The sequence below is a fragment of the Balaenoptera borealis genome, assembly GCF_965194805.1.
Source record: "Balaenoptera borealis genome assembly, chromosome: 5".
Lineage (NCBI taxonomy): Eukaryota > Metazoa > Chordata > Mammalia > Artiodactyla > Balaenopteridae > Balaenoptera > Balaenoptera borealis.
The window spans coordinates 144341322-144413410 of NC_138862.1; the positions used below are offsets into that span (position 1 = coordinate 144341322).

Below are 72089 nucleotides of genomic sequence, written 5' to 3' on the forward strand. Positions count from 1 at the left end.
TAGTAAAATTTCTACCAGAAGTAGCCTAAACATATACCACCAAACTCTATAAAATCAATTTAATTTTATCTAAATTGACAATCAAGATACCAGTCAATGATACAGGTAGAAAAAACAATTTAGACAAGGGACCTGTTTGGGTTGGTAGCAGGGTCTTGAGAGTACAGATGGAAGTATTTCAAGAATAGGAGTAGAACTCTAATACGAAAAGTGACACATAGCATTAATATTGGTAGGTTTGGATTTTTCCCTGCATACAGAAATGATTTAATTCACAATATCTTCTATGAAATTGACACATAACTCTTTTCACTCTTTTTGAGGAATTTGTTCAGAAATTGAGAATATCTGTAATGAATGAAAATATCTATTATGAATGCACTTATGCCACGTAGTATAGCTATCTAAAGAAGGAACAATAAAATTTACTGATGACAACTTCAGCCTTCTCTAAATTATTCATTTTAAAAAATTCAAAGTCAAGCAGATTAAAAAAGAGAAAAACAGTGAAAGAAATTAAACAGAATTTTTGTTTGACAGTCATTGGACACCAGTGATTGAGAGCACTTGGTGCAGTGTGTTCTACAGAGGACTTTTACAATTTTATTTATTTTTTGGTTGTTTTTTAAAGCTCTTCACCCTTTCAATGCTGCTTAAGGAAGCACAAATGTCAAACTGCTGTTGAAGTACTTTCCTAACTGGAGGAAGAAGTTTTGAAAAGAAAGTTGCATTTTTTTATTTTGAGGTTAATTTGTGCTTTTATTAGCCAGTATAACTTAACTACAGTGGCCTGCAAACTTTTTTGATCTAAAAAATACATTTTACACCAGAGTCCAACAAACACACACATATATAATATGTATACATATATAAAAGTGAAAGTTTTGCCAAAAACTTCTACCCTGAGTGTTAATTCTTTTTGAGATTTTTTTTTAAAAGCAGTTTTAGGTTTACAACAACATTGACAGGAAGGTACAGAAATTCCCTATATACCCCCTCCCCTCGCATGCATAGCCATTATCAACAGAGTGGTACCTTTTTTTTTTTTTTTTGAACTGAGGATGAACTGCTTTGACACATAATCACCAAAGTTCGCAGTTCACCTCAGGGTTCACTTTAGTGAAGTGAATCCTGTTGCACATTCTATGGGTTTGGACGAAAGTAGAATGACATACATCCATCACTATAATGTCATTAAAAGTATTTTCACTGCTCATAAAAACTTCTGTCCTCTGTGTATTCATCTCCCCTCTCCCCCCAAACTCTTGGCAGCCACTGATCTTTTTGTTGTCTCCGTAATTTTGCCTTTTCCAGATTGGCACATACAATCTATTTTTCTTTTTCTTTTCCTTGAAAAGAGAGGTGGGAAACCTTTATGTCTATAAGACCACCCATGGCCCACCCTCGCATGGACCGGACAGGCTCTGGGTGGCAAACTCCCCCACTAAATACTGTAGTTTTCCTTCCAGTATCGAGCCCTGTCCCACTGGTCTGGCCCAGCAGCCACGTGGAGGTTCAGGGGACACGTGTTGGGTATTTGTTCATAGGAAGGCCACAAGTTTTGTGCCCCTTATCACAATGAACCCAGATTCCTGTCGGGGGTGTTGTAAACAGAACAGCCATATTTCTTCAGGCCCCCTGCTCTGAGCACACCCCAGAGAGTTGCATTTTTAATGGACTATATTAAATCTTATTTCAAATTTTAGGAAAAGAATCCTCTCATTTTTCACCTAGGGTCTGAATTTTTTTTTTTTTTTTTCCTGACAGCGGGAGGTGATTCTGGAGGAAAATACAGTTTAGGAGCAGAGTGTGAGGAATCTCTGATTTATTAGTGTACTATGTGTTAGTGAACATTTCCTACTTAGCATTTCTAATTCAGGACACAAATGGCCCCTCAGAGGACTGAAAAGTTTAGCGAAGAGACTATTTACAGTTTTGCGGGCTGGGTTAAGGAAAACAAAAAAGAGATGGGAAAGATCAAGATCCTAGCAAGAGCTGGAAGCCTGTACTTCCAGGTGTTGCAGGAAGCTGTCAGTGAACACAGAGGCAAGAGCTGTGAAGTGGTTCCGCCAGAAAGGAGCTGCAGTGCCAGGAGATGAGACCTGCTTTCCCCACTCTGCGACTGCTGGCTCCTACTCGGATGCATGAGGGGACCGGAAGCAGGGCTGGGAGACTGGGGGGCAAGAGGGAGAGAGAAGCCACCGTGATTCCTTCTGCATCTTTCAGGCCGCAGCTCCCCTTGACCCCGCTGGTCCCAGCTGCTGCCTGGTGATACGCCCCTTCCCCACTCAGCGGTGGGAGTGGGTTCTTTCTGACGCTGGTGTCTGAGTTGCCCGCTGTACCATCTTGCTCTTCAACTCTTCCGTCACTTTTGAAACCAATGCACCACTTTCATTTTCTCCATTTGAAAAGCTAAAAATCGTTTATCTTCCCGTTTGATCCTGATACATACTTTACATTTTTAATTGCTATTTTGAGCCATGTCTTATTTTTCCTTACATTGTCTGTAGTCTATATCTTCTTAACTATAGTCTATATCTTATCATCTATTTGGTTATTGCTGGTGTAGAGGAATGAGTTTTTAATTTAATTTTTAGATGTTTAATACAATTTTTAAACGTTACTTTCCCTTTACAGTTATTACAAAACGTTGGCTATGTTCCCCATGTTGTACAATACATCCTTATAGGCTATCTTACACCCAAAAATTTGTACCTCCCCCTCCTCCCCCCTTTGTTGCCTCTCCCCCCAGTAACACTAGTTTGTTCTCTATATCTGTGAATCTGCTTCTTTTCTGTTATATTCACTAGTTTGTGGAATTTTTTTAGATTCCACGTACAAGTGATATCATACAGTATTTGTCTTTCTCTGTCTCTTATTTCACTTAGCATAATGCCCTCTAAGTCCATCCATGTTGCTGCAAATGACATTATTTTGTTCTTTTTTATGGCTGAGTAGTATTCCACTGTATACATGTACCACATCTTCTTTATCCATTCCTCTGTTGATGGACAGTTAGGTTGTTTCCATGTCTTGGCTGCTGTAAATAGTGGTGCTGTGTATCTTTTTCAGTTAGTGTTTTTGTTTCTTTCAGATGTATACCCAGGAGTGGAATTGCTAGGTCCTATGGCAGTTCTATTTTTAGTTTTCTGAGTCCCCTTCATACTGTTGTCCACAGTGGCTGCACCAGTTTACATTCCCACCAACAGTGCACAAGGGGTAGAGGAATAACTGTATATCTACCAATCTGGCTGTACTCTGTTATTAATTTAAAGGTTTATTGATTCTTCTGTGTGTTCAATGGAAATAATCATGTCTGGGAAATAATGCTTACACCTCTTATTTCTTTTGCTTTGCATATACCATTGGACAAGACTTTAAGTCCTATGTTTGATGGTTGTGGTGACAGCATTCTTTTCCTGATTACAGTCTTTATTGGAATGTGTCTATGGTTTTTCCATTTTGGTATATTGTTTGTTACTGTTTTTTAGATATACAGATATTTACAAATTTAGGAAGCTTCACTCTATTTCTAGTTTTCTGGGTGTTTTAATAAAAAAATAATGATAAACATTTACCATTACTTTTTCAGCATCTATTGAAGTAATCATACCGTTTTCCTTCTTTAATTCCTTACTATGGTATGTTGCACTGATAGATTTCCTGATATCAAAACTTTCTTGCATTACTGGGATAAACCCTACTTATTCATGACTTTTTTAAAAAACAATATTGTTGATTACATTAGCTGGAAGGTTTTGTTCTATCATGTATTTAACTAACTTTGAATCCATGTTCATAAGTGAATGGGACATTTAATTATCTTGTCAGCATTCTACCTTATTAAGGTTTTCAAAATAACAGCTTTTGATTTTATTAATCTTCATGATTATTTCTGTGTGTTTTTTATTTCTTTAATTATTTTACTTTTTATTATTGCCTTCCTTCTATTTTCATTGGATTTTCTTTATTGCTCTTTTCCCAACTTCCTTCATTGTTAATTTAAAAAAATATTTTCTGTTTTCTGCTGTATTCATTTAACAGCTATAAATTTCCTTATTCGCTAAATTTTCATAATTCTTTGCATACCAGGGATCACTTAGGGCACTGAGCTGGAGTCTGTTCTTGCCATCACTGCCTAATTCTTTGTAGGGCTAAAGTGATAAACACAGGACGAGATGACTCCCTCTATATAGTGTGCCTTAGTCAGCTTGAGCTGCCAAAACAAAATGCCATAGACTGTGTGGCTTAAACAACAAAAACTTATTTTCTTACAGTTTTGGGCAGGCTACAAGTCCAAGATGGAGGGGCCAGCTGATTCGATTTCTGGTTAAAGCTCTCTTCCTGGTTTGCACACAGCTGCCTTCTCACTGTGTCCTCACATGGTGGGGAGGGAGAGAAGGGGAGGGAGTGAGGGATGGAGGGGGAAGGGAAGAGAGAGAAAGCTCTCCAGTGTCTCTTCTTATAAGGACACTAATCCTTTGGGATCACAGCTCCACTCTTATGACCTCATTTCAACTGAATTACCTCCATAAAAGCCCTGTCTTCAGAATTAATCACAGTGGAGGCTGGGGCTTCAACATATGAATTGGGGGGAACACAATTCAGTCCACAGCGTACCAGGCTCTCCCTCCTGTACTCTTTGTTTCTTAGGACTAGAGGTAAAAGGCACCGCTGTCAGCCCAGCAACAACTCTCCCCCAGCTGACCTTCCTAGTCCCCATCCTACCATGTTCTGGCAGCTAAAGTTTCAGTACGGTTGTAAAAAATCAAAAGTTATTCCTTTGGAAACCCTGAAAGGCAGAATCATGTGGGACGGTGTTGCTCATTTTTCTTATTGCACCAGGTCCAGCTGGGGAAAGTGGGAAAGGGATGAAGTATTTACTCCATTCCTTCCACTCTTTTAAGCAGGAAGGGATGCTCTACCCCATGGGGCAAAGCATCAGTTGATCACACTCTGGTTTTTCTCCATCCAGTTCCATAGCTTTATAGTTAGGAACTCCTTCCAGATGCTGGCCTTCAATCAGTTGTATCCATTTTCATCATTGTTGTAAGCTTTTCTAACTTCAAAGATATTTAGTTGGAAGGCAAAGAGGCTAGCTCAACACCCTTTTCAATGGAAATGCCCAACTTTACCAGTTTTCACATGAAGGAAATTTATGTTTTTTGGCCACCAAAAAATAAAAACAAAACACCCAGGATACTGGGTGTTGAAATAGGAATTTTTACGAGTGTTTAAATAAGATCCATATTTTCAGTCATAGCTATTTTTCCTTTTTTTGTGGGCATGTCATCAATACTACAGGCCAAATAAATGAAGAGAATCCTGCCAGAATCACGTATGATATTGAAATGGGTTTGGATGTTCTTCAAGATTTTACTGTTTTTTTCCATTTATCCCAAGAGTATAATATCAATAGTTTGGTTAAATGCTTTCCTGAGGATGAACTCTTTTGTGGTTTTGATCAATAGAAATTCTTTTTCGACTATATATGATATTATGTGATGGTAATCTAATACAAAATTAATATTTCCATGGTTTCCAGTGTTGATAATAAATAATTCATACAAATGTGTTTTATCTTTCATATTTTGAGGACTGAGATAGGGTTTTTCTAAACTGAAAAAAATCCGTCTTTTTAGGGACCAAAGTTTATCTTGATAAACTCTTGCAGCGAGGGAGGACTTGCCTTATTGTAATGATGCATAGTACAGCATTTTAAGAACAAAGACTTAGCAATCAGGCACATCTAATTAACTTTGAGTGAATAATTAAAGCTTTCTAAATGTTAGCGTTCTAAGACATAAACTGTAAATTATAATAATACCTACCTTATAGCGCTCATATGACACGTACAAGACTTATTTAGCATAGTGCTTGCCATAAATGGACATCCCTTAAAAGTTGGCTATTGTTAAGTATTACTGCCTTGTGAATTATACCAAAGATTCAATGAAGTTTTCTACTTAAAAACAGTGGTCTTCTAAACACTTCTAGAAACAGTGTCTTCTAAAACAGTATTTTCCAAACCAAATGATACTACACACTAAGAAGCTTTCTACACACTGGATCCATAAGTGAGAAAAAAAAATCTAAACTTAACTAGTTTTGATGAAGGATGTCTTGGAGGGGACTTAGAAAATCATAAGATCTCCTTGCTCCTTGAAATCTTAGAGGATGATGGCAAATCACATTGCGATCGTGTTATTTTTCCTGCCCTGAGAATGAAAGTACATACAGCTTTTGGAAACAAGGCAATCAATAGCCATTTCTTAGTATTTCCATCCTAAACCAATTAGGAATACACAATATAAGCTCTTGTTAGAGATCAGTCGGAATTTTGTCCTTCTGGGAATTTCAAAGATCTAGTTCTCATCTCAAACATCTGGTTTTGACCTCAAATGACAAAATGGAAGAATTATTCCATTAAAGATATCTGCTCTCTTGTGCTAATCCAAAGAGCAACACACATCAGCTTATTAGTATGTAGTATCATTTGGTTTGGAAAATACTGTTTTAGAAGACATCAGTCTGATTTTTTTCTTCTGCATGGGTCTCCTGACTGGAAAAGCAATGGTAGATGCATCAGGTTAGACCCACAAATGAGGGCACTTTGTGCTGTGAAAGAAAGATGGATAAAGGCTTCTGGCAGCAATGTCTCCTCTCTTCTACTGCCCTGCCTGTAGGTACTTGCACCCAACCCTTTTCATCAGAAGTTGGTTTAATGATCCTCAGTGACCATTTGATTATGCCTCATAGGGATATTCCCTCTACTCAAGGGGTTTATTAAATTATTCTTATCACTGACCACACACACTTTTTTTCTGGTTAGCTGTTGCTGTATAACAAACTACCTCAAAACTTAAACCAATGACCATTTTATTTTTTCATGATTTTTGTGAGTCAGGAATTTAGGCAGGATTGGGTGGGCTGATTCTTTTTTTGTTTTTTTAATATTTACTTATTTATTTGGCTATGTCGGGTCTTAGCTGCAGCACGCGGGATTTTCGTTGAGGCATGTGGGATTTTTCATTGCGACACACAACTAGGGCTTCTCTCTAGTTGTGGTGTGCGGGCTCAGTAGTTGTGGCACGAGGGCTTAGTTGCCCTGCAGCATGTGGGATCCTAGTTCCCCAACCAGGGATCGAACCCTTGTCCCCTGCATTGGGAGGTGGATTCTTTACCACTGGACCACCAGGGAAGTCCCTGGGTGGGCTGATTCTTGACTGGAATCCCTCGGTGGCACTCAGCTAGTAGCTCGTCTGTTCTAGAGGGTCCAAGACATGCCAGCTGCCTTAACAGAGTGGTGTAAAGCTCCTCCATGGGGTCTCTACAGTTGGGTAGATGGACTTTTTACATAGTTGATGACTTCCCCAGACTGAGTGTTCCGAGAGAAGAAGATAGAAAGAGGAAAACTTCTTCTGACCACGTCCCTGAAGTCACCCAGGATTATTTCCACCTCTTTCTATTAGTAAAAAGTGAGTGAGTCACAGTCCCAGCCCAGATCTAAAGAGAGGGCGGATGGATACACAAGATCATGAACCCTGAGGACATGGTTCATTGGGTGTCTATCGTTAAAGACTAGCCTCTCTGAAAGGAGTATGGATAAAAACAATTCTTTCAATACTGATATAATTCCAGTGATGCTTTTGTAAGCCTTTATCATTGGCACCTCGGAAACCACCTGGCTGTCCTTCTCCTTATTCAGGCTCTGTTCATGCCAGTAACCTGTACTAGCTGCTGCAGGGTATGCAGGTGGGAATTCCCAGGTGGGAATTTGGTTAACCTGAGTTCAAGAGCCTGATTGCCATGTGTGCCTGATCAAAGACTCTAAGTTTGCAATACTGAAGCTCAGATCACCTGCTGTACTCCCAGTCCCATGAAAATCTAGCTGGAATTCTCAGCTAGCCCAGTTCATTACCATAGAGCTCTGACGCCATGTTTAATATATAACATTGCTCCAGTCTTATACATCACTGTAATCCATATCTTAAATAATTGTTGCACAGCATCTGGTGATACTTCTGTCGTTGCTATTTATTATTGAAATACTCTTCTTCCTGTTCTCCCTGCTCCTGTCCTTCCTCCGACAGTTTAATCTGCTAGAAATCAATATAGTTGCTTGTAGTAATCTCTCATGATCCTTTGTATTTCTGCAGTGTCAGTGGTTACTTCTCCTTTTTCATTTCTAATTCTATTGATTTGAGTCTTCTCCCTTTTTTTCTTGATGAGTCTGGCTAATGGTTTATCAATTTTGTTTATCTTCTCAAAGAACCAGCTTTTAGTTTTATTGATCTTTGCTATTGTTTCCTTCATTTCTTTTTCATTTATTTCTGATCTGATCTTTATGATTTCTTTCCTTCTGCTAACTTTGGGGTTCTTTTTGTTCTTATTTCTCTAATTGCTTTAGGTGTAAGGTTAGATTGTTTATTTGAGATGTTTCTTTTTTCTTGAGGTAGGATTGTATTGCTATTAACTTCCCTCTTAGAACTGCTTTTGCTGCATCCCATAGGTTTTGGGTCATTGTGTTTTCATTGTCATTTGTTTCAAGGTATTTTTTGATTTCCTCTTTGAGAAATCAAGTGATCTTTTAAAAATCCTGCAGATCATGACAATTCTCTGCTTGGAGCCCTTCAGTGGCTGCTCTTCTTATTTAAGTAAAATTCAAAGTTCTTACAGTGATTTATGAGGCCATATGTCATCTACACCCCTTTTTTCTCCTTGTTCTTATACATTTGTTCATCCATCCATTCATTCAGCAAATATTCACTTAGTACCTCCTATATGTTAGACACTGTCTCATGTGCAGAGAGTATAGCAGTGACCAAAGTGGAGAAAAATACCTGTCCTTGTGGAGTTCCCCCCTTACTCACTCTTCTCCATACACATGGGTCTCCTTGCTGTTCTGGAACATTCCAAGCACTGTCCCATCTCTGAGTCTTTGTGTTTGTTATTCTCTCTGCTTGGGAATGCTCTTCTCCTAAACATCCACATAGCTTGCTCCTTCACTTCATTTATGTTCTAATATCACCTCCACAGAGTCTATTTCTTTTTTTTTTTAATTTTTATTTATTTATTTATATATATATTTATTTACTTATTTATTTATTTATTATTTATGGCTGTGTTGGGTCTTCTTTTCTGCGCAAGGGCTTTCTCTAGTTGTGGCAAGCGGGGGCCACTCTTCATCGCAGTGCGCGGGCCTCTCACTATCGCGGCCTCTCTTGTTGCGGAGCACAGGCTCCAGACGCGCAGGCTCAGCTATTGTGGCTCACGGGCCCAGCCGCTCCGCGGCATATGGGATCCCCCCAGACCGGGACTCGAACCCATGTCCCCCACACTGGCAGGCAGACTCTCAACCACTGCGCCACCAGGGAAGCCCCAGAGTCTATTTCTTGACTACTCTATAGAAAATAGTGGCTATCCCCATCCCATATTATTTTCCCCCTGTTATTAATATTTATCACCATATGACAAACTATCTGATTGCTTGCTTTTTATGTGGCTCTTTCCACTAAAATGCAAGGTCTATAAGGACAGAGCTCAACTGTGTTGTAACTCTGTCTGAATCATAGTAAGCAATCAATAAGTGCTTGTTGAATAAATTTTGGGATTCAGTAATGTGAATCCTGTTAACAAAAAACCAAATAGCTCCTCAATAATTACACGTCTCCTACTTGTCTGTATTTTTAATTTACCTAGACCGTTTAGCTGCAGATTAGATTGCATTTGGTGATTTGAATTCCTTCTCTCAAGGTTAAATATTTAACTACAGTAGCATAAAGAAAGAGGCAGCAGAAGCCCTACTCTGTGGTTTTACAGAACATTTTAAAGGCTCATTTGTATTTCATTAAGAGAAAATATATGGAAGAAGGATCTTGATTCATCATCCTTAGATTATCCATATTTTCATATTCATGCATCATGCTGACTTCCAATTTATTCTGTTAGGCAATGAAGCAGCAAATGTTGGTTTACTTTAATTAAAAAGCTACTCAAGTTAAACCAACACCAGTTAAAGTTCCATTACATGAAATGGACCATTATACATCATGTAGTAACTACAATGATACAGGTACAATGGAGAACTGAACAGAATTAAAAAAAAAAAATTTGTCCCTGGAGATTCTTAAATTGATTGACTCAGCCACAAAATACCACTTATTTTTCATTCAGAGAATTTAGATAATGCCTTGGTAGGCCATGCTGCCTACGTAGACAGATTTATTTCAATCTTTTCTACCCTTAACTTTTAAGTTACATAAGATTTTGAGCTATTTTAACAATATTAACTCAAAAAAGGAAAAAAGTTATAATGGATGCTGAGTTCTGGTAGATCTGAAGCAATATTAAGTAAATTATAATTATTACTCATGAAGGAAATATTAATATCATTGATAATTTCACACAGGGTTCAGCAAATCAAGGCTGCAGGACAAATCTGCCTACCACTTATTTTTGTTCAGCCTGAGAGCTAAGAATGGTTTTTATATTTTTAAATGGCTGGAAAAAAATCAAATAGAGAACATTTCATGACATGTGAACATTATATGAAATTCAAATTTCAGTGTCCATATATAAAGTTTCACTGGGACACAGTCCCAGCTGTTTGTTTCCATATTGTCTGCTTTCACGTAAAGTTGAGTAGTTTCAAGAGGGATCATTTGGCCCCCAAAGCCTAAACTGTGAACTATCCAGACTTTTTCAGAAAAACTTTGCAGACTCTGATTTAGTACACTGATTGCCCCAGATTTTCTCAGTAGACCACGTGCATCAGAATTCAGTAAAGAAAAACAAAGTGCAGATTTGCCCTCTCTCCCTTGGACGGTCTTGCTCAGTGGCCGTAGAGCAGTTTCAGGTTCTTTCGGGGAGTCCATAGCATCGGGGTGGGGACTCCCTGACTCACTTCACGTGTCCTTCTAGTAAGGGCAGTGTGGGATTATTTCCTTGTTCATTCTGTGCATTATTGCACATAACATTTTCAGAAGGCAGACTCTCTCGTTAGTCTTGACAGCACACATTTTTCTCAGGGTTTATTTGGTTTACATCTTTAGAGCATTTTTAGTTACATGCTTGTGTTAATATGGTAATTTAAACAGGGTAATATAATTTAAAGAGACAAAAATCCATAAAGTGATATCGTAGATTAAACTACTCACCATGGAAAACAGATTAAGTACCAATATTCATAAGCAAAACTAGTTTCCCATTAATTTAGATTTGAAGTGAAGATGGTTCTTTATTATGAATTATGCCTGGAGAAAAATGGGGATTCAGTTCATATATTGAATAAAACATGGATATCTGTATTTCAGTGCATTACACAGAAGCAAAGATATTAATCTATCACTCTATATCAAGTCTAGGTAAGGGGTTTTGATATGAATCCTTTAAAACAAAATTAGTGATGCGTTAGGAACCTGAGAAACCCTCACAGACTGGGTTTTCTTTCAGCCTCCCATTTTGGCTCTATTTAATATCGCTGTAACGCATCTATCCCACAAAGATTGTTATACTTTATAATGTTATTGTTATTTTATTCAGAGATTCTTTATCAAAAGGCTTACTTTTAAGGTAAAAATGTTTTCTTGATGATGGTGCATATAAACAATAAATAAATGTTAACTCAATATGATTTGTATGACTTTTTAAATAAAGGGGGAGAAAGTGAACACTAACTCTTCTCTTGCCATCTTGTTCTAAAACAGAGCTAGAAGAATATTCACTTCAGTTCTGTAGATTTGTTTTGTTTTGTTTTGTTTTTAAGGTTCAATTACCTTTGGCCATTCTTTATTTATTTAATTATTTATTTATTCTTATTTTTGGCTGTGTCCGGTCTTAGTTATGGCACGTGGGATCTTCATTGTGGCATGCAGGATCTTTTTGTTGCGGCACACGGGCTCTTCGTTGCAACGTGTGGTCTTCTCTCTAGTTGTGGCACATGGGCTTCTCTCTAGCTGTGGTGTGCGGGTTTTCTCTCTCTTGTTGTGATGCAGGGACTCCAGAGCATGTGGGCTCTGTAGTTTGCGGCATGCGAGCTCTCTAGTTGAGGCATGTGGGCTCAGTAGTTGTGGCGCATGGGATTAGTTGCCCCGCAGCATGTGGGATCTTAGTTCCCCAACCAGGGATGGAACCCACGTCTTCTGCACTGGTAGGTGGATTCTTTACCATTGGACCCCAAGGGAAGTCCCTATTTTGTTTTTAGATAAACTATTTTTCTGATTAAAAATTTCATTGAGATAATTGTAGGTTCACATGCAGCAGTAGGAAATTATACAACAAGCCCATGCAACATTTAATAGTTTCCTTTACTGGAGATATTTTGCAAAACTCAGTTAAATATCACAATATGGATATTGATATGGCTATGGCCCACCTGCCTGATTCATATTCCCCTAGTTGTACTTGGAGCCTACATGTGTGTGTTTATAGTTCTATACAATTTTATCATATACATAAAGTCACTCCTGCTCTTTTATTATTGTTTATTTTTTTTTTTAACATTAACTGTTTTTTTTTTTTTTTTGGCTGTGCCATGCAGCTTGTGAGATCTTAGTGCCCCAACCAGGGATCGAACCTATGCCCCCTGTACTGGAAGTGTGGAATCTTAACCACTGGACCGCCAAGGAATTCCCTCTTTTATTATTGTTTAAATTGATGTTTGCCTGATATCTTTTTCCATTTTTAAAATTTCAACCTACTGATGTTGAACTTGAAGTGAGTTTCTTGTAAATAGCATGTAACTGCGTCATTTAAAAAATCCACTCTTTAATCTGTTTTTTGATTGATGTATTTAAATTGTTTACATCCCAGTAATTATTGATCTGATAGAATTGCCTGCCATTTTATTTATATACTTTTTTTGGTTTGTTTCCTCTGGTTCCCATTCCTATGTTTCTCTTTTCTTGCCTTCCTATGAGTTACTTGAACATTTTTAGAGTTCCATTTTGATTTATTTACAGTGTGTTTGAGTGTCTCTCTTTGTGTAGCTTTCAGAGGGATTGCTCTGGGTACAATATGATACATACATGAGACTGATCACAGACTACTGGTATCAATATTTTACCACTGTGAGTGAAGTATGGAAAGCTCACTTGCATTTAGGTTCCTTTACCTAACTTACTTTTAAATATCATTATATTGATTACCAGATAGTTTATGTATTTTGTTTTAATCATCAAATATAGTTCATAAAACTCATGAGAAAAATGATAGTTTTTTGTATGAACCTATATTTCTGGTCTCTTTGTGGTTCTTGCTTCCTGATGAAGAAGAAAACTTTGTTTCTTTATTTCCTCATTTTATTTTTGTTTGAAGAATATCCTTTAATCTTTAAGGATAAGTCTGCTAGTAACAAAATCTTTTAATTTTTCTTCATCTGAGAATGTCTTTATTTCCCCTTTATTCCTGAAAGATAGTTTTGCCAATGTAGTGGGTTGAATAGTGGTCCTTAAAAGGTGTATCTATGTCTTAATCCCCAGGACCTGTGAGTGTGACCTAATTTGGAAAAAAGGTTTTATAGTTGTAATTAAGGTAAGCATCATGAGATGAAATTATTCAAGTGGAACCTAACTTCATTGAAAATTATCCGTATAAGAGACAGAATAGGGAGAAAGAGAGACAGTTGTGAAGATAGAGAAAGAGGTTGGAGTTATGCAGCCCTAAGCTAAGGAATGCCTGGAGCCACCAGAAATCAGGAGAAGCAAAGAATGAATTATCCTCTAAAGCTCAGAGGGTGTACAGACATTTCGATTTTGGCCTTCTGTCCTCCAGAAACATGAGGAATAAATTTCTGTTATAAGCCTCTCAGTTTGTTACAGCTGCCCTAGCAAACTAATACAACAAAATATAAATTTTGAGGTTGACAGTTCTTTTTTTCAATATTTGAAAATTGTTGTGCCACTTCTTTCTGGTTTCCATAGGTTCAGATGAGAAATCTGTTGTCATTCAAATAGGCATTTCTCTGTCAGTAATATGTTATTTCTCTCTGGCTGCTTTTAAGATTTTTTTCTTTGTTTTTAGTTTTCAGAAGTTTAATAATGATGTATCTTGGCATGGATTTGGGTTAATCTTGTTTGGGATTCACTCAGCTTCTGGAATCTATAGGTTTGTATCTTTCACCAAATTAAGAAATATTTCAATCTTTATTTAATTTTTTAGCCTCACTCTCTCTCTTTTCCTTCTTGAATTCAGATGATACAAATGTTGATTTTTGTTATTTCCCCAAAGATTCCTAAGTTCTCTTCATTTTTTTTCAGTTTTCTTTGTGTTCTCAGATTGCAAAAATTCCATTTTTATGTCCTCAAATTCACTGATTCTATTTTATGTCATCACTCTACTATTAAGGCCATGCAGTGATTTTCTTAATTTCTGTTATTCAATTTTTCAGTTCTGTAATTTACAGTTGGCACTTTTAAAATAACTTCTCTTTCTTTGCTGATATTTGCTATTTTTAAATCCATTCCAAGGAAATTTATACCTGATTGTGGAAGCATTTTTATGACAGGTGCTTTAAAACCCTTGTCTGATAATCCCAACGACACATTTATCTCAGTATTGGCATCAGTTGACTGTCTTTTCTTATTCAAGTTGTAGTTTTCTTGGTTCATGGTATGACAGGTAATTTTTTTATTGTATCCTGGACATTTTGTCTATTATGCCAAGAAACTCTGGGCCCTATTCAAATATTTTAATTTAGCATGCAGTCACTCTGTTTAGGTTTATCTGCACACCCTGCCTACATTTGTGGGCTGTGGTCCCAGTGACAGTTTAATTTTTAAAGTGTCTATGGTGTTATTTTGGTCTGTTTGGTTTAGTTGGTGCCACTGGGACCCCATGGGTCCCTACTGATGCTGCCTAAGGAGTGGGAAGGGTTTCTCCATACTGGGCCACCAGGTTTTTCTTAGTAGGGGAGGGAAGTCTCAGGTTCATGTGGTCAAAAAGTCTTCCCTGGCCAGGCTAGGTAGTAATAGTATTAAAATTCCTGCCTGTGGGAGATGAAGAACATTTCTCAGTCCAGGAGCTTGTTGTGACAGGATCTCCCCTAATGGTACCTACTGGCCATCGCTGTGTCTCTGGGTGGAGCAGTCTCAGGCCTGGGGAGGCAGTGAGACTTCTGGCCAGGCTTGTTGGGATGAGAGTCATCTTCGTGCTGCTGGGCCCCCTCAGTATCTTTTGGTGGGGGAGGGGAGTCTCAGGCCCAGCCAGAAAAGGAGAGCATTCCTCCTGGCCATTTAGTGTTAGTGGAGCTTTCAACCAATTCTCCATTCTAGGAGTGCTGGAGGTACACGTGGTGTCGTCAGAGGGTCTATTTGATCTGCAGGAAGAATAAGCCTACCTACACTGTCTTCCTTTGCTAGTTTGGGGTCAGAAAATGTTGAGTCTGCATCATCTTTTTCTGTTGGGTGGAAGAATGTAAGAAATCCTGCTGCTGTGTTTTTCCTCCAGTTCTGGGATCCCAAACCAGTTTGCCTTCTTTTTATCACCTTTTAGAGTTCTACCTTGGTTGCCTCTTTTGTTATTTTCAGAGTTTATAGTTTTATGAGTTAGGAAGTAGCAAAGAGAAATGGGTTCATAGCATCTTGTTTGGACTCAAAGTCTTAGGTAAACTTTTAATTCAGATACACTATGTGTACAAAGAAGGAACACCTTATGTTACGATTGAACTTTATCCTCCAAAAAGATATGTTAAAAGCCTAACCCCCAGTGCCTCAGAATGTGACCTTATTTGGAAATAGGGTGTTGTAGCTGTAGCTACTTAAGGTGAGGTCCTACTGGAGAAGGGTGAGCCCTTAATCCAATATGACTGGGGTCATTGAGAAGAGGGGAAGAGACACAGAGATACAGACACATGAGGGGAAAATATTTTCTAGTGATAGAGGCAGATATTGAAGTGCTGTAGCTGCAAGTCAAAGGATGCCAGCAAACCACGAGAGATAGGAAGATGTAAGGAAGGATCCTCCCCTGCAGGTTTCAGAGGGAACACAGCCCTGCCAGCACCTTGTTCTGAGACTTCCAGCCTCCAGAATGGTGAGACAATAAATTTCTGTTGTTTTAAGTCACCCAGTTTGTGGTACCTTGTTACAGCAGCTCCAGGAACCTAATACACCTTATATTTTGAAAATCCCTTCCAGCCAGAGGAAATATGGTCTGATTATGAGACTGAACTACTGGTGGATCACAGAAGTATCACGTATTTTCCTAGCCTATAACTAAATTAAGTGCTACCAGCCATGAACAATTATTTCTAGAGGTGGGAACATAGGACAGTAAGCCTCCCACATGCTTGGTTTGATAACATTTTCTATTTGGACACCTCCTAACTGTGATGCATGGTTAGAGACAAAGTCTTCACTGCTGCCTGGAAACCTTGTTTATCTCTTGTTGACTCCTTTTCCATTTTCCCACACTTTTTTTCCCTAAATATCTTTTGCACTCTGCAAATTATTAGTTTATACTCTTCTAAGCAAACTCTCCCCAGATGACCTGCCCTCCTACTCATTTTATGAAACAGAAGATTCATAAAATGAATCCCCTCAAGTCTTTTCATCTTCGAAGAAGTGTTCAAATCAGCATCGCAGCTCCTTCCACATCTTTGTACAAACAAATGTCTTTGAAGATAAAACTCTGCTTTAGGTCAACTAGCTTCTCTGGAGGGAAAGTTTTGGGTAGTAGAAAAAACATAATTTAGGTGTACTTACATTTCTGAACCTCTGGATTTTTTATGCATAAATGAAGGGTGTAGGGTTAGATTATCTTGAGGTTTCCTTCCAATCCTATCATCTGGAACCAGTTTCAAGAGATCACTTATGGCAATGGACAAACCAAAGGACAGGCCATGCAGGAAGAGGACAGAAGATCTGTCCAAGAGAATCATGCAATCATAGACCAGCTCTTTCTTACTTATAGTACTTTCTGGTGGTAAGAAATGAGCAAAGAGGGGAATCAAGGTGGAACCAGGAGTGTCTGGAGAGCCAGTCCACGTGACACAGGGCAAATGTGTGCAAATGAGGTGCAAGAACCAACACTCAGTATCAGGCAGTTTCATAGTCATATTCTACCCCAGTGCTGTTGAGTGGAAATAAAATGCAAGCCACAAATGTGAGCCACATACACAAGAAGCTACAGGTGAAATCAATGTCAACAATATGTTACATTCTTTTTTAATATTAAGTCTTTGGATTTCTGTATATATTTTTTACTCACATCACATCTCAATTTGATGAGTGGTACACCATGTGCTCCAGCCACATGTGGCTAGTTGCCACCATACTAAACAGTGTAGGTGAATACTACATACTATGAGTGACTTATGGTTGTGTACACATTACCTCTTTCAATCAGCACTAACACAACCATTTACTGTTCCCCATCTTCTAGGTTTCTTACTTCTTGCCTTTATCACTGCTTTTTCAATTTCATGTCCTCTGTTAGGCTCCAAATTAGTGTTTTACAAGGACAATAATTATGCCTGTGACTCATTTCTTACCTTACCAAAATCAGAATAAAGAAGAAAACACAGTGGGAGAAAAAACTACAAGTTATTTAAAACAACTATTTAACATATTTATATAGTGTTTTATGACTTTCCATATCTTTTGGCTACAATACCTTATTTAATTTTCACGGTGACACTATGAGTTCTCCAAGGACTGTTTCCATTTTCTTCCCAGCACACCAAGGTGTCAACATGTCCAAAGCTAAAATGACAATCCTTCCTTTCTGTACTTTTATTTGCTTCTGTATTCTAGTGCTTAGAGACGGTTGTGCCACCATCTGCTCCATCAGCCTGCCTGGGAAACGACCTACACACCTACCCCCCTCACCTTCTCCCCTCTCTCATCTCCAGACCCCTTATCTGATGAACCACCAAGTTCTGCTGATTCTACCCTTAAATATGTCTTAATTCTAGATGTTGTTTTCATCTTACCTTGATGGTCAGGCCCACATCCTTTCATGCCTAAACTATTGTAATATTCTTGTAACTGGTCTCTGCCTCCGTACTTGTCCGCTAATCCACCCTGTACAGTCCCCTTTCTAAAACACACACGTGTTTATGACACTTTCCCATACAAAACTTCAACAACTCCACATTTCTTAGAACAGTGCTGCTCTAAGTTTAATGTGAGTTCAAATAATCTGAGCATCTTGTTAAAGTGCAAATTCTGATTCAGTAAGTAGGTCTGGGCCCCCAGATTCTGTATTTTGAAAGATGGTGGTGAAGATGCTTGCCCCATACCATATTTTGAGTAGGAGCAGTGTAGGGGATAATGTACACACCTCCTAGGATGGCATTCACTAAGACCTGGCCTCTGTCTAGCTCCCGGCCTTAAAACATATTTTCCTTCATCTCTAATCTGCCGAAGCTGCTTATCCTCTCTCTATACCCTCCAATCTAAGTCAATCAATTTTGGCATGTGTGTGAAAAAAATTCACTTAAACTGAAACCCCACAGTTAAAATTTCAATCGCTTTTTTGTCAACCCTCCCAATCCCGTCACTAAGAGGCCACCGGGGACGTGACAGGCAGCCGATTCCAACCTCAGCATCCATTCTGCCCTCTTGTGGCTTTTGCTTTCAAATGAATCCAAGGGGTTTTGTTTGCAAAGTTTTTGCACTTCTGTTGACTCCCTGGTCCAATTCACCTCCCTGGTACAATTCACTATGCAGTGGGGTGGCGTCGGGAGCTGAGGGAAGAGCTCCTCCAGCTCCTGAGTGAGACTTTCTGTGGAGGCCTGGATCCGGGGGCTTATGGGGTAGGTGACAGCTCTGTGGGCAACACTCTCATCTCTCCTTTCAAGACCACAGTCCTTGGGTCTCAGGCAGCTGATATCATCATGTTGTCGGAGCTTTTCCTCAGTTTGATCAGCGCACAGGCCCACCTCCTTCCCCTTTCCAATCAAGGTAGCTGGGTCAAGTCTAATCTCCAGTTCCCACCTCCTCCGGATCCACAGACCGGACCCCTCACACTTTTGTTTGCTCGTGTGTTCACTAGTTTTCACTTTAGAAATATTTACTGAGCAACTGCTGTGTGTCAACGTAGTGTGAGGTCCTGGGGGTAAAGTGATGGAGGCAACAGCCATAACCCTGACACTTAACATTGCTTAAAGGCTCTGCATGAGACAGACGCTTAACAAACAATGAGGGTAATTCGTGTTTTAAAAAAGGAAGTCAGAGTGATCAGGGAGCCTGTAGCTTACCCTACTAACCTTGAGTTCTGACACTCTACCCCAAGGCATTAATATATGGAGTTACCGTGTCACAGCTCTCACGGCATGGCCATTAAAAGGAAATCACTCTTTTTATTAATTATTAGGTTAGTTATTATGATTACTTCTTTTCAGAGGTCAAATATATCAACTACATTGCAGTTAAATAAGTTCCCTCTATATGTTAATCAGGACTCCTTTGGTTGTAAGAAACAGGACCCAGCCTGAACTGCTTAAGCAAAGAGGAGGAGACCATGATAATAGCCAAGAACAAGGTTGGACAAACAACCCAAGGGAAAGACAGAGGTGGAGGTGGATTCACCGACAACAGGAACTCAGTCCTCGAACATCTTCATCTTCCCCTTTCTCTTCATGCTTCTCATCGAGGTTTCTCTGTACTGTTTATATCATTTATAGCTTCTGCCATCAGGCAGCAATAGACTACTTTTCCCAGTTGCAATCTGAAAAAGCTCAGAGAAAAACTCAGCCATCATTTCTGGACCAATCACGTGTGGCCATGTGAAAGACGGGGCAGCTTCCACTATGACCATGTGATGGAGGAGGGGAGAAGGGCGTCGTTCCCAGGAGAAGGCAGAGGTGATGGGCACATGATACTATAAATGTCTATTTCCAATACCTAGAAAGCAAACCACTAAGGTTTCCAAGTTCCAGACATATATTAATATTTGGGATTCAGGAATGAGAAATTAGAATTCTTGGGAATTTTCAAAATTATGTCATTCTTAAAATACCTCCAATGTTCTTCATACCCTTAAAACTCATTATTATAGACATCTAAAAATACTTGATTAATAAGAAATATTAAGTTCGGAAGCTATTTACCAAGAATCATAGCCTACAGTGGATATTTAAACACTGGCAATGATAGCAAACATTATTACATCCTTTACAGGCAAAGGGGTTTTATAACATGGCCCATGTGATTATTCTTCCTTTCCCTGGAGCAGAGGTGGAATTATTATATTATTACCCATTGCTAAGAGGCTCTGAATGCTTCTTCTCAGAAGAATTTCATACATAATTCAGAAAAGTAAGGGAGCCTCCTATGCTTTGTGAGTTTCCCAGGTCAATTTTGCCCAGATAGGAAACTTGTTTATATTATAGTTTTAACATTGGTATTAGAGAATAAGGAATAAAAGAAACATTTTCCTCAGTTTTTTGAATAAGTTAAAAAAGTTTGACTCAATACTGGTTACCCCATTTGTGCACCAGGGGACGTAATAAAAGGGGTCAGATCATCTCCTTCCTTTGAAGCATACATACCCATGTGCTTCCACGGCTTGGCTGGGCAGTGCAGACAGATTCTTTTGGGCCTGGCTGTTAATCCTTGACACCCAAAAGTGCCATAATATTTGAAAGATGAAAATACTAACCCCTCTAGCACAGAGCTGAAGAGATGTCTGAGCAATGTTTGGACTTGGGGAGAGTTTCATGAGAAGTGAAAGTAAAAGAAAGTGACAAATCACTGACACCACAGGATGGTTCTAATACTTCGCTTGTGTGCCTGCCAAACACGTGTATTAAACCCCTAGGGAATGAATGCTGAAAAGCAGACGGGAAGGGAGAGAAGGGATGAAGGCAGGTGCCCAGCACACAGACATCCAGTAGACATTGGCAGCGTTGAATTAAAGTCGGGGCCTTGCCTTTGAGGTGCCTGACTATATAACCTGATCAATGAACCAATGCACAATTCAAAAACTCTTTGAATCACGTCTAAAGTAGTTCATAAGCAAGGACAAATCAACGTAGGGCAATGTTACCACAGCAAAACCCCAATTCCTCACAACCTTATTAATCACAATCTTGAATCACCTAGAGTTTGAAAGAAAGAACAACACATCAGAAACTGACTTTGGTGTTTATTCAGAATAACATGCCACTGATTTATCTCATTGCATCAAAAATACTAGAGGGTGAAAAATATGTTCAGAGTGATCCGTTTTAAGCACTGAAATGACTGACTCATGAATAAATTGTGTCTGCTCTTGAGATTTTTATTAAGAGAAGCAAATGAAAAAAATTGGAAGCGTTTAAACAAAACGAAAATTTTGTATCCAGGAAAATGTAATGATGTGGAATGACCAAATCTCAGTACACTTGGCTCACTGAGGCTGCTTTATAGCTGGGTACCCAGAGAAAACTTGGAGTCATTATAATCATTTCAGCTTTTAAACCTTCTGGATTTTGCAAGGAGTTATGGGGATTACTAAGATCTGGCTTTTGGGACCGTCCCTCTAAAATCTGACCCTCCAATTGATACGACCTCCACCAAGCCTTTTGGTGTCTTGGGGAATTTCCATGAGAACCGAGCAGTTAGTGGTAAATGAAGTCCTTTAGGAAATGTCCATTTAGGGGGATCTGACGTGTGATTTCTTCCCTCCAGTGCATCCTCTGGGGTCCTCTCATTGTGGCTTAGGGTTACGTGAGTCGTCTCCTTGGGCTTCTCTCCCCACTACCCGTCTCAGCCACAGAGCTGCCTTGGCAGACAGTCTGGTAACAGAGGTGTAGGGCTGCAGCGGGAAGAGCCTCTTCCAGAGTCGACATAAAACTCCGGGCGGTCCCCAGAGTGTCTGTCCTAGGTGCCGTCAGCGCCCTACATACACCTGTTGGAAATGAGTTGATGACAGCAGTCCGGCAACTCATCGACGGTCAGGAAGAGGCCAGTGGGAAGGGCTGAAAGCCTGGAATGGCATCTCCATTCCAAACCCAAACTGACACCGGAAACCCAGAGAAACTCAAAGACGATTTCTAATTCCCCAACTCCTTCAACCTAAAAGCAAATCAAAACAAATAAATAAAGGAAGAAAGGAAGAAGGAAGAAGCTGAAATAATTTATTGCCTAGGCTAAAATTACAAAGCTAATATGGAAGAAACAAAATCTGAAAATGATAACTAGACAGCCCTTCCGGAGGAAGCAATGCCTTTTCACCAGGAAACTACCTGGAGGATGTCCTTAGCTAGTTTTTAAAACTTGTTATTAAATAACAACTTAATTTGTTATTAAATATTACTATCATCAACAAAATTTTTAAAATGATGGTGGTAGTGAAGGAGCTATGTCTATCAAACAACCAAATAATGTGGCTTTCATTTTCTACCATGGCAGCAGTTAATGAAATATTACATTATGTTTGTATTATATTATAATATTTTATGCCATATTAAAATTATACAGCTGGCTACAGAATTTCTCCAAGGGGAAAACCATGGGGGAAGATTGACCACTGAAAGTATTTTCTTTTTCTAAAATAGAAAAAAATAGTGGAAAAAAATGAATTTAAGTTGAATACCTACTTTCAACAGAAGACATTATTGATCTTTTCTGGGCAAGTGGAATACCCTCTCTGGCTAGTCCAATCTTTGACTCACTTACAATCCACCCTGTATCTTCCACGGTAACAGGTACCCTTGGTGTCCCTCCCTCGTGGCCTCAGCTCCCACATTTCTGGGCACTCCAACCACGATTCTCCCCGAGACTCCTTCCTTAGGGGTTTTCTCCGGTGTAAGAGTCCACCTAATCCTTGATTGAGGCCGACCAGAAATGCCTAGGGGGTAACACTTTCTGGATCCACCCTCATCCAAGTGACTGAGGAAAGCTGATGGGAAAATAGCCCCACTGCCCGACTCCTTGGTTAGGACAGTGCTGGTGGGATTCTGCATAATTAGATTTCCCCTAAGGACTGCTTCCTCGTTCTGTGGTGGTAATCTGGGGCCACGTGCTGAATCAACTCTTGTGCCACATCCTTGCCTCAGGGCATGTTTTGGGGGAACCCAACCTAAGATATCCATGAAAGGCCCAATTTCCCCCATGCCATCACCCATCTCCCTGCAGCTCCCCCCTCCAACCATCTAGGGAGCCTAAGGTGGAAACAGAGCCCTTAACTGCCTTCTCTCTTCTGGCTTGCACAGCCCCACCTGTAACCTCACTCCCGCCTCCCTTCCTCCCTCCTCCCTGACCCAACTCCTGACCTCCCACCTGTAAGCCAAAACTCCTCCTGGAAGGATAAGCATTGCTAATTCTCCTTCTAAACAAATGATGCTGCACTGATAAAATAGCAGCTGGAAAAGACAGGATGGATGCAGGAAGTTGCCATGCACCTTTCTCAATTCACTAGGCCCAGCATTTCTGAGGAACATCCGGAAATCCAGACATTTCCTTGGATTGTTGCAGCTCTGATAAAAGTAAGCAGACCGAGTATCTGCTCCTACACCCACCGCCCACTCTTCCCCCACTCCAAGATAATAAACTGTTTAAAAATACTTTGCTTTAACCCTTCTGATATATTGCTTCTGTTATTGCTTTCTATTTATACCTCTAGCCCACCAGTTCCTGGAACTGTTGATGCCTAACGCTTAAACCAACTGCTGTAATTCTGAATAAAACTGACAGCTCTTTCTGGGTTCTCTAATTAGGAAAATCTTGAAGGCAAAGAACTGGGTAAAAAGAGTATATAATTCATTTCCAAGCAGGTACTTTTGGATGTAAATCAGGAAGAGCTATCTTCTTTCTGATTTGTCCTACATATTGTTTGTATTCCAAGCGGATCATTCTTTAAAGTTTTTGTTCAAAGGGAACCATAGCTTTGCTATGAGCTGCATTTACTCTGCCCCAGTCATTTGTGTCCCCAACGCATGTAATTTTGGGCAGACCAATGACTTTGCAGAATTTTCCAAAGCAAGGTCCTGAACTACCTGCATTAGCACCGTATGGGATCGTGGCTGAAAAACAAATTCATCAGACCACCATTGACTGACTCATTGCAACTGTGGGGAGAGGTCCAGTGATTCTAAAGTACAGAAGTTTGAGAACAACAGGTTTGAGTGTTCAAACTTGACAGGAGGTTTAGGTTACGAAGATCGAACCGAAGTTTTCCTTGTCTCTCCCAGGACTGAATCCATGGTGTTGACCTCATCCTCTGGCTGCCACTAAGTAAGCTAAGAAGCGTTTACACTAGCACTTCTTCTGTGGAGTGACAAAGACTTGTGCTAAGCCCTTCTGCTGGAAAGTAAAAAAGAAAACAATGAAAAAGATTGTTTCCAAAGAGGAAAATGCACCCAGGTTTTCTAATGGGAAAAATATGACGTGGGTAAGCGTAACACCTTAGGCAGCAGGAACAAGGCTCCTATTTTCTCAATTTTGATAAACTGTTCCTTTGGGAGCAGATCCTTGAGGAGAGATGTTCTAGTTTCCTGACTTGGATGATGGAGAAAAATCAAGGAGAGTTGTTTGCATTTGTACTGGGAAAGAAATGTTACCTTCAATTTTTTTCTAAAATCAGTGTTTTTGATGATATCTGCAGTTCAAAATCTCATGTGGTCTTATGTAAATGCTCTTGGCTTTTCCATCTGTCAAGACGCGATTAAGTAAATTCAGTCTCTTTAGAAATAATCATTGTTTCCTGGCCCTGGATTTGGAAGGATTTCCAAAGTAGATGACAGAAGTTTGGAGCAGAATCCCACTTGGCATCATCGTGATGGGATTCATTATGGGCATCTAGAGTATAGCTCAGATCAAGGACGAAGGGATTTTACTTTAGAATCCAATGGTGAATGTGTTTGTGGATGTCAACAGACCATTGCGAGGAAATATACATGATTCTGGTGAGTAAACAAATACCTTCTTCCTGGAGCAGAGACCTGTTGTGGGCTTGGGAAACCTGAAAAAGAACAGAACAATAGTCATGTCTTTTAAAGACTATCAGCTTTCAGAGCGGTGTTCAAAGTACACATCTTCTGACGAAGAAGTTCATATCTGCTACTGATGGGAGATAGCAGCCTGTGGCATTTTCCCATAAAGAGTTTGTATCGTTCTTTGGGTATTTCAGGGTATTATTACATCCTCGTCAGGACATTCCAAATGATGTCCTTTGTGGTTCGGTGTTACTGACCAAAGTCTTCATGTCAGCACTGGTTCCATATGAGAGATGTTTGCTATAGGAGTTTGTTAATAGAAATGTGGTTGATGAAAGTCGTATAAACTCTTGTACTCTGAATGGTTTTATTAACGCCACTGTCTTTCCAGTCTGGTAAGTTATACGCTCCCTAGCCTCCAACTCTCAATCTTTTTATACCTAGCCAAGAATTTTCCAAGACAGAAGATCTGAAAATGCTTCTTTATCACTTGAAGACCTGGCAACATGAATGAATAATACTTTGCACAGCTTTTCTGTGTATGAGTCATTGACCCCAGGAGCATAAACCAGTTTTTCAGTTTTAAATTATTTAACCCTTTTGTTACTCTCCTCCTAATTAGTGTCCATTGTGTTTCAAAACCCATTTTTATGTGTTTATTAATAGCCAAAGTATTTAATGAAACCATAGAAACCCCTGGAGGAGAGGCAGTTCTATTTCTCTTTAAAAACAAGCAATTCACTTAACTTCTTTTCTAGTCAAGTGAAAAGATTTAACAGTTGGAAATTATCATTTAGTTACTTATTTTTTTCCAGCTTTTAGTCTCTTTGAACTTTCACCTCCACGCATAGTCTCCCAACTCCTGGAAAAGAATTATTTCAGTCAACCAGTCAAAAGTTTACAGATCATATACATGTTTTAAATTTTCTGTCTTCCTCAATATTTGGATTTCTGAAATGTTGCATTAAAATACCTTTTTTGGAAAGAAGTTCTCATTTCTCTATCATGGCTATTATCATTGAACTGATGTTTTTTTGGCTTGGAATTTTTAAATGACTTTCAGTTTTTCTGCTTTAATTTTATCCTAAACCCAACCCTACATACCTGCAGCACCAGCATCACCTGAAGCTTGTTAGAAATGCAGGCCCCACCCCAGACCCTCTGACTCAGAATCTGCCTTTTAACAAGATTTCTTGCACACATTAAAGTTGAGAAGCTCGATTCTCACCTAATCCTTCCACCTTATGGTAGCATTTCCAAAGCAAGGGAGCTCAGAGCTTGGTTTTATAAATTATGGTATCTAAGGAAGATACCATAATAACTGGAAGATAGTGAGTCCTCAAGGTAGAAGCACCGCAATGGTTGCATTTACCGTGGGGCATCCTGCTGGCAGCGCAGCCTGTGCTCGAGGTTTTAAGGGCTGTGGTGCTGATGTGGTAACCCCCCGGCACTGTCCTGGGAGTGGAGAAAAGCTTCGCGCATGGTGAGGAAGCTCACGGGCAGAGGAGAGACACACGGGTACATGTATGCAGGATGATTCATTCTGTGGGTGGAAGGTGGGGCAGCGGACAGAACAGGGAGGCTTCTCCGAGGAGATGACTCGATTTTGAACATTTCACCCCATGGGCAAGTTAGAAGATGTTCCAGGCAGGCAGACATGAAAACAGTGAGACATAGAAACCCTTCTAAGGAAATTCACATGGTTTGGTTTTGGTGAACGTGAGGTATATGTAAGTGGGGGGTGAACAGTAGGTGGGAAGGAACCCATGGAACAATGGGAAATGAGGACAAATTACAGATTCGGATGGCCCTGAGTGCTTGGGACCTTGGCTTGTGTCCAAGGGGCTTGAAGAATTTTAGACAGAGGAAAAACACAACCAGCTTGGTGTCTTTAAGAGGTTGACCCTGATGTAGTGTGGAGGATGGAACAGAGGCAGATGGGGCAAGCGTAGAGCCAGGGAGACCACAGTGCAGGTGGCTGCAGTGGCCCGGGGGAGAGGCCATGATGCCATGAGACGCCATGAGGTGGTAGCTGTGGGGATGGACGGCTCAAGATAGAGCCCAGAACAAAAGGAGGAAATCCTTTTCTCTCTGTCATTGGCCTTTCCGCCAAACCTTTTGAAGACAACTGTCCTTGGCTGAGTCTTATTTAGAGCAAACACCTCCAGGTCTTTGAACTGCTGTTCACATGCCATGGTTTTGCGACCCTCTCTACAAGTACTCCGGTTGATTTCTATTCCACGGGCATTGTAGTGCCAAGAGTTAAAGACAAGGTGAGGTTGAGTGGGGAAAGAGACCTAAAAGTTGCTGGGTCCCTAAACATGCCAGGTGCACCACAAACATTGGGTCCTTTAGTTCCCACAATCCTGCAAACTAAGTATTATTACCTCTGTTTTAGAGATGGAAAGAATAAGGCCCTGGAGACTAAGGATCTCCTTTGTGATTATCATTTACAATGAGTAGAATCTGAATTTTCCCCCAAAGATCTGTGATTCACTTATTCAACTACCTGCACCGCAAGGATGCCTAAAGGAGTTTAAAATACCACTTCCCCTGTAGTTTGCTGAAGGTACAGGTGGCAATCAATTGCCTTCTCCGGCTACCTGCTTTGCCTATTGAATGAGGTCACTAGAACCAGTGGACAGGCAGAGAAGACCCCTGAGTGAGCACATAGATGACACAAATTCTCTATTTGTAAAAAAGGACCTCACAAGCAGTTCTGCTTGATTTGTTTGTACACAATTCCCTCAAGCTGGGCCACATGTTTCTGCGGCCTGCCAACGATTAAAAACAAGTCAAGAATGAGTGGGAAGCAAGTGAGATCTAATAGCTGACAAGTTGACATCAAGGGAGGAGATGGGAAAATGTAAAGAGCCAGAGATATAAGAAGTCAAGAAGTGTCAGTAATAGTTTTGGCCACTAACATAGGGACAGACAGTCCCACAGACTTTACTAGTTCCTGAAGGCATGACTGTATTATAGCACAATGTATAGACCCTAAGAGTCAATGTAAACTCGATCACCCACCCAAAGGAGAAATTATCAACGTAACATCCTGGACCAGAGGGTCATTTCTGCCTCTGCATGAGCTATTTCAGGAGTATGATGATGTGCACCTCTTTTCTGGTTAGAAGTTGTTAACATTTATAGAAGATTCTTATAGTCTGCTAAGCAAAATCTCTCTCTGAGTGATGTCTGCCAGCTGGCCAATGTTCAGTGCTTTTTTTACATGATAATCATCCAAATATCGGGAGACCAGTGTTACCAGTGCAGAAGGGTAACAAGAAACTCCCAGACTCTGAGTCTCCCAAGAACTTTTTCCTTTCAAGCTTGCTCTAGAGATGATCCTCTGTCCTGCCAGGGTGGTCCCATGACATTTCCAGTCAATCTCAGGAAATAAAATTTTCTATAGTCATGTTAAGCTGTAAACACAGGCACAGCCTTATGATTTAAAGTATCCAATCAAATCTGTTAATTGATCCTCAGTTTCTTTTCTTTTTTTTTAACTTTTTATTTTATATTGGAATGTGGTTGATTAACAATGTTGTGATAGTTTCAGGTGTAGAGCAAAGTGATTCAGTTATACATATATATGTATCTGTTCTTTTTCAAATTCTCTTCCCATTTAGGTTGTTACATAATATTGAGCAGAGTTCCCTGTGCTATGGAGTAGGTCCTTGTTGGTTATCCATTTTAAATATAGCAGTGTGTACATGTCAATCCCAAACTCCCTTACTGTCCTTCAGGTTCCATTGGAAGGAGATCTTCCTATCCACCCTCCTGCCTCCTGTTTTTGAGTGCCAGGCTTTTCCTCTCTCTACCGTTCATCTCTCCCACTCTGTACCTGCCGTTTCCAGACAGGGAACTCTAAACAGTGAGAGGAAGAAAAGTTAAGGGGAACAGGAAAGTTCTTACTTGACTGGTGCCACCCTATACTGGCTCCTAAGTCTCAAAGTTTTGGGGTTTTTTTTGGTTTTTGTTTTAATTGAAGTATAGTTAATTTACAGTGTTGTGTTAATTTCTGCTGCACAGCAAAGTGATTCAGTTATACATATATATACACATTCCTTTTCATATTCTTTTCCATTATGGCTTATCACAGGATATTAAATATCCTGTGCTGTACAGTAGGACCTTGTGGTTTACTAAGTCTCAAAGTTTAATGTGTGCATGAATCACATGGGGGAGCTCATTAAAATGAAGATTCTGGGTCAGTAGGCCTAGGGTGCATTTCTAATAGTGTCCCAGGTGACACAGATGGTGCTAAGCCATGGACCATACTTTGAGTAACAAGGATTTAGAGATTCCCCATTTAATGCAGCTAATTAATGCATTTCCTTTAATTCAGGTAACCCGCTTTCAACTATAGCCCCTGATGGGACACATCATTGCCTTTTACCACTGGGGACCCTTACCCTGGCAGGTCACCCCCTTGGTCAGAATACCTTTCAGTATATCGTCAGGTTCAGTTTCCACAGGTAATTCGTCTGGCCCGTGGGTCTCGAATACCTTTGACCTTCATTTTGACCTGAACACAGTTACTTCCTAGGCATTTGCTGGGCAGCCACTGTAACTTTCCAAATGACAAATCAGGCGCCACCCCTCTGTCCTCCAGATGTAGGGAATGCGTGTGGAGTTCTCCCCACAGAGCTGTCAAAAATGATACACTAGGCCTGGGATTGGAACAAGCGATGAAAACGGACAGTATAACTCTCTTTTGCTTCACAATTCCTCTATCCTTAGTCAATAATTTAGCTCGTTTAAATTCTCAGTCTGGCTGAAGGCCATGTATCCTGTAACCAGTTCTAGATATTTCTTTTGAAAACTTGCATCTTGGTGCCTGTGCTCACAGCTGAATTTGGCATCTCATGAACTACAATACATCCCCATGTTTCTCTTCTCTGTGGCCAACATAACTGCTCCCACGTAATGCGGTTTCTGAATATTTACAATTTTCTAGATGCTTTTCCATTTGTCAATATTCTACCTAAAATAAGGTACCTAGAATCAGACATAGAGCTCCAAACAGAGTCTGGCCAGCCCAGAGTTCTTTAAAGTTGTGTGTTTCTACCCCATACACGTGTGACTTCATTAATGCTCTTGGCAGTTGAATGTATGTGGAAGAGAAAAGAAAGAAGGGAAGAGGGAGGAATCAATGATAAGTGTATAATCTTTTTGTTCTTAGTTGAAGTTTAGCTGATTTACAATGTTGTGGAAGTTTCTGGTGTGCAGCAAAGTGATTCAGTTTTATATATATACATATATATTGTTTTTCATGTTCTTTTCTATTATGGTTTATTACAGGATATTAAATATATTATAGTTCCCTGTGTTATACAGTAGGACCTTGTTGTTTACCTGTTTTATATATAGTAGTATTTATCTGTTAATCCCAAACTCCTAATTTATCCCTCCCCACCACGTTTCCCCTTTGGTAACCATAAGTTTGTTTTCTATGTTTGTGAGTCTGTTTCTGTTTTGTAAATAAGTTCATCCGTATCATATTTTAGATTCCACATGTAAGTGATATCATATGGTATTTGTCTTTCTCTGTCTGACTTACTTCACTTAGTATGATAATCTCTAGGTCCCTCCATGTTTCTGCAAATGACATTATTTCATTCTTTTTTATGGCTGAGTAGTATTCCATTATATATATATAGATAGATAGATATAGATATATACACACACACACACACATACACACACCATATCTTCTTTATCTATTCATCTGTTGATAGACATTTAGGTTGCTTCCATATCCTGGCTATTGTAAACAGTGCTGCTATTAACATTGGGGTGCATGTATCTTTTTGAATTAGAGTTTTCTCTGGATATATGCCCAGGAGTGGGATTGCTGGATCATATGGTAGCTCTAGTTTTCATTTTTTAAGGAACCTTCATACTGTTTTCCACAGTGGCTGCACCAAGTGTATAATCTCAGCTGTCTGGAAAATTCAGATACCATTAATATAAAATAACAAAGTTAAAATAAGGAAATGGAGGGTTGTTCCATTTTAGACATACTGTGTTTGAGGTGCCAGCAGGGCACCTATGTGGAAATGCTCAGCAGGTGGTAATAAATTGGAGACAGGAACATACTGGAAGTTAAACTTAGGGATAGGGATTTGGGGATCCTGCTTATGAAGATAATACCTGCCGTCTAGGGAATAGAGGATGCATGCAGGTTGAACTTAGGGGAGAAGGTTCAGGCCTAAAGATGATGAAGGCTCATGCAGATTCCAAGAGAAGGCAACATATTCTCCAGTACTGGACTGTTACCTATGTGACCCCAAATGTTTCTTTCCCTGGCCTGCCATATTGTCTGAAAGTTACATCAGCTTCACTTCTTAGAATTCTCCCGAAGACAAGTGTGCATGTTGCCACCTGGGAGGGGTCACATGTTAGCTGGCTGATACATCATAAGGAACACATTTACCCGATTAGTAACCATGGCCACCACTGCCTCCCAGGCCAGAGTCTGGTGAGAATGGAACATGGAATTTCTTTCTTTTTAATTCAAGTATAGTTGATTTATAATGTTGTGCTAATGTCTGCTGTGCAGCTAAGTGACTCAGTTATACACATACATACATTCTTTTTTAATATTCTTTTCCATTATGATTTATCACAGGATATTGAATATAGTTCCCTGTGCTATAGAGTAGGACCTTGTTATTTATCCATTCTAAATGTAATAGTTTGCATTTACTAACCCCAAACTCCCACTCCATCTCTCTCCCTCCCCCGCTCCCCCTTGGCAACCACAAGTCTGTTCTCTATGTCCATGATTCTGTTTCTGTTTTGTAGATAGGTTCATCTGTGCCATATTTTAGATTCCACATACAAGTGGTATCATATGGTATCTGTCTTTCTCTTTCTGACTTACTTCACTCAGTATGATAATCTCTAGTTGCATCCCTGTTGCTGTGAATGACATTATTTTGTTCTTTTTTATGGCTGAGTGGAACATGGGATTTTTGATGCCTATGAAGAATTAGAGGCGAGGTCTAGATCACTTGGGAAAAAAATAGGCTTGGGCAGTCAGGGTTGGGTGGACCAGGATGTAGAAGGATGTTTACAAACATGGCAGGGAGACTCCAGAATTTATTGCTTCATGGAAATAGCTTATATTCAAAATGAGTTTATTATATTGCTGAATAATCCTCACCTAGTCAATGATTTTATAAAAATGTATGTATTTCAGTTAAAAAATCACTTTACGTTTACTTTTCCCCCCTCTCTTAAAATAGGTTTACATTATATTATTCTTTGTTATATTATATATTTGTTATCTATAATCAAAGGAGTGAAAATGGCCATTTTACAGTAAAGCATGAAGAAATAATACGATAGAAACTGATTTTAAAGGATATCCACAAATCTTTGTGTATTTGTCGATTTCAAAAAAAAAACCCCAAATAATGTATTTATTTACTTGAATCTGACATCAAACATTAAACTTCAAAATATAAATACCAATATAAATTTTGATTACTGTTTTAATTTCTACAAATAAAATACATGAAATAATTAATATTTAAAATTTAGTAATTGCATGAGATAGTTTAATAATTTCATACCTAAAATGTATATTATTAAGTATATATATATACATAAAATACATATAAATGGCATAAAGTATATATATTTGGTTTAAACTCTCATAAGCTGTCACCTTGACTAGTGATATATAAATTATATATACATACATGGTCTTTATTAGATACAGTAACATGTTCTGAAAATTTTTCATTCAGACCTATTATATCTTTTAAGGAGAACCCATTCAGTAGCATAATTTCTGGTGGAAACATACTTAGCACCACACAAGCTCCATAAATTGTAATGTTTGGTAGATTTTGACGTTGACTGAAAGTGTGAAGATGATGAAAATCAAAATTCTAAGGATTCTCAGGAAAATGTGGGGATGTACCAGAGATCACAGTAAAATACCACAAACTTGGCTTTAAACAACCAGATTTCTAATTTCCCGAAATTAGTTATTCCCAAATACCAGAGTCAGGGTTGAAAACACATATGTGGTAAAGGCTGAGCGATCTAACATTTAGTCAGCTGGAGCTCTTAGCCAGCCTGGAAAATTATAATGTAATAATTAATATTCATAGTGGTGACTCTCAGGATAAAAGTCTTAGCTACCATTTCTTTTATACCCACTGTATTCCAGGAGCCTTAATATCATTTCCAATGTAATATACTATCTTATTTAAGTAACAGAAGGATTCTATGAAATAGGTTGTATTATCTCCATGTTACAGGTGAAACAAATGGTGTTCAGAGAAGTTAAAAGTAATTTTGCAGGGTCCCATGGTGAGAAATAGGTATCTTTGTGTTGTCCTACATCCTAGGAGCATTTACATTCCAAACTTTGTTAAGTGCTCATTTTTGGAAAGCTGGTAATCCTTAGCTGATAAGTCTTTGATAAAAGAGAGTACTTCATAAGCTTCAGTTGCAAAATAAATGAGTCATGGGTATGAGATGTATAGTGTGGGGAATATAGTGAATACTATGTAATATCTTTGTATGGTGACATGTGACTAGACTTATCATGGTCATCATTTTGAAATGTGTAGAAATATCAAATCACTATGTCGTGTAACAGGAACTAACATACTGTTGTAGGTCAATTACATGTCAAGTGCAAACACACTCATAGAAAAAGAGATCAGATTTGTGGTTATCAGAGGCCAGTGGTGGGGGGAGGGGGAATTGGATGAAGGTGGTCAAAAGGTACAAACTTCCAGGCTTCCCTGGTGGTGCAGTGGTTAAGAATCCGCCTGCCAATGCAGGGGACATGGGTTCGAGCCCTGGTCCGGGAAGATCCCACATGCCGCGGAACAACGAAGCCTGTGCGCCACAACTACTGAGCCTGCACTCTAAAGCCTGCGAGCCACAACTACTGAGCCCGCGTGCCACAACTACTGAAGCCCGCACACCTAGAGCCCGTGCTCAGCAACAAGAGAAGCCACTGCAATGAGAAGCCTGTGCATCGCAACGAAGAGTAGCCCGCGCTCACTGCAACTAGAAAAAGCCCACGCGCAGCAACGAAGACCCAATGCAGCCAAAAATAAATAAATTAATTAATTTTTTAAAAAAGGTACAAACTTCCAATTATAAGATAAATAAGGACTAGGATGTAATGTACAACATGATAAATATAATAAACACTGCTGTATGTTATATACGAAAGTTGTTGAGAGTAAATCTTAAGAGTTCTCACCACAAGGGAAAAAGTTGTTTTTCTATTTCTTTAGTTTTGTATCTACATGAGATGATGGAAATTCACTAAACTTACTGTGATAACCATTTCATGATGTACGTAAGTCAAAATCATGATGCTGTACACCTTAAACTTACAGAGGGCTGTATGTCAATTATATCTCAATGAAACTGGAGGAAAAGAAAAAAAGAGTACTTCATGTTCAATCCTGTTAGACAAGAATATTTATTTGTACTTATGTATGCTGCTTGCTTCTTCTATGCACGTGTAATGCCACCACGGTCCCTAGAGCACAAGCTGCAAATGATTTTTCCAGTGTTAATGGTGGGGTTGGGTGGAGTTATTCATCCAGTGTCTGGCCATCTCCCCCCTCAGAGTCCTCCAGTGACCAACAGTCTTCTGGATGTGGAAGTCTAGGGCAGATACTGTGGCTGGTGACCACGGCTCACAGCCAAGTTAAATACAGACTTCACTGATTCCATGCTGGTCCCCCACCCCCTCTCGATCTCTCTGTCTCTATCTCTGTCTCTGTCTCTCTCTCTCTGTCACACACACACACACCCACACACACACATACAAACACACTAATGAGAAAATTTAGTCTTTACATTTAATATAGATTTGGGATATGTTTGGGAAGTAGTATCAATAGAATCAAACATTTGTGTGGGGAGGGATAAATCAGGAGATTGGGATTAAGATACACACACTACTGTGTATAAAATAAATAACCAACAAGGACCTCCTGTATAGCACAGGGAATTCTGCTCAATACTATGTAATAACCTATACGGGAAAAGAATCTGGAAAAGAATGGATATATGTATATGTATAACTGATTCATTTTGCTGTACACCTGAAACTAGCAAAACATTGTAAATCAACTATACTCCAGTATAAAATGAAAACTAAATTTAATAAAATAAAACAAAACAAAAAAATTATAAAATGTGGGCAAAGATCTCTGTTAAAAAAAAAAAAAAATCAAACATTTGCCATTTGCTTCTACTGATTTCATTTCCTAAACATCTCCTGAATCCTCTATTTCTCTGTTTCCACAGTTCCCACCTAGTCCAATACACCATCCCCTCCTTCCCGGATTTCAACAGCATCCTGACTGCTCTCCTTGTTTCTACCCTGGGCGCCCCCCCCTCAATCCATTCTCTGCAGCACAACCGCTGTGTTCCTAAAATGCAGATCTTATCTCATTTGTCTGCCTGAAATCTTGCACTGGCTGCTCACTGGGGGCTGTCAGATTTGACCCCTGCCTCTCTCCACAGTTCAGCTCATCTGAAGCTTTCTTTATTCAAGGTGCTCTGGCTTTCTTGTGACCTTTCTTACTGCCCAGCCTCAGGACCTGGGAGCTTGCTATTCCTTCCTTTTCTCCCTTTTTACTTGGTAATCATCCTTCAGGGCTCAGTCTCAATGTCAGTTTCTTAGAGCAACTTTCCATGATACCAGAGGAAGCTCGACCCTCAGGTTATACACTCTCATAGCACTCTGTCGTTACCCCAGCATTACCCATAACTTCACCACGTAATTAAAGAACAATATGTTATTGCTTATTAAAGTCTGTCTCCTACACTTGGCTGTTAACTTCATGAGAAGTTAACATGAGAAGTCTGGATCTTTCTTATTCACCACTGATTCCCACCTCCTAGTACAGTGCCTGGCCTCTGTAAGCACACAATAATGTTTTCTTAGACATTTTTGCCTATGCTACAGATATTAAGCTTTTTCCCCTTTAATCAAACAAGATGACTGTTGTTGGCCAATGTCTTAGAAATGGCTGCAAACTATTGAGACTGAGTATTTTAATACCAAGAATTTGCACAGATGAACTCAGGAATTCATCACGAAGGCTGATACACCATTGTCAACTGGACCACCTTGAGTTTGTGTTTGATCATCTGTTAATGATGTCACTTATTGATAGTAAATAATGGAGCTGAGAGGACTTCGTAATGGAAGGTGCTGAATAACAACCAGGAAAAAAGGCAGCAAAAAGCCATGAATGTAAGATGGAGATGGTATAAAACGCTGAGAGATATTATCAGGTGGGGAATAAAAACAAAGAAGTTACATGGATAAAGATGTAAGGAAGAAAGACGTTTTCTGAAAATAAGTCTATTGAAGAGATTGCAGGGTTAGAGATAGTTAGCAAGTTTAGATTGGAAGAGGTAACTGAGAAAATTTAGCAATAATTTTTCTCTTTCATTCTTCCTTTCTTTCTCCCTTTCTTTCTTTTCTTTCTTTCTTTCTTCTTTCTTTCTTTCTTTCTTTCTCCTTTTCTTTCTTTCTCTTTTCTCTCTTTCTCTTTCCCTTCCTCTCTTTCTCTTTCCCACTGTCTCTTTCTCTCTTTTCTTCCTCCCCTCCCTTCTTTCCTTCCTTCCTCCCTTCCTTCCTCCTTTCCTTTAGCAATTAATATACTGCTCATGAGAGTGGAGTCATTTTACAAGCACTGGGATAAAGGTCAAGGCACAGGCAATGTTTATAGAGGAACAGGAGTTTCGATTAGGCAATTTGCTAGTAACACCTTCAGTAAATAAATGTGAGGATAATATGGAGTGTTTATCACAACAGTGAGTTTTTAATCAGATCCATTCACCAAGAAAGCTGTAAAATAATTTGCAAAGTGCTTTGAGATAATAAACGACTATATAAACACAGTCTTATCCTAGCAACTGAAATTATAAAGCTATTTGGTTTAGAAAATTCAAACTCTGGTATTTTATTTCCCTTGAGTGGTGACAATAGATTGATTTATGAAACGGAATATTTCTTCCCTTGAATTAAATTATTCTATAAGCATACTGATTAGCTGTTAGTAGGGGATGGATACTGCTAGCAATAATTTCATTTCTGTTTTTGAATTTTATTTAAAGATTTTCAAGATGCAAAAAATAGCACTTTGTGAATCACACGCGATGTTCATGACCTGGGTGAGTTTCAAGCTTGTGCTTTGCTTTTGGAATCATTCCTGTGCCAAAGCACATGCAGAAAATCAATATTCCTGAAGACAGTGACTATGCTTTTTTTTTTTTTTAAAGGGTATTAAAAAGGAAGAGCTACTGGCTTGGTAAAGATGAGAGAGAGAGAGAGAAGACAAAAGCCTTAGAAACACCTAAAACTTGATATTCTCAATGTATGGTATATTACTAGAGATAAGCAGAGATTTCTAACAGGCTGGGCTTGATTTTAATTTCTTTCTAGAATCAGAGGAAGATCAAGAGCTTCTTCACCAAGACTCACAGTTCAGTTCCCTTTGGTGTAATCCAGTAACTAGGGACACCTTGCTGAACTGGAGGTCCCCTAGGTTCAGAGAAATCATAAACCCAGATGACTTTGGGTGTGCATTCATACAATTCTGGCTATGAGTTACTACGCTTAAAGCCCATGGATGATCCATCTCAGGTCCATGGTGAGTTTATCTGTTGATTTATAGGAGACTATGTGGGAAAGCTGAAGAGGGAAGACAGCATCACACTTTTGATGTCTAATCTCGGGGATCGACTACTGGAGTTCACAGAATCAGAAATCCGCGTATGCTCGAGCTGCATGAGGTTTTAAACTGGTGTTAAGAGGACCCCACATTAGTAAAGAAATATAACCCATGACCTCAAGTGCTACCAAATCAGGTGCAGCTGCTCGCCGCTCAGTAACCAATACCCGAGAGAGAGAAATGTCGGTAGAAAGGAAAGTTGGTTTTAATCAGAATGTCGGCCATCTGGGGAGATGGTGGACTCAGTGTCCCCCAAAAACCATCTCCAAAGATTCTGCTCGGCTAAGTTTTTAAAGGGAAAAAGAGAAGTAATCTCAGTGAATCATTGAGATAGGGGGTCATCACCATCCCTCACTGTGTGCAGGCTCGTCCACTTCTTGTGATTTTTCTTTAGATGTTATCTTGTTTACCCAGTTTGTTCTCGAGATTACTGAAGGGGAAGCTAAGGAAGAGATCTGGTCATCTGTTAATTACTTATTCTTCATTTCTACTTCTTGAAATTTCTACGTCCATTCTTCTACGTCCGTTGGTTCTACGGAAAGGACCAACATGTTAAGCAAGGTATTGTGTGATGGAAAGAATGGAAAGGTGTGCTAGGGCCAGAGAGGAGTACAGCATGGTGTCTGGTTTAAGGTTAGTGACACAACAAAGGGGTGCCTCCTGCAGAGAGCTGCTAACAAATGGAAATGAAGTATCCATAGGAGGTTAATCCCATCTATTGTGCTTTAGTCAGGAATGTGTCATAATATTCTAGTTTCCCCAATATAATTTTAAGGGAGTTAAACTGGAACAACTAGAAATTACATCATTAATTATATTCAGTGTCAACTGAAATTACCACTTGATGCAATCTTGCTAACAAAGCATGTGGATGGGATAAGCTACTCCCAGCTTCATCGACTAGTAGCCTTAATAGCCTACTCCCTCGCTAGGGGTTAGCTAGTCAGGAAACACTACACACACACACACACACACACACACACATTTTTTTTTCCTTCTAAAAAAATCTCAATTTAAAAGTGGTTTAAAAACTGGGCCCTTGTTCTTGCTCTGTGCTGGATGCCTAAAGATTCTAAAACCTGAAGTGTTTTAGAAAATATTGATTCCAGTTCCCGTCTCACAGGGTCTGAGTCATTTGGGCTAGAACAGGGCCTGAACATTCCCATATTTTAAAGGTGATTGTAATGAGAGCCTAAGGTTGGGGACCACAGATAAATGCTATTTCATTCCATCCTTCTGATCTCCATAGTAAGTAGGCTTTGCCATTACAATTTTGCATATCAAAAATTGACATTCAGTTTAAGGCCAACAGTTGAACCCATGTGTCTAGGATTTTTAAGTCTTTGCTTTTCTCATCAGTTCACGTTTCCTAAGACTTCTAATGAGATCAAAGAACTTTCATAGAAAGTTGCTGATAACTATGGCAAGAGAAAGGGAAAAGAAAATTCAATTCTAGAGGTTAGGCTAAAAATAGAAGATTTATTTAAGGCTCAGCAAATTCTCTGAAGTGCTACACATTTGCCCTGATGGAAAGCTTAATGTATCATACTTGGTTATATAATGTCACATTGAAAAAGCTGGCACTGAAGTATCAAAGCTTCTCTTGTCCTCCCCACCTGCCCGATATGTGAACTTTGTAAACAGGGCACAAAAAGATGACACTGCAATTTTCTCCACGTGCATTTTAACTTTATAGAAAACAAAATTTCAAATCAGTTTTCTCTGACATTCAGTCTCTTCCATAAAAAAATGGACAGTATAAACTATTATATATCTAGCATTACCGTGGCTGGGTATTTCCCTTGAATCTCTCTGCTCCTCATTTATGTTAGGGGATAAGAGGAGGATTTTGAACAGACAAAATATTATCAAGGGCGTCTTAGCTCTTCTGCATCCTCAGAACACAAATAATAACCTGAATGTAAAAGTCTAAACCTGAGTCTTCGGTAGGTCAGTTTCAGCCAGGATCAAGCACGTTCTGTCTTTCTTTCCTCCGATTCTCATCTGCTCTCTGGAGGAGCCTCTGGTAGCAGATGTAGTAAGAATGTGTAGAGCTGCCAAGATGCTTAATCAAGTCCTTGTGATTGTTGTGGCTGTCACCTCAAATTTCAGATTCAAAAGCATAACTTTATGAACTCATCCACAGAGGATCAGGTTCTTGAGGGGAAGAATAACTCGTATTGACAGAACGCATAGGCAATTAATTTATAAATCATAATGCCAGTCTGTTTGATTACAGTGGCCTGGGAAGAGTTTGCTCATTGGATCTTGTTCTTTTTTGCTGTTTATTCTTTCAATAACGAACTAATTGAATGACTCTTTCTTATAAGATACTCTTCCCATGGTGCTGGTTTTCACAGGGTAACAGGTTTTAAACCAGACATGTTTTGCGGGTGTTTATTGGTTACAAAGAGCAGAAACCCACTCAGCCTTGTTGGACTTAGAAGGGGATTGTTGGAAAACTAATGGATACATTCAGAAATAAAGTGCAGGGAGTGAGGAGCGTGGAAAGTCATTAGGCATCTCTCACCTAATCAAACTTAGAAGCTTTTGCACAGCAAAGGAAACCAGAGAGTCCTTTCAGGGGCTCTAGCTCCCCTGCTCCAGGGAGCAAGCTTCGTAGAGCCTCTGCCACGTGTTTGGAGGACAGACAAGACAGCACCAGAAGAGAAAGAGGCTGAAACCCACATAAGGGAAAGCACTGAGACTTTCTAGAAAGGATCCTAGTCACTAGGTATAGTGGGTTGAATAGCGGCTCCAAAAAGACATGTCCACATCCTAAACTCTGGTACCTGTGAATATCATCTTTGCAGATGTGAGTAAGGTAAGGATCTCAAGACGAGACCGCCTTGGATTAGGGCGGGTCCTAGGTCCACCCTAAGGTTCCTTTAAGAGATGGAAAAGGAGAAGGCAGAGAGACACAGGGAAGAAGGCCATGTGAAGATGGAGGCGGAGACTGCTATTTTGCTGCCACAGGACAAGGAGCACCAGAAGCTGGGAGAGGCAAGGCAGGGTCTTCCTGGAGCAGCTTCAGAGAGAGCATAGACCTTGCTTCTGGACTTTTGGCCTCCGGAACAGTGAGAGAATAAATTTCTGCTGCTTTAAGACAAGAAGTTTGTGGTAATTTGTTATGGAAGCCCTGAGAAACTAATACGTTGGGTTTATGGTAGGCACGGCTCTTCTGGGAAGAGATAAGAATCAGGCACCTAGAGAACCCTCCTGCACTGTTGGTGGAAATGAAATGTAAGTTGGTGCAGCCACTATGGAGAACAGTATGGAGGTTCCTCAAAAAACTAAAAATAGAGCTACCATACGATCCAGCAATCCTGCTGCTGGCCATATACCCTGAGGAAACCATAATTCAAAAAGAGTCATGTACCACAATATTCATTGCAGCACTATTTACAATAGCCAGGACATGGAAGCAACCTAAGTGTCCATTGACAGATGAATGGATAAAGAAGATGTGGCACACATATACAATGGAATAGTACTCAGCCATTGAAAAGAATGAAATAATGCCATTTGCAGCAACATGGATGGACCAAGAGATTATCATACTGAGTGAAGTAAGTCAGAAGGAGAAAGACAAATATCGTATAATATTGCTTACATGTGGAATCTAAAAAAAGGGTACAAATGAACTTATCCACAAAATGGAAATAGAGTTACAGATGTAGAAAATAAACTTATGGTTCCCAGGGGCAAGTGGGGGAGGGATAAATTGGGAAAGTGGGATTGACATATACACATTACTGTGTATAAAATAGATAACTAATAAGAACCTACTGTATAGCACAGGGAACTCTACTCTGTAGTGACCTATACAGGAAAAGAATCTGAAAAAGAGTGGATATATGGATATGTATGACTGAGTCACTTTGCTGTACAGCAGAAACTAACACAACATTGCAAATCAACTATACTCCAATAAAAATAAAAGAAAGTAAAAAAGAATCAGGCACCTGGAGCCTGCTGCCTTCTTTAATAGCAATTCCCAGACTAGGAACAAAAGGGTGTGAGGCACTGACAGTGGGGATCAGGGGGGCCCAGTCTCAGTGTGGATATAGACTCTGAGCCAGACTGGATGGAGGGTGGTCTTTGCTCTGTGTTAAGGTGGACATGCTGAATTGTGAGACTGTGAATAAAATGACCCAGGTTCACCCCTTGCTGACTCCCTGCATGTATTTGTATAAGTTCCTCACCCTCTAAGCACCTCAGCAACAGCAACCATGTATAGAAAGTTTGCACAGGATAACCTGTAAAGGTCCTCATGGTTGCGGCCTTCTGGTCCCTAGACCTGTGTGATTACGATAAGGGGAGAGCCAGGTCTGAGCCTGCAAGACTTTGTCTTGTGGACTGGCCCTCTCAGTTGGACACACCAGTTGGATGGAGGTATTTCCTCTCACCACCACCCTCCTGGGAGAGATCCTCAGACTTGATCCTCTCCATATCTCAACTGCTACCTGGGACCAATAGTTGCCTTGGGAGGATTCGGCCCTTGAGTACCCATACATAGTCAATGTCCCTGCCTATCTCAGGCTTTGGAACAGTTCGAGCAGTCCAGCCATAGAACCCCATAGGGACTTTGCTGGATGTTCCATGAGGTGTATCCTCTTCCAGGCTCAGACCAATGCTGGAATGCTCCAGGTGACTTTGGAGGCTTATGCGAATGAACTACAAGTGCTCCCCCAGGATCCCTTTCTGAGGGTATGGTTTAGAGCTGTACTCTACAATATGGTAGCCACCAGCTGCATGTGTCTTTATAAACTTAAATTAATTTAAATCACAGTTAAAAATTGAGTCTCTGAGGGACTCCCCTGGTGGTCCAGTGGTTAAGACTCCGTGCTTCCAATGCAGGGGGCACAGGTTCAATCCCTGGTTGGGGAACTAAAATCCCACGTGCTGTGTGGCCAAAACAACCCCCCAAAACAACGACAACAACAACAACAAAAAACAAACCAATTGTGTAACACAACATTGTAAGTCAACTATACTCTAATAAAAAAGATTTTTTTTTAATTAAAAAGAAAATTGAGTGTCTGGGTTGCACTAGCCACAAGTCAGTTGCCCAGCAGTCATATGGGGCTGGTGGCTGCCATGTTGGACGTTGCAGAGAGGGAATATTTCCATCATTGCAGAAGGTCCTATGGGCTAGCACTGCTCTACATCAGCGTTTCAAGTTGTCTGAGGATTTTGCTAAAATACAGATTCTGATTCAGTTGGTCTGGGTTGGGGCCTGAGATTCTGTAATTCTAGCAAATGTCCAGATACTAATGCTGCTGGTTCATGGACCACACTGAGAGGATTCACATCACTGCGAATTAATTATGGCCACTTTGCTGGCTGTATGCTGGGGCTGAGGAGCCGGGAGGGGAGAACATTTCATCTGCAAGGAGTAGAAAAGTGACTGGACTGGCCTGGTTGGAACAGAGTCTTCACAGAAGAGAAAAAAAAAGGAAGTCACTGGCTGAGTTAGTCAGGCCCTAAATGTCAGCCCCAGAGACACAGTCTTTCCTTTGTAGAGCAGGCCTACCAACTAAGGTGAGAGATACATTAGTCCAGCATTGGCAAACTTTCTCTGTAAAGGGCAGACAGTAAATATTTTAGGCTTTTGGGGGCCATCACATCTCCATCTCAATTACTCAAGTTTGCTGATGTAACATGAACACAGCTATCGACAACTTGACAACATGTCGAGAAATGAGTGTGGCCGTGTTCCAACAAAGCTTTGTCCACAGAAAGTGGTGGCACATGAGGTGTGGCCCGTGGGGCATGGTTTCCTGACCCTTGCACTAGTGGGTCACAATGGGTAAGAGAGTGTCAAGTGAAGTCACAACTTATCAATGAGCCTTTCTGTATACCTTAGGGTCTGCTTCAGGTACCCCTGTTATTAGTCATTACTAATAAGAGCATAATTGCTTTGATTTCAGTTTCAAAGCAACAATTCCCTAACACATACAATACAAAATCACATGTCATGGATATTGAAGTCAAACCAGGATATGCAGAAATTGCAAATTGCCTAGAAACACAAAGTGCAACATCTAGACAATCAATTCAAAAGCTAAAATCTATGCATGAGTTAGCACCTTATATTATCATGTGACAGCAGAGACTAATGATCTGAATGCCAGGTTGTAGAATTGTCTTATTTACCATGAGGGTAAACAAAGACCTAGGGAGAGTCACTGGTTCAATGTCAAATTTAGGAGAAAACCAGAGCTCCTATTTCCTAAGCAGCACATAACCCTCCCCTGACATTACATCCCCACCAGAGGGGACAGAGCATTATTCAAATACTGTAAGTACAGGTGTCCCTTGTCCAGGAAATGCCCACTGAGCCCAGGGAAATGCTATTATAGACGTTCATTGAACATTTCATAAACCATCTCCTCACTTTCCCAGACGTTTGGGAGAAGGATCTGGATGATAGATCTCTCTCTAAAGGGCTATCCAAAATATTTAAATGAAGTCTTTAGTCATTCTGCAAGAATTTTTCTGTGAGGAGCACAAAAACCAAAATTATTTCATTTATGTTTTTTCTTTTTTAAGAATAAATCTTTCCATACAACAGTTTGATTGGAGGAATCACTGAGATATTAAGAGATCTTAGGTCCGAGGAAGGTCTGTTGAGGCATTTGACGATTTAACTTTCTGAGACCTGAATTCCAGATTGCCCTTAGCCCCTCTCCCCCCCGCCACCGCCAGGTCCTTCAACTGTCCCCGATCCTCTGAGATTTAATTGTAAACACATTATCCTCTCAAAGACATGGCTTTCTTCATGCAGTCCAGTTGGCAGTCATTCAACCAAGTTCTAGATCACCCTGAGCTTCAGAGCAGGGCATTTTAAGAGGATCATGAAGGCTCTGGGGTTTGAATTAAAGAGCCATGATCCTGTGACACCTCTGTGAGCCACTCAGGACAAATCAATCCTATTTGATAGATGAGGAACCCAAGGCTCAGAGAACTGCATCCATATGCTCAAGGTCATCTGGAGGGTGGAAGACGGGTCTCCACCCACATCTTCTGTCTCCAAGTCCCTGACATTTTCCAGGTGTCTGGTGAGACCTTGGATGGGGTCAGGGCCCAACCATGATGGATAGAGAGTGTCCCAATCACCTCATGTGATGAAGAACTCAGGGTCAAAATTACTTTGTTTTGAAAGAAATAAAGTAACATTTATTGAATCTTAGTATGTAAACTGACATTTACCTTTGGTATAAATAAACAGGTATTTACTGTGTGAAAATATTCGTTTATTGTCACTGGAAACGTCTTTATCTCAATGAATGGTACAACCTAGAGGATCAGTTGGCCAGACCAGAGTCTGGAGGGTTTCTTGACTCTTTATTTGCCCTAATTCATCACAACAGTTAATTTTAAGACAGTGCTTCATTGTTGGATTTTTTTTTTAATCACAAAATTAATAAATCCTCATTAAGATAAGTGAAACACTACAAATATATATGAAGAGAAAAATTAAATCTCTCATCTTTTGGCTCAGTATCTCCCCTGGACCCTGAGATAATTAATTTTACATTTTGGTATGTATCCTTCAAAACATATTTATGCCTATAGATAGGGCCTTTCTTCCTTCCTTTCTTGAAAAACATATTATACTGTACATATAGTAAAAAATCTATAACTTGCTTTTTTTCCTTGTAAGAAGTTGCATCTTATTGTTGTTTTAGTTTCCCAAACTAGAGTGATACTGAGCAATTTTTCATAGGTTTAGCCACTATTTGTATTGCATATCCTCTGCTCATTTTTGTATTTTACTTTTCAATATGTTGTAGCTTTTAATGTATCAGGGGTATTGATCATATGGGTGGCAAATAACTTTTCCCAATCTAGCATTTAAAAATTTTTGTTTATATTATCTTTGCTATATAATTTTTCATTTTGATGTGCACTAGTCAACTTCTTTGGTGATGTCTTGTTTTTTGTGTTACTTTTGTGTCACCCACATTATCTCCTCTACTTTCTTTTTATATTTTTATATTAAAATATTAGATCTTTAATCTATCTGCTATTTTTGTTTACATATGGTGTGAGGAAGGGGTCTACTTTTATTTCTTCTAGATGGATAGGCATGTAAACACATATCTTTTCCCAATGGAAATGGAATAGTGGATATATCATATATTAAATTCCCATATATCACAGGATATAATTTGAACCCTTCACATGCCACTCATCAATTTATTGGTTCATTTGGTAGCTGCCTCCTCTTAAAAGTCTCCAGAGTAGAAGCTTCTACCGGCTCCCAACTCCTATTTCATGGATGACCTTGTTAGGTAACACATTTTCTCATTTTTGTCTGGAGCCCAAAGGACTCAATATATTTCTTAGGAACATACACAAATGTTTTAAACAAAGCCCTCTACTTCCCTGTGACTTCCAGTGAACACTGACTTTCCATCTCAATGTTCTGAAAAGGGGACACAGGGAGACTCTCTCTCAGGAAAATGAGTAGCAGGGCACCATCTCTTCTCACAAAATGCTCATTCCATCAAACTTCTTCCCTACTGCATCCAGGCCTTCCCTAATCTCATCGGTTCCAGGTGCCATGGCCTGCATCTGAAGTCTTGTCCACCCCACAAGTACTCTCAACCACCCATTCAATGCACCCTGACCCTACTATCCCTATAAATCAGACACTACAGAATGTAAGGAGCCCACAAAACTCAAAGTTTTTGCCTTGAGTGCTTTGAAAGTTAAAATAGGACATAAAGAAAAATGCCCCATGTTATCTGAAGCCCTACTGTGAAAATATTTTTATAACTTGGATTAATGATAACCTCTGAACTCCAGTTTCTAAGGTAAAAAATGTAATATTAATAATAATGATAATAATACACCAAAAAATAGATAAAATTGCTTTAAATTGTTTTCCAGTAAGAAAAAAAACTCTCCACAGCTTTCCCTCCCTTCCCCCTGCCACTTGCCCCCCACTCCTCCCCCACATAAGGTACCTTATGTTCCTACGTAAAAATAGGTTTTAAATGTGCAGAGGTGGTGTCCTCTGAAGCTGAAGGTCCCCGGGTAGAAAGCAAATGTCGCAAATTGCTAACTAGAGTAGGAAAAAAATGTAGCCTGACTTTCACATCTTAAATCCTCCTCCAAGCTGTTGATAGCTTCAAAACACAACAGCTTGTGACAGAGAAGCATGGCTGTAGCCATAAAGCTGGCATCCAATCCAGCCTGCGACCTTCTCCACCAGCCCTCACCTCGAAACTCCAGGATTTCAGAATCACCAAAAAGTGGGTTTTCACTAAGGCAAGGCTCTTCCACACCAACCACTTCCTTCAAAATGGTTGAATGGGACATTTCTGGTGACTAAGCCCCTTCTAAGTGATGTGGCAAATGGTTATAAAATATGCATACGGACTCAGAAAAAGACCCCACCTCTGTCTCCTCTGAATCATGGGGACTCTGTGAAATATATTGCCCACCAGGGACAAAAGAGCAAAACAGATGGTGCAATTTCATGCTTTTTCTGGAGGGTTAAAAATATCAACAATCATGTATTTAGAAATTGGCAGTAACTGAAGTTCTGTGATTCCATAAGTTATACCAGACAGAAAGTTTTTCTAGCAAAAGAGCACGGATGTCTACCATGAAGTAGACATAGTCATGATTTCTGCCTGCACAGTGCATCAGCGGAACCCAGAAAATTCTTCCTTAGCTTCCCTTGTAGCTGGTACATGTACCCTAAGTGCTGCCAGTCAGAGGCGTTGAATATGAGACGTCTGTTTGGGAGTGAGCATCTTGAGAAGACAGTGCCATCTGGACTCCACCATGGTGACAGCCGAGGCCTCCAGCTTTGAGGTGGCCGTAATTGTGAGCCTGAGTTTCCGTCCGAGGAGGGGCATTGTTAGGTGGCAGTGGCAGGGGTCCTGGACTCCTCACCAGGCCAGCTATGCTGCAGGGTTTGGGGCACTGATCCTGGAAGCTTAGCTTGGATAGGGCTCTCCATTCCTCACAAGGATGCTGTGAGATACCCAGTATTGTTTTCATAGACTCCTTTTTCTGTTTTATAAACGAGAGGCAGTCTCTGTGTCTTGCAGTTAAGATTCCCAAGTAAGAAAACACCTATGGTTTTTACTTATGTATATTGGAAGTGGAAAATATTTTGGATTATCCTATCTGGTCTAAGTTATGGATAAATTTAACCTGACAGAAGATGTCTAAGATGCCAAAATTGCCCCTGGCGGAGGGAGGTCTTTGAACTCCCAGAGGTCTTCCATGGGCCCCTAAAGGAACCCGCAGAAGTTGTACAATGGAGTGACTGATTGACCTGCACCCAGAGCCCTAAAAACCTTTTCACTGAGAGGCAGTGATCTTGCTCAAAATATCCTGTGTCCTCCAAATCTGGAGAATCTATGGGCCGAGGAGATACTTGCTTTAGAGATGTGAGCCCTCTTCCCATTGCCTTTCTTTAAACCATGCATGCACTACCCGCAGAGTTATGCATTAATTATTTTGGGTGTTGTTTCTTTTTCTATATTAGATTGAAAGTCTGACTCCAAGTGTGAAGGAGAAGGTGGAGGAAACAGATGCCTCACATCTGATGAGACGTTTGGAGAAGATTGTGGTGGACTGGGTACTTTGATTTTCTCAGTAAAAATTGCAAAACATAATACACATACCGGAAAGCAGATAAAATGTATATGACCTTTAAAGAATAATAATGAAGTGAACACGCATCTTGCCATTGCTGAAAATGAGCATAAAGAATATGAGCAGTAACCTACGAGCCCCATGTCTGTCTTAGAGTGCATTCCCCTTACTCCCCTTTAAGAATAGCCAGTATCCTACTTTTAAGAATAATCATTCTTTTGTTTTTCTTCATAGTTTATCACCTATATATGTACCTCTAAAAATACTATTTCATTTTTCCTGTTTTTAAACTTTATGTAAACATACCATATTATTCCTCTGTGTCTTGTCTTTTGCACAACGTTATGGTTGTGAAATTTGTTCATGTTGTTGTGTGTGGTTGTAGTTTGTTCATTTTCATTACTGGGTAGTATGCTGTTGTATGAATGTACTACTGTTTACCTGTGTATTCTAGTGTTGATGAACACATGGCTGGTTTTTAGGATTTGGCTATTGCACATAAGGCTGTTGTGGACATTTGGAGTGCATCTCCTGATGTGCACATGCACTTGTGTTTGTAAGTATATGCCTGACAGTGGGATTGCAGGCTTATGGGATATGGATATTTTTCCCCTTTCTGAGTCACGCTAAACTGTTTTGTCAAGTGGTTGTAACGCTTCACAGTGTTAAAGGTAACATGAGGGAGAATTCCTACCTTCCTACTCACACTTGTTGGTGTTTGTAATGATCTCTCCAGTTGGTTTTAGGTTGCATTTCCCTGATAATACTAGTGAAGCATAGCAAATATTTTTGTTTATTGAGTTATTGGTGACTGGTTTATCGGTAATTTGAGGTTTCTCTACCGTGAAGTGCCCTTTCAAGTCCTTTACTCTTTTCCCTGTTGGCACTTTAAAAAAAAAAGAAAATTATTGAAGTATAGCTGAGTTGCAATGTGTGTTAGTTTCTGGTATACAGCAAAAATATGAAAAAGAATATATATATTATAATATTCATATTCAAACCATTATGGTTTATTGAAGGATATTGAATATAGTTCCCATGTTATACAGTAGGTCCTTGTTGTTTATCTATTTTATATACAGTAGTTTGTATCTGCTAATCCCAAACTTCTAATTTATCCCTTCCCTACCCCCTTTTCTCTTTGGTAACCATGAATTTTCTATGTCTATGAGTCTGTTTCTGTTTTGTAAATAAGTTCATTCATATCATATTTTAGATTCCACATATAAGTGATATCATATGGTATTTGTCTTTCTCTGTCTGACTTACTTCACTTAGCATGATAACTCTAGGTCCATCCATGTTGCTGCAGATGGTAATATTTCATTCTTTTTTATGGCTGAGTAATATTCCATTGTATCTATGTACCATCTTCTTTATCCATTCATCTGTTGATAGACACTTAGGTTGGGAAGCAGTAGACATAGTAATTGGTTAACATACTTGAAAAACAGGGTAACCACAAATCAAAAACATACAGTAGATTCACAAAAACCAAAAAGAAGAGAACACAAGCATAATACAAAAGAAAACCATCAAACCACAAAAGGAAAAACAGAAAAAGAAAGGAGCAAAGAAGAAATACAAAACCAACTGGAAAACAAGGTTTAAAATGGCAATAAATACATATCTATCAATAATTACCTGTTGGTTTTTTTAATTGTCTTAGTCCAGGTTCCTGGAAAGCAGAGCTTGCAGCGAGCAAATGTGTGCTTTATGGTGCTTTGTTGTGGAGAGCGCTCAGAGATGCAGCAGCAGGTGGGGGGAGATGGAGGCCTGGGAGCACAGAGGGCATGTCTGACATGTTAGGAGGGCATTTTGCCACTACAGTTTCCTTTTTCTGCTTAAACAATAGATGCATTATATAATTATGATGACTTTTTAATAGCTATTTATAATATCTACATAAAAGCATTGGTTAAGAAAACACAATACCGTACAGATGTCAAATTCCCATTAAATTGACCAAAATTTGAACTTTTAAGAGAAATCAGTGGAGGTTTTTGTTTGTTTGTTTTGCTCTGTTTTTGTTTTGCATAAAGGATACTTGGGGCAAACTAAATGAATGAAATAATGAAAAGGCAGAAAGATGAAGATAGACTTGCCTACTATATAACATGTTAGCTGGCACAGTACTTAGACACATCAATGGTACAGAAAGGGTCATTTAGAATCAATGAAAAAACACAAAGTATTCCACAATTGATACAGAGACAAGTGGCAATCATAAAAACGAAGAAAGAAAACACAAGACAAAGCCAAGACAAACAGAAATAGAAACTTAAAGCCTTACTTTAACCCTATAAGGCACCCCTTTTCCCCCAAATCCACAGGTAGAAATGGTGGGAGGGTAGGAACACTCTAATCAGTACACAGAAGCTAGAAACTATAAAAGAAAAGATTGGTAGATCTGACTACAAAATTTTAACCTCTATACAGAAAAAAAAAACATATAATAAAGTTAAAAAAAAAACATCAAGAATATACTTGTGGTGTGTATCTACAGAAAAGACAAATTAAAAAATGAAATAGCAGCTCAGAAAAAAAATTTAAAACTTCACAAAAAATACAAATGATAATAAATATTGAAACTGTGCATATTCACAACAGCAATCAAACAACTCTTTTCCATCTAATAGATTTGTGAAGATTTAAAAGATTGATGAAACTCAGAGTAGGGAAGGACACGGGGAAGGAGGAACTTTTGCACAAGTGTGATGGGTCTGTATATGGTTACAACTAGACTTAAAAATGGGTATAACTTTGAATCAATAATTCCACTCTAGAAATTTATCAAAGAGAAATAATCAGATAGTACATCAAGGTATATGGGCAAAGATGTTTGTCAAAATATTTTTTATAATAGCAAAATAACAGAATGTCCAGTATATTTACTGAGAAAATTTTTACATTTTAATCCATCCATATAATGAAATTCTATTTTACCACTAACACTGATGAGAAATATCATGAAATAAAAACAGACCAACGGCCTGTCAGAAATAAGTACTTAGATGAGAAAACAGTCTTGCGTTTAAAAAAAAAAAAAAAGAGTTAGGTCTATGGAACTCTATTAGCTATAAGAAATAATGACAAGAAAACTTGTAGTTCTTTGTAAACTTTGGGTCCCAGAGTGTAATATGGTTGACACGTGTTTAGAAGAAAATCACTTGATAATTAGGGTTATCACTGAGGAAGGACAGCATAGGGACTAAGGAAGGCATGCCAGAACAGCAGACCTTCTTGTTATGCCACAGTCGGACAAGAAGGTGGGCCTTTACCCCTCACTGGAGCTCAGGAATCGATGCAGTGAGTGGGTGGTACAGAAAATAGAGACCACGTAGACTCCTGAGTGGAGTCAAAAGGGGGAACAATAGCAGAGGGTTTCTAGTGCCTCTGATATTTTCAGTGCAAGCATCTATGTTGAGGACATCTCAGAGTTGCACACCTGTTGGTCCTCCCAGGAATCCAGGTATTTGTCAGGGTAAGCAAACATGTGCTATAGAAGATTCTGGAAGCTTTGTTGCCTCCACCCATCAAGATCCCTGCAAAGTTTGCTCTTGGGTTGGGAGAAAGGAGGACTTTTGGCAGGAATTGCAAGATCGATTGGAATCCCAGAGATCCTGACCATTGGCTTCTGAAGCTGAAATGATTCTCTGATTCCTTATACCTGCAAAGAAGGAGACCTTGGGGAACAGGGCAGGGTTTTTCAACCTCCACACTATTGACATTTTTGAGGGGGTCATTCTTTTCTGTTGTAAGGGGTTGGGGGCTGCCCTGTGCATTGTGGGATATTCCACAACATCCTTGGCCTCTATCCCGAAGAAGCCAGTAGTAACCTTGCCCCAGGGTGACAACAGACAACGTCTCCAATATTGCCAAATGTCTCCCGAACAAAATCGCGTCTGGTTGAGAGCCACTGGAGTAGAGATGGATGACATTTTATAAAGTGAGGTGATATCTGAAAGCCGGAAATCCTATTTTTATTTGAGAAAACCTGTATCTACACATGGGTACACATTAAGTGTTGGAATGATGAGTGTTGTCTGTTTTATACTATATGTGTTTTGGTATTTTTCTAATTTTTGGACAATGGACATGTAATAGTTACATGAAAGAAAAACACAGATATTTTAAATTTTAATATTTGCACATATGAATACAAAATCTTGAAAGGATATAAAACAAAATGGTAATGATAGTTACTTCTTAGCATTAAGATTTTTCTTTTTTCTTGTTTTTGTTTACATTTTCTTAATTTCTTAGAGAGAACACATACTAATTTTGTAATCAGAAACGAAGTAAACAGAAATTATTTCAAACGTAAATCCAGGATTTCAACTAACAGTTTGGTGCCTATAGATAATTAAACCCATTAAAATGCATGCTTCTAAATTTGGCTGTTCTAACGCTCGGACAAAGGTTTAATGACCTTCTTAGTGGAAAACAGATAGTAAGTCTTACAAATATTCCTCACTCACCTCATCACACCTCCATCCCAGCTGACGAATCACTTCTTCGTTTAATGTGAGAATGGAAACCCACCAGTGTCAGCAGTCTCAGTATTTCTCCCCTCAAAATCTGTGTTAATTTTTTTTCCTTATCCTTTGCAGTCTGTAAAGAATGATCTATGTGGGTTTTTTTTCCAAAATTCACAAAGAAGTTTTCCTCTTTTGCTTTTTCCTACCACAATTAAGGAGAGAATCCATGAAGGAAATAAGGGTGATGACTCTTCTCCCTTTAAGACAGTGGTTCACCACTGAGGTTCAAGATTCGGGATCCAGGATTGCCTGGCTGGTCTCTTGTCTCGCGTTTTGTCAAGTAAAGAATCTGAGGATGGAAAGTGGGCGTGTGAAGCTTGATAAAACTTCTCCATCACACCCTGGTTTGAGTAACGGCACCCCCATCCCCATCCCGCCTCCCTGTAAGTCATGTGTCCTCCACCCCCTCCCCACAGCAGTGGTCACGTGGGTCTGGCCGCACCACCCACATCCCCTCTGTCTGGAATTTGAATCCTGAGTGGAGACACACAAGGACAGAAGGTAGTCAGGGTTGGGTTACCTGGCATGGGAGACCTCAGAAGCTGCCATGGTTCTTGAGGAATCATGGGCTGTACCTACCTGACTAGTACCCTTCCCGACCCAGGCCAGCCCGAAAAGAAACTTCTCAAGTTCTGGTTTACCTTCTCCAGGTAGCGAGGGAAACCTCACTGGAAGCGTAGGCGTAGTTGCCCAGTAACAGAGTAAACTAGTTGTTTCTAGCCTTAGTAAGTGCTTACCAGGTGAAAACATGGGTGGCTGCACCTTTTAAATGGAAACTTTAATGTGAAAACGGAGACAGCAATCAAGTCATGGAAGGCTGAACACATGTCAGGGGTGCCAACGAGGAAGGAACAGACCCAACGAGATTTTCACTGAGTGAAATCCCCACCCCCATATACCATGACCACTATTAAATTAGAGGTGCAGACTTTGAAATAACACGGGCCAAGCTACAGGTACCACCTTGAGGAAGAATGAATCAGAAAAAAATGAGAACGGAGTGGATGGGCACCAGCAATGATATTTTTTCTCTCTACCTAGAAGAGATGCCCAAACAGGAATATTCTGTCCAAGTTGACCCTGTAACTTCATTATGTAGGAGCAATTTTGAAGTAGAGCCAATTAACTAGATTTTGGAAAATCCATCAAATAGTAACAGATTATTTTGCCTTACTTCTAAAGATTAGGACTTCTATACTTCTAAAAGGAACACCGTAATCCTAAATTTCATTGTTTTGAATCATTCTAAGGTTTGATAATTTCCTAACATTTATACTGTTCCTATTGTTTATACTGCTTCCAATTCATACTGTAATATCTGAGCATAAGAGCAAAGATTGATTTCACCATTTTATGATAATAGGCTGAAACCCAGAGAGATGAAATGCCTTACCAACGCAAACTGGCTAAATGACCTGAAAAATCAGAATAAAAACTCAGATCTTCTGAGTCAGGTGTTCTTTCCACCATGGCAGTTATCAGTTATCATGCCAAGTTTAAATCAGATGACTCATCAAATTAGCATAGTTGAAGCAGCACTTCACTCAAAATACTCAGCCCTGGGTACAGTGCTCTGAGGAAATGCAGTTTGTGAAGAAATTACCACTACCCAGATCTCCTCCAGCTATTCACAGAACCATGTACTAATTCCACCATTGATTTAAAAGGGTTTCTTATGAGAGTTGAAAACAGTCTGTGAAGATCATGAATAACTGGAAAGTTATTTATATGGTCAGAGTATATGGGAAAGAAAGACACACTCATTTTAGAAACTACCAAAAGTAGGAATAAACGGACGCCATCTGCCAAGATGAAACCTGTGACTGGACACGGGACCATCATCATACGGTCACCCCCGCCCATGGGAACTAGGAATTTTACCACTGAGGTCAGTGTTTTGAGCATCTGGCTATCAGTGTCTCCGTTAAGCGATAAAAACTTCAAGCAGGCCACCCAAGATGGGCCAGTGCCAGCTACCATCTCCACTTCCGAGAGCTGTGGTCCCTGCCCCCTCCTGACAGATGAGGCCAAGCTGCTGGGACATTCTGCAGGCAGGCCGGGGGTTGACATCAGTCTCTCTTCCTGTCTCTCTGGGTGTCACTTTTTATTTTATTTTATTTGCCATATTAAAAAAATTTATTGAAATAAAGTGGATTTCCAATGTTGTGTTAGTTTCAGGTGTACATATATATATATAAATGAATATATTCTTTTTTTACATTCTCTTCCATTATATGTTATTACAGGATATTGAGTAGAGTTCCCTGTGCTATACAGTAGGTCCTTGTTGATTATCTATTTTATATACAATAGTGTGTATATCTTAATCCCAAACTCTTATTTTATCCATCCCCCCTTCCCCTTTGGTAACCATAGTTTGTTTTTTATGTCTGTGGGTCTGTTTCTATTTTGTAAATAAGTTCGTTTGTATCATTTTTTTTTAGATTTCACATAAAAACAATAGCATATGGTATTCGTCTTTCTCTGTCTTGCTTATTTCACTAGGATGATAATCTCTAGGTCCATCCATGTTGCTGCAAATGGTATTATTTCATTCTTTTTTTATGGCTGAGTAATATTCCATTGGATATATGTACCACATCTTCTTATCCATTTATCTGTCATTGGACATTTAGGTTGCTTCCATGTCTTGACTACTGTAAATAGTGCTGCTATGAAGACTGGGGTGCATGTATCTTTACAAATTATCATTTTCTCTGGATATATGCCCAGGAGTGGGATTGCAGGATCATGTGGTAGCTCTATTCTTTGTTTTTTGAAGAACCCCCATACTGTTCTCCATAGTGGCTGCACCTATTTACAATCCCACCAACAGTGTAGAATTTTCTGACTGGAATCAAAGAAGGGGAAGAGTTCCAACATCACACTTCTGAGTTGCAGTGTTTCACATTTTGGTTCCACCCTGCCTAGTTTAAAGACTACTCAACCCAGGGGAAAATGAACCTAATTAGCCAATTGGACTTTTTAAAAAAAAGAAGAGAAGTTTTAGCTCTAAAACTTAAGATCATCTTCCTCAGCAGTCAAACATATTGGTGGGGTCACCAAGTATCCTGAGACTCAGGACTTTCAGTACCAAAACGGGGAGCGTCAGGGCCAACGAGGAGGCTGGTCACCCGAATATCTGGGTGTATTGATAGAATAGGGCTTAATCTCCCAAATGGCTGGGGAAGGTAGTCAGAATAAAGTCACATCGCTGTTAGCAAACCTAAATATGATTTTGTTATATTTAGGTTTATATGTTGAGCCTTAAAGGGCTAGTGCTGGAGTGGCCTTCATTTTAATTCAATCTATAGCCTTAAAAAAAAGAACAACAAAAATCTCCCTTTAAAATTAAAGTTCCTTAGAAAAATTTATATGAATTTTCAGAATCAAATCACATCAAAGGAATACTTAAATGCAAGAGGAAAATCTCTTTAAAGAGCGAACATTTGTGGAAAAGGTCACACAGTGGTTGAACATTCCTTTCACAGGTGAAGAAACAGAGGGCTTCAGAGGAGAACTGTGTAGAGTCATTCCGCACTGTGGACTCAGGGTCACACTTAGCCTGTGCAGAGCACCTGACCTTCAGCCCAGATGATCCTCTTCAATACCTTATCTCCCTCTCTTCCTAGGCTGAAAATGATTAAATCATTGTGTGCTAGAAAGGGTATCTTTCCCAAATTTAATGCTAAATATTTGGAAAGCATGGGAGAGTTGTGAATCATCCTTTGTTGTCAACACCTCTCTTTTTTTTTTTCAATGGTAGTATAGTTGATTTACAATGTTGTGTTACTTTCAGGTGTACAGCAAAGTGACTCAGTTACACATATACCTATATTCTTTTTCAGATTCTTTTCCCATATAGGTTATCACAAAATATTGACTATAGTTCCCTGTGCTATACAGTAGGTCTTTATTGGTTATCTATTTTATTTATAGTAGTGTGTATCTATACACTAGTTAATCCAAACCCCTAATTTATCCCTCCCCCTCCCTTTCCCCTTTGGTAACCATAAGTTTGTTGTCACTGTCTGTAAGTCTTATTTCTGTTTTGTAAATAAGTTCATTTGTATCATCTCTTTATTTTTGAGAAAAAACACAGAAGTTTGTTAACATGTATATGTCACGTATACATGGAAGATGACCCAGGGGAAATGAGGGAGTCCACTGCACCTTTGAGAGGGCATGGGAGTGGCCTGTGGAGCTCATATGTTAGTGAACTGCTGACCCCCAATCATCCGCGATGAGTCACAAATGTGGTAACAAACAGTTGACAATAGCGAGTGACGCTAGACCTCAGTGATTCTCAAGCTTTAGTGCACTGGAATCACTTCACTTGTTAAAAGGCAGACTGTTGGGCTCTCCCACCAAAGTTTCTGAGTGGTGGGTTTGGGGCAAGCCTGAGGATTTGCATTTTAAACAAACTCCTAGTTGCTGCTGCTGCTGCTGGTGGTCTAGGGCCATCCTCTGAAAACTACTGCTGTCTCCGGGGTGCCCTCCACACACACACACACACACGTGCACACACAGCAGAATTTTCATGTTAGTGGAGAGGTCAGGAGGTCAGGTATTCATTTAAAAAATATGGCTAAGGTTTATAAATTCGAAAAGAAATTTTTTCACATGTCCCCCCCACCTGCCCAGTGTCAAGTCTCAGTTTTGTGGATAAAAAGATTTTAGAAATTGCCTTACTAAAAAAAATTCTGCTGTAGCAAGAAGAGAAGTATAGGAGAGCTCTTTTACTGACCTATTTGCAAATTGTGTTTTTATAGCCTTTGAGTGTAATACACCTTTAGAAAGAGCTCAGTAAGCTTACCTGTGAATCATTTACAACAACAGATACAGCTTTTAAACCATCATTAATATTCACAAGAGCTGTGGTTTTATGACTCAAGTAATTAACTAAACAATGTTTTACAAGCATTTTAAACAACTAGTTACACCGAGGGCCTTAATGTGTGCGGTGAGATCGTAAATTAACAGGTTTATTGGCACTGGGAAAATTATTACCTTGTCCTCGGGAGTCAGGAGCTTAAGATGAGCAAGTTTAGTCAAATCAGACCTGTAGTTGCTTTGAGTCTCTCAGCGTTCAAATTCTAGCTCCCAAGCTACTTATTGTTCTGAAACTGATTTCCATTCTTAGAGAGACATATTTCTGATCCTATCTTTTTCTAAAGAGGAGCATATAAGGTTTCCTTCTACATTCTCTCAATTTTGAAGCTTATTTCAACACAATCTTTCCTCAAAACTAAATCCCCCATATTGCTTTTAAAGCTCCTTCCCAGCTACTCCTATTCATCCCACAGGGTTTAGTTGAGAAGACACTTCCTCAGTGAAGCCTTCAGTGATTTCCCTGCTATACTTGCCTATAGCACCATAAGCTCATTCTTTCAGACAAGTTTTTGTCAACTACAGTTGGCACTCACCACTGGCGCTTGCCATCTACCTCTACAAGGATTAAATCATGGGCTCTGCAGCTGCTGACCTTCAATACCCCCTGAAAGGAGTTCAGGGTGGAGAGCTGAAATGAGCCCCTCTGCGCTCTAGGAGAAACTGGCAGAACAGGTCTTCAGATAGTTAGATATTTTCAGGAGCTGATTTTATGAGCCCAATTCTTGTATCTCCTCATAGCTAGAAAAACACTAAAATCCTTCATGGTGACATCTGCTCCTCATGACTAGCAGAAACCTTCTCCAAAAAAATATGTGCTCGATTTCGGGTACTCTCCCTTCCCCAAAATCACATATATACTGACCTTCCCCCCTGCCTCTTTGGAGCAGTTTCTCAGAGCTATCTGAAATGCTGTCTCCCGGGCTGCAGTTCTCATTTTGCCCCAAATAAAACTTAACTCGCAGATCTCACGTTGTGCATTTTTTTTAATTCGACAGTTAATAAGAGTAGAAACATAATTATTTGTTCAGATCAGTTCTGCTTTCAAAATGGAAGCTCCATGAAAGAAGGATTTATCAGGGAGCAAGAAATTTCCCTCTCCCCTTCCAGGGTCTTCTGGCTGGTCTAATAATTAAATTGACATGAGACAGATTAACAGGAGAAAATCAAACAAAAGTTTAATAGCATGCATATGTGGAAAAGACCCAGGAAAAGTGAGTAACTCGCCAAAATGGCTGAAATTCTCACTTTAAATACCGTCTTTAGCTAAAGACAAAAGAGGATGTTGGGGGTAGGGGTTTGGGACTTCAAAGGGAGAGGAAGGCAATTCACATGGAAATGGAGAAGCAAAGGTTTGGTAAACAAATGTTTTCTGGGCCATGCCTCCAGGACACCCAGCCCATATTCGTTGCAGCCATCTCTGGTGGTAGCACTATTCTGGGAACAGGCCCTCTATCTAAATTCTTTTAGGCAGTTAAGGGGGGGCGGTAACAAGAAAAACTTCTTGAGTTTTCTGTTTCTTGAATATAATCAGCCTAGATTAATCCTCATGCCAAAGAGACACATTTTGAGGGAGGGGCAGGTTTTGCTTCCCGGCAGATTCATGTCCATGTTCCCCAGTACCTCATGCATTGCTCAGCCAGTAGAAGGGGATGTGGGATCCATTCTCCAAGATGGCCCCATGGGTACCTGCCTGCCGGCATCCTCATCCTTGTCAATCCTTGCTCACACGTAGCAGAGTTGATTTGTGTGACCGGTAGAATACTGCAGAGGTCATGGTATGCCACTTCTGAAATCAGGTAGTATGGCACTGCGATTGCTACCTTGGGCTCTCACTTGTTCTTTCTTCTCTGTGGAAAGCCAGCTGCCATGTTGTGAGAAGCCCTGTGAAGGGGCCCATGTGGCAAGAAGCTGAGGCCTGTCCACGCTGGAGAGAGCTTAGAGGAGAAGTCTCTAGCCTAAGCTGAATTTTGAGAAGACTGCAGGCCCACAGCTAACTGCGCCCTCTGGAGACACCCTGAGTCAGGACCACACATCTAAGGTGTCTTTATCCTGACCCCCAGAAGCTGTGTGGTAATAAATGCGTGTTGACTTAAGCTACTACATTTGGGGTAATTTAGTACGCAGCAATAGATACCTAATGCAGTGCTAAATAAATACGTGGTGACTAAATGAATGAAAGGTCTAGAAGTACTGTGACTCATATGATAACAACCCATTACAATTAATTTGTCTCAACTTCTGTGACATTATTGTGTTTGTAGCAGAACAAAATAATATCTGTGACATTATTGTGTTTGTAGCAGAACAAAGTCTGATACAGATAACTGAAGGCTTGGAGTTGTATAATTTGTGGGAATTAATTTTTATTATCTTTTAAAGATTTAACCAATTTAAATAGTTCATTCAGTATAGAATTTCTGATTAGCCCCTTAAAAATCTCAAATACGCAATAATTAGCGAGGCCACTACTAGTCCCAAAATACCCAAAAATGTTGGTGCATTGTCAATAATAACCAAACAATATTATTATATATGAATTACACAGATCAAATTATTAAACACAAGCTCATCCTAAAGTGCAAAATTTTAGTCACAATAATTAGTCATTCAAAGTCTTAGGATTTAACAATTCATTACAAAATATTGACACGTCTTGCTTTCATGGAAATAAAATTCCTTATGATAGTTTCAGAATTTACAGTAAGTCCGCTACATACTAACCTTCCAGTTTCGAACTTTCAAAGATGCAAACGTGCGTTCCATCCACATCAGGTGTGAGCGACATTGCAGCTTGCCCTCCGTCTCCTATTGCTGACGATCCTTCAGCTCTACCATCTCCCACCTCCTCTCCCTCCTCCAGTCAGTAACTCTTCCTGCCTGTTCCCTCGATGCCAGCCCCTGGATGCCAGCTGTTGTACTGCACTACGTACTTTGCAAGGTAGTGTGCTGTAAGATTAAAAATGTTTTCTTTATTTTTTGTTTGTTTTTTCTGTATTATTTGTGTGAAAAGTATTATAAACCTATTACAGTACAGTACGATATAGCTGACTGTGTTAGTAGGGTACCTAGGCTAACGTTGTTGGACTTACGAACACATTGGACTTAGGAATGCGCTCTCGGAACGGAACTCGTTCGTGTGTAGGGGACTTCCTGTAGTTACTCTGACACCTAAAGTGACTACATGTAACAGTCTTTCTTGTAAAGTTATAGTAGAACTTTACATAATTTCTAATATATTCCAATTTTGAGAAGCTATAGACATCCTCCACTGATGGAGTTAAATATATCCTGAGAGCTATAAAGTATTCACAAATATGTCAGGTAACTTCTTGCTCTAAATATACTGTAGTACTTTAACAGGCATCATATTAGATTTTTAAAAAACAACTTAAAAGTTGTTTATTTCTTACACATTCAATATCTCATAAATATGCATTCCTCAGTATGTTAGTCAATTAAATTGTACATTTTTACATAGTTGCAATACTAGCTCACCTTCCCTCGAATTCTTCAAATTTCACATGTCATCTGAAACATGGAAAAGGTCATGACATTCTTTTAGTTTCTTAAACTTTTCTTTTAAAGGTGATGTCATATCATATGTAGGCTGATAATCAGACTTGCAGCAGAACTGAGTTTTCTTTCTCCTTTTCCCCCTAGTATTTTCTACATAGGAGAAGTTGTTGTCAGTGTCGGGGGTGACAATTTGTTTAGCATATATTGTCAATTGGGCAGACTCTGAGAGACAGATTAGCAGGCAAAAAGTTTATCATTGAGTGCTCTTCAGATGAACACCTTTAGAAGGGAAAGAAGGGTGGAAAAGGCAGGACAGGAAAGGAAGGGAAGAGAAGAGAAAGGAAGAGAAGGAAAGATCATGATGTAGTTTGAACGAGGCCTTAGCTGACCACACAGCAGGGTCCGGAACTGGAGTGGTCCTTCATAGTTGTTTGGAGTTGGAGCCAGAGAGGCTGGCCATCATACCCCTCTGTTGATCAGAGCTGGAGCGTTGGCTGCCCCAGGAAGGAGGTCTGTCCTTGGAGGAGGTGGGTCTCTTCAGCAAAGGCAGCTCAGGAAGAGGGCTGATAGCTGAGAGCACTCGTCTGAGAGCCCCCAGCCTCAACAGCAGATGGAAGAACCTTGCCAGCACAACTGGGAGCCCACTGCATCATCAATGATATACTCTCGTAAAGTTAGCTTTATCCTTCTTTGCATACTTTCTTAACGCTTTGATGTATTCAAGGTGATTAGGTATACTGAATTCGTATTCTTGCATCATTTTGTGTATAATGCTTGGTCATTACGCCAAATGAGTCCTAAGCAATTAAATTTCAAAAGGAATCTGGTCATGCTTTCTAAAGTATACATTCTACAGTCTATACCTTTTAAATAACATCAATAACTTGTAAAGAAAAAGCACAGTTCACTGTCTCTAGTTGAAATTTCAGTGATAGGACAGCATCTTTTCCACTTCCCCATTGTGTATTTGGTAAGAATTCAAATTTATATTTGGTAAATGCATTTTAAATCAGTATTTTTACTCACTATACTCCAATAATTCACTGAAGCTCAAACTTCATTGTGTAGTCATTGGAAGCTATAAAAAAAAATGAGCGGTGTTGAGACTTTTGATCTATTGTTCACTAATCAGGTTTTAAAATGTGCAGAAAATCAAGAAAGAATTTCCTATAAGATTTTTTCTTCATTTGTTTAGTTTTTTTAGGATCTTTTGTTATAAGCTCTTATGTTTTCCACATACATTTTTGGCATGTTGTATGCCTGGACCTGCAGACTATTTCTGTCTAGATTTGGTTACGGAAGTTATTTACTATTGTGTGTGTATGATCATGTTATTCTACTGGAAAAAAAAAACCCAGATGTTCCCAAAATGAAATATTTATATTTTGAGGAAACCATAACTCTACCAATAATTTTTATCTGTTTTACATTATTTATGACAGATGTTGAGAATGATATACAGAAATATTTATAATTTTTACCTTATTCTAAGAGATTTCACTCATTGCATATGCTACGATTTTATTTACTTGGTTTTTCATTTTATATGCTCAACTATTACAATATTTTGGTTTCATTGTTGATATTCTGAATTAATATTCTGACCTAAAATAATCAAATTTTTTACAGTTTCTGCCAACTGAAGAAAATTACCATTATTATGCTCCTGTAATTTTATTGGCATTTCTTTACTAGAAATTTAGCAAGCAAAAACTGAGTTGGTCCATCCTAAAATTCATATGGAATCTCAAGGGACTTCAAGTAGTCAAAAACAATCTTGAAAAAGAACAAAGTTGGAGGTCTCACACTTTCTGATTTTTGAAACTTACTACAAAGCTACAGTAATCAAAATATGCAGTACTGGCATAAAGACAGACATAGAGACCAATGGAATAGAAATAAACCCTTGCATATATAGTCAAGTGATTTTTGACAAGAGTTTCAAGGTGGTTCAGTGGAGAAAGAACAGTCTTTTTAAGAAGTGGTGTTGGGAAAATTGAATATCTTCATGCAAAAAATAAATAAATAAAGTTGTACCCTTACCTTACACCATATACAAAAATTAACTCAAATTGGATCAAAGACATAAATGAAAGAGCTGAACCTGTAATATAAACCTGTTAGAAGAAAACATAGGGTAAAAGCTTCATGTCAATGATTCATGTCAATGATTTCTTACCTATGACACTAAAAGTGCAAGCAACAAAAGAAAAAATTGATAAATTGGATTACATCAAAATTAAAAACACCTGTGCCTCAAAGGACACAGTCAACAAAGTGAAAAGGCAACCCATGAAATGGGAGAAAATATTCACAAATCATATATCTGATAAGGGGTTAATATCCAGAACACATAAAGTACTCCTACAACTCAACTATAACAACAAAAAACAAAAAACCAGTTAAAACATAGACAAAGGACATAGACATTTCCCCAAAGAAATGGCCAATAAACACATGAAAAGATGCTCAACATCACTAATTATTAGAGAAATGCAAATCAAAATCACAAAGACATACCACTTCACACCCATTCGGTTGGCTACTACAATGAAAAACAAACAAAAAAACAGAAAATGACAAATATTGGCAAGGATATAGAGAAACTGGAACCCTGGTGTACTGTTGGTGAGAATGTAAAATGGTGCAGCAGCTGTGAAAACAGAATGAAGTTCCCTCCAAAAATTAAACATAGAGTGACCATGTGAATCAGCAATTCCACTTTTCCATATAGACCTAAAAGAATTGAAAGAAGGGTGTTAGAGAGATAAATGTACACCCATGTTCATAGCAGCATTATTCCCAATAGCCAAAAGGTAGAAGCAACCCAAGTGTCCATCGATGGGTAAATAGACAAATTAAATGTGGTATTTACATGCTATGGAGTATTATTTAGCCTTAAAAAGGAAGGAAATCGTGATACATACTACAACATGGATGGACCTTGAGGAATTATGCTAAGTGAAATTATCTGATCACAAAAAGACAAATACTGTCTGATCCCTCTATATGAGTACCTAGAGCAGTCAAATTCATAGAGACAGAAAGTAGAATGATGGTTGTCAAGGCTGTAGGGGAGTAGGGAGTTACAACTGAACGAGTCCAGAGTTTCATTGTGCAAGATGAAAAGAATACTGGAGATGGAGCAAGGTGATGGTTGCATAACGATAGGAATATACTTAATCCCGTGAACTGTCCACTTAAAAACGGTTAAGATGGTAAATTTTATGTTATGTGTATTACAGCAACAGCAAAATGAATCAGGCTTAACAGTAACACAGTATGATTTTTACCTTTCTTGCTCTGTAGAATTAATAGACAGCTATTTTAAAATTCAACGTTGAATATTAACATAATTTTTGATGGACACTTGGATTTCTCTATTTTACTAAGAGGTTGTGATAAATGCTGTTGCCAATATTTGAGTCGTTTTTAATCCCCAGAGAGTTTAGTATACAGAATTCTTAGAGGTAGATTTGTGTTTAATATGTTTCTGAATTTTTTTAACCTGTTCTGTCTTCTGGAAAATTAAAATTTCATGCTTGAAGTGGATAACAGTCAATGAGAGGGTTGTTTTTAACATCTGAACTACACTGTCATGTAGTTCTATAAGCAGACAGAATACTGATTTTAATGGGGGTTTTTTTTTGTGATCAGTTTTCCTTGAAATTCATCTATTGTGGTTGAGATCGAGTTAGAAAATAAATTCGTATCTACTCCATTAGAGATAAACTATAAGTTATTAGCTCTAAAAATAGAAATTCTGGAAATAACCTAATAGAAATCAGCTGTAAATTTTTTTTTTTTTTGCTTTCCAGCTATTTCCCCTGAATGTATTTAATAATACAAGTATTATTTTTCATTCTCCTCTTTAATATCTTACCATTTCCTGTTTTCTGATTCTATATTCTGATTCTATTCAAAATTTTCTGTTTTACCTCAGGAAAAATAGTTTATCTTAGAATTTATAACACTTTAACCCGCTTAATTTTAACAGTGATTAATTTTTATACCAGTGGAATTTCCATGAAAAATTACTACAATATAATTAGCATAATTTTGTTTATATAGTGTTTACTTATAGCTTATTAAAGGTAAACGTATTAAGTTGTTACATGATGTTTCATGACACAGTTAAGGTCCCTGTAAACTTTATTTTGGTACTACACAACAATTCCCTTCAGGTATATATATAAACGGCAGAGTGTATAAATAGCAATCTGAGATGTTGAATTTAGCCAAGGCACTAATAGCAACACTGAAGAACAGCAAGCAGCTCCTTATTTAGTGGCACAGGTTCCTTGAGATTTTTAGAGCAATGAGGGGTTTTTCTTCCCCATTTTTTATTGTGATAAGATACACATAAAATTTACCATCTTAACCACTTTTAAGTGTACAGGTCAGTGGTATTATATACATCCATAAAGTTGTGCAACCGTCACCACCATCCGTCTCCAGAGCTCCTTTCATCCCTGTAAAACTGAAATGCTATGGCCGTTAAACATTACCTCCCCATTCCCTTTTCCTCCGGTCCCTGGTAACCACCGTTCCACTTTCTGTCTCTATGATTTCAACAACGTGTTTTAATTGTTAAGCTTGTTCCTACTTTGTACATTTTCATATGTTCAGTATGAAGGTTTCCAAAAATTGTAACCCTTGTAGAGTTAAGCACTCTATTTCCATCAACCAGAAAACTGGCAAAATATACCTACTTGGCTAGAAGAAGTTAACTGCCATCTGTCAGAAGTTTTCAAAAAGATGATATAAAATTGCTTGATTATAATGAACACTTTTCAACATCATAAAGATATTAATGACATCAAAGGTGCCCAGTGAGATGTGGCACTATGTTCAGTCAGAACCTGAGCAAACGACGGTGTCACCCTTGCAAAGAAGCTGGGAGAATAAGTAGTGCAAATGCATTCTTGAAAAGATGTCCATGCAGAGGTAAAACCTATGTTTGTATTATAAAATTGGAAATCTTTTCTTTCTGTAGCTAAGTTGAAAATACCTGAGGTTCAGAACTCACAATGATGTCAAGCTTTATAATAAACACTTAAAAATGTTCACAACAGGAATAAAGATGCAGACATAGAGAATGGACTTGAGGACACGGGGAGGGGGAAGCGTAAGCTGGGACGAAGTGAGAGAGTGGCATGGACATATATACACTACCAAATGTAAAATAGATAGCTAGTGGTAAGCAGCCTCATAGCACAGGGAGATCAGCTCGGTGCTTGGTGACCACCTAGAGGGGTGGGATAGGGAGGGAGACACAAGAGGGAGGGGATATGGAGATATATGTATAAGTATAGCTGATTCACTTTGTTATACAGCAGAAACTAACACAACATTGTAAAGTGATTTTACTCCAATAAAAATGTTTAAAAAAATTTTTTTAAATAAAAATGCTAAAAAAAGTTCATAAAAGTTTCCTATGCTTTTGAGTGAAACAATTTATCTTTAAAGCTTTTCAAAGTATGGTATTTTATACAAGTGTATGTACATGCATATGTTTTTATACCTATATAATAATAATGTTTAAATATTAATGTTAAAGTTGTTATTGATAATTTAAATATCCAGCTTAAGAAATACCTCAAGACTCTTATAAAGTTCTTATTTACTGTATAGAGGTTATGTGCAAATACATGCAAATGTACAGAGAAACCAGTGTGTTGATCTTAAAGGAAAAAAAAGCAAAAGGAAAGAGTGAAACAATAAATTAAAAAATATTTTAAAATTTGGAGCTAAAACGATGATCTTGATGGCAGAGAATCCTAAGAATCCCTTTATTTTTTTCTTGTATCATAAAACCTCATAAACACCAATCTGACAGTCAGCATATAATTATATCCCTAGTACTTGGCACATAGGAGCTGTTTCTTAATATTTATCAAATGCACTCTAAATGGAAGGTACTGTAATACATCTGTATTTCTTCCCTTCACAATTCCCACTCTCGTAATTTTAAGAAAAAAATCTATAATTTACTTCCCTTCATATCCTCCGGTCTTTTCTGCCATTAGTGACTCCAGAACTTCTGAAAATTTTTGGAATTTTAAAATTCCATAATAGGTGTCCACATTTTTTCATCCATTCTTTGATGATTGCCTTCAGCTTCTTGCCACCAAAAACCAGCACAGAGATAACCATCCTTTTAGGTTTCCTTGATTATAAATTTCCTGTCTTTTACTTATTTATTAAGCTGAATTCCCTGTCTTTTTCTTATTGATTTAAAGGAGCTCTTTGTATATTCTGGATAGTGATGGCTTGATGATTTTTGTCAGTCTGTCAATTGGCTGTTGCCTTTGTCCATAGTCATTGAACAGAGGTTATAAATTTTGATATAATCAAATTAATCTCTTTTTGCCCTTATGAGTCATAATTTTAGGGTTTTAATTATAGAGTTATTTCCCTTAATTCTACTTCAAGTCACAAAACCCATGCCCCAGGTTATTTTCTGTAAATTTAAAAGTTTTAACTTTCATGGTTAGGTTTTCAATATATTGAGAGTCTGTCTTGATAAGATTAGCTAACTACACATTTTTATTTTTCTCCATGGATAAGACAGTGTTTTCTGCACTATACTGGGTTTTTTTTTTTAATATTTGTTTTTTATTTCATTTTAATAATAAAGTTTTCTTATGCACATACTTTTTTTCTGAAGTTCCTATTTTGTTCTATTGATCAATTTCTCTGTTCTTGAACCAATACTACACTGTTTTTATAATCTTGGCCTTATAATCTTAATATGCGGTAGGAGAAGTTTACTTTCTCCTTCAAAGTTAACTTAGCTATTCATGTGCCTTATTCTTTCATTTACATTTTAGTTTATCAAGTTCTTCAAAGAAAAATCCAAGAAATTTTTATGTGGATTGCAGTTGATTCATATTATTTTATTATTTACTTGTTTATTTATTCAATCTCATTTTTTAATGCATTTCAAAGTTTTTACAGACATCAGAACATTTTCACCAATAAATACTTCAACATGCATATTGTTAATCAGAATTCAAGATTTATTTAAGGTTATTTATATTTTTTAAGGTAAAATGTACATAGTACAGTGAAATGCAAGTCAACCTTTCTATGAGCATTGCAAATGCATAAACCTAACCTGTGCAGCCCTGGACCCCCATCAAAATGATCTTGAAAATTCTGAACACACACAAAAAACTGTAATTGTGTAGGTAATGGATATTACCTAGACTTATTGTGGTGACCATTTCACAATATATATAAATATTGAATGGTTACGTCATATACCTGAAACAAATACAATGTTATATGTCAAATATATCTCAATTAAAAAAGATAGTGGCTACCTGAGCAGTTTTTGATTTTGGCTATTATGAATAAGACTACCATGGATTCAAATTATTTTAAATTGACATTATTATAATATGAAATTATTCAATCCAGTAGCATGGAATATATTCCCATTTAAGATAATTTTCTGTCTTTTATTAGTTTAAAAATTTTTTCTCCTTAGACTATTTATATATTCTTTGTTATTTCTGGATATTTTATAATTTTTGTTCCTATCAGGACTGGTTTTTTATTTTTATTTGTAACTTCCATTTGGTTATCTATAGGGTAGACAGATTTTTCTAAGATGATCTTGTATCCACCAATTTTACTAAACTCTGTCATTATGTATGGTAGTTTAAAAATTCGATTTGGGTTTCTAGCTGCATCATCACTATCATCTCTAAATAATGATAGTATTATCTCTAACTCTCCAATTCTTATACTGCTTAGTTTTAATTCACAGCATGGGTGGGGACTCAAGCAGCAGTGATGAGAATGGCCATCCTTGTCCTGTTGTCCATCGTAGGAGAATGTATTTGAGATTTGCCCATGAACTTATATTTCCTCTATTTTTTTTCCCTTGTTTTATAAACATTACTGAGTAGATGAGAGTTTTGGGTTTACTACTCATAAACAGATGTTGAACTTTATCAAATACCTTTTTCTAAATACTCTGAGACAGTTTCTAAATCTTCAAAGTTTTCTCTCTTAATCTGTTAATGTGGAGAATCACACTGATACTCTGAGGGTGAACCATTCTCTTATTCCCAGGATAAATCCTACTTGATCATGATTAATTACTTTTAATCATGATTAATTACACTCTTTGATTTATTTAGTTTACATGTTATTTAGAATTTTTTGATTCTCACATTTATTGAATGAATGAAATGGCTTTGTACTTTTTCTGTTCCAATTTTGACTTTTTATGCTTTTAAAAGAATTGATTTATCTGTCTAGCTTTTCATTAGCATTAAATATTTTATTTATTAGCACATAATTTTTCACAAATTCCCTCTTGCCATCTAAAACATTTTTATCTGTGGTTATTTCTATTTCGTTTATTTTCATATGCTCCAGTTTTATTGACCACTTTTGCCATGTCTTATTAATCTTTTAAAAGAACCACATTTTAATTTTAATATTTTCTATTGATTTAAAAAATATTATTCTGTTGTTTTCTTATCTTTATTATTTTTTTCAATCATGTTTCTTTGGATTCCATTGTTGCTATTTTTCTAACTTCTTGAGTTGAAGCTTTAGCTTGTGGCTTTTAACTTCTTTTATTTCCTGGTCAATGTATTTAAAGCTATAAATATCTCTCTGTGTTGCTTTAGCTATGTCAAATAAATTTGGACATGGGATATTTATTGCCATTTGATGTGAAGCATTTTGTTATTCCCCTTTTAGTCCAAGGGTTATTTCGCAATATATAATTTAGTTTCTACACATACAGGAATTTTTAAAATCTTGCCTTTTATTATTAACTTCTAATTTTACTGCATTATGAGAATATAGTCAATATGATGGTAAGTCTGTGGAATTTATTGAAATTACCCTTGTGGCCTAATGTGCAGTCAATTTTTGCAAGCATTTCTCATGTGCTCCAAAAGAATGTGTTTTCCTTGCTTTTTGTTTTTTAAATTCAGGGTTCTATAGACATTTAATACCTTGAATATTAATTGAATTGCTCTGATTTTTCATGTGTCTTTTGTCTGTTTGAGTTCCAAGTTTCTGACATTAATGTATAAATATCCTCAACTACAGTTATTGAAAAACATATTTTCTCTCTAAATTTCTGCAGATATTCTGAAGCTGTTTTGTTTTGCAAGTATAAGTTTATGGTGGCTAAAATTCTTGTTCTATTATGGCTTTTACTAGTACATAATATTTCCTTTTTATCTCTCATTCTATATTTTGCCTTAATTAAATTTTGCCAAATGTGAAGATTTCTATTCTAGCCTTCCCTTGGTTAATATTTCTTATGCCTTTTTTCATCCTTTTATTTTTAGTCTTTCTGATCTTTTATTTTCAGTGTGACTTTTGTAAACAACATGCTGTAAGATCTTATGTTTTAACAAATCCCTGGCTGACTTGTCTTGTTTCCAATGTCTTTTGTCTTGTTTTATTTGCACGTTACACACGTTTTTACAGATGTTTTCGACAAAAGTGTTGGTCTGGTGCTAGCTACTCTGTCATATCTGGAAACAAAAGATATGCATTTTTTAATTTGAACAAATCTCATTTGTTTCAACTAAATGAGATTAAAGCCATTTTTGAAGGAAACAGTACACTTTTCAAATAAGAGTCTTGGTAGCCTTTTGACACGGAAGGATAATGCAGTAGTTAATACAGAACTCTTTAAATGTAAATGAATACAATTCACCAGTCAATCTTCCATGTGGTTTTTAAACTCAGAATCTTCTGTACTTAATACAAATATCAGATACTGTTTTTGAAAATTTACATTATAAAGACAACTTTAAAATCTATCACATTCCCCAAACTGATTCACTCTGCACAAAGGCATTGCATACATGTCATAAATGACCTTCCTGGACACAATTATAAACGATCATCTTGCCCATAATTCAAAGACAGGTCCAAGAATTTCAAGACTCATTTTTACAAATTGTCCATGTCTCTACCATTATGACCAAAGCTGATAAATCAATTTCCATGAAAACATTTAAGCAGAACTCTGGTGAATATGGCTTTCTAAATTTTGTCTCCTATAAACTAATGTTGATAGGCCCAGGGAAGTCAGTGTATGCCAGTTGTGTAAAGTGACTTTAAAAATCTTCTCATAAAAGCTTTTGTCTTTAAAAATGCATTTAATCCTTTTAAAAATACCTTCTTGAACACACAGAATTGCTAAAAAAGCATACTGAGAAAACATGGTAAATATAGATAGTTTATCCTCAGGTCTGTGCCCACACTGTCTTGGGCTCAACTCCCCAGGAATATGGTGAGGGCGTAGGGAGAGGCTGGTAAAGGACAGTAAAAGAAACTGCCATAATCCCAGCCAATTTTTGCAGAAACCCACGAATAAACGTCTTGCAGTGATAACATGAGATAGAATAGGTGGGACAAACACATATTTGAGACTGCATGATTTATTCGCCCAGGCTGCAACCAAGATGTGGGAGAAGCAAAAAGTACAACTGGCATCCAGAGCTTCTCTGCACACAGTCCCAGTTTAACCACTTTTATGCAAACCCCCAAACCCACCCCTTATAATCACGCCCTTTGTCTGCTGCATAAACCTCTCCCAGTCTCTTCTCTAATCTTTGCCCCAAGATGGAGCTGACAAGACTAATTGTTGTCCGTGCTTGGTTCACATTTCATGTTATTTATATAAAGCTTTTCTCATTTTAGTATCATGACAGGCGGAAGGTGCCCTTTTCCTGAATTGGGCTTGAGGTGATTTACTGAGGTGACTGGTGTGTGCAAGTTCAGTTTTCCTGGGACCTTGGCTCTACTTGGTTGAATTCCAACTGTGATCTCGACTCATCTTGCACTTAAATTCATGAGTGTTGAAAATTACAAAATCAATCTCTTTCCTATGTAACTCATTGACTGGAAAGGCATTCTTCA

The 72089-nt window shown here is 38.6% G+C and overlaps 1 long non-coding RNA gene across 1 annotated transcript; it reads right to left on the reverse strand.

The window, feature by feature from the left end:
• Nucleotides 1–21201: 21201 nt before the first annotated feature.
• Nucleotides 21202–30540, reverse strand: LOC309629125. Its single transcript, XR_014244862.1, has 2 exons — nt 26232–30540; nt 21202–25721 (listed from the first exon to the last, which is right to left on the reverse strand). It is a non-coding gene; the product is annotated as an uncharacterized lncRNA (long non-coding RNA).
• Nucleotides 30541–72089: the final 41549 nt, after the last annotated feature.